The sequence below is a fragment of the Lepisma saccharinum genome, assembly GCF_977018435.1.
Source record: "Lepisma saccharinum chromosome 12 unlocalized genomic scaffold, izLepSacc3.1 SUPER_12_unloc_1, whole genome shotgun sequence".
Classification (NCBI taxonomy): Eukaryota; Metazoa; Arthropoda; class Insecta; order Zygentoma; family Lepismatidae; genus Lepisma; species Lepisma saccharinum.
Window position 1 is genome coordinate 11,238,511 of NW_028142891.1, and position 72,089 is coordinate 11,310,599.

A 72,089-nucleotide genomic window follows, 5' to 3' on the forward strand; every position below is an offset into this window, starting at 1 on the left:
AAAATGTCGTTAGGCATTGTTGCCACTGTGGTTATTTATTATAGGGTAGGTGATTTTCATTTTCATTTCATTTCTATGAAAAGAGGGATGAGTTTGTCGTAGTCGTCCAAGAGCTCCACGTACAGGCGATCGCCAGCACACACGTCGTACGTTGTAGTCGCATCCATCCTATCGTGCTTGATGCGATAGATGTTCTTGCCTGAGGAAACCTTGGCCTCCCCTTCGTTCTCGGGATTCATGTCGAACTTAAGTTTGCCGGAGATGGGGAACCGGTAATAATTCAAGTTGTTGTTGAATACATAGAAAGTTTTGCCCACATCCTCGTCGTACTGGGTCAGGATGCTATTCAAGTGTATAATTAACAGACCGTTAAGTTTAGATAGCATGGAAGGCAGGAGTTCGTTGAAGCTCGAAGACGACGACGTGGGCTGGACGGGCACTTCCATAGCTTGCTTTCTGAAGCCAAACAGGTTCAAAGGCATGGTTATTTTATAGAAACATTTTCTAGCCGTAAGGTTAAAATTTTGGCCCCCTCACAAATCGCATTACATACATACATACGTGGCGTTACAAGAGCCCCCCTGCCTCCCAAGAGGTTTGGTCAGTACGCAATAGATCAGTATGCTAGAAAAAAATAGAGGGGGAGGTAGAATTGATTTTATTTGCCAGTCGAATAGTCCTCGTCGAATCCTATCCAACAAACCTAAAATCGTCATCCTAGCTCAATTAGGAGCCAAGAAAATCAATGTCTTGGAAAAACGTCTTAAGATATTAGTCTCAAGAAAATTTTCTTGACAGACCGAAATTGACAAAACCGGAAATCGACTTTCTTAAAGATTAAGATATTTGTCTTAAGACGTTTTCCAAGACGCTGAGAAGCAACTAGTCAGTGTTGCCAACTCCTATGTGTAGGTTAGCTTCGCCTGTGAAATATCACATGGTGAAATTCTCTTGGGCTGAGTTGGCAACACTGAACCCCACTTAAGGAAGTAGAACCGGCTAAGTGCCTCTACTCTTGATGTTGGTGAACCCCCATCGTAAAAGGCTATAGCGAGAGCCCAGAAGGTTGGCAACCTTGAGCGCGCCACTTTCGCGTTTGCCTTACGATATTTTCCGTTAAGGCTGCAAAAAACGCGCCACTTTCTGTTGCAGAACTCTCTTTTTACCCCTACTACTGAGGCTATTTTTCACCCGTCACACTTGTTAGAATTTGAATTTAAAATTTTGGGAGCGTCAGCACTTAGGCTATTTTGCTCCCGTCACATTATACGGGGGCCAGCCCCTTATCGCTACACATAACTCTAACGTTGCATAACTAAAAATCTTAAAATCTTCTGACTTCTGTTAAAAGCTGAGGCTGTAAATGGGCACTCAGCACACACAAGGACAAAAAACAGGACAACACAAACAAAATTATACTGGCCATAGTGCCAGTCGCCAGAGCCTCGTTAGTCTTTAGTCCAGGGTGCACTATGTGGAAGTGAGGTTGACTTTTGGGCGCCTACGTGGAACAAGCACCCCTCACACCTCCACTTAGGCAATCATTTGATAACTGAGGAGACGAATCAGAATTCCCAATGAAACCTACATAAGTAGATTCAGCGTTAAAAATCATGTGTGTCACATGATTATTTCAAACTCCGGTTCAGTACAAAATAAATTATAAGCGTAAGTAGCAGGATACACAAAGGGCCGAGTAGAGTCACAATTTTCAAGTTTGGCGAAATGGCGTAGTGATTAAGGCAGGTGCTTCTGGTAATGAGGGTCTTACGTTCGATCCTCAATTGAGGCAACTTTATATTCAAAACTTTCTTTAATGTCTCGTTGCATTTCTATAATTTATTAGAACATATTTGTAGATTAAATAAAATAAAACATACCATTTACCATTCTTATGAATTCGATTATATTTCTTTAAAACTATCATCTTAGCAATGGATTAAAAAAATGTTTGGTTGTAAGACTAACAAGTCAGGAACATTTATGATATGGATGTTTAATTACGAATTTGCCGACATGCGTGTAGGAGTGGTTAGCACAGCATGCTTCGATGCTAGGGATTCCAGGTTCGATTATCTCGTCCCGAGCACGGTGCTGTGGTCAAAGCGCACCTGACTTCGTGGCCTTGACTGCACCTTACATCCGACACTCGAGGTGTATCAAAGAACGGCCGACATCACGAACCTGCAAGCGAGGACTGCCTTTCAACGGGTCACCACCGTACGGGGGCTTCACCGCCCACGACGCCCCGCCAGATACTCAAGTCGTCTACGAGTGGTTCAGGGTCCTAACTTCCGAGTGCTTGGTTACTCATTGAAACCCCATCTACGGTCCCAAAGACTTCGGTCAGTGGGGCAAGTGGGCGGAGTCTCGATGGCACTACTCGCGGGGAGCCTGGGTGTTTGCACCGTGGACGGCTCCTCGGCCGAGGCTGGGGTCCAGCGTTGGTGTTTCTGCCTGTCAGAGTGCAGGGACCCACGGTCACGCAGCTCCGGGCACTGCTTCGGCCTTAGAGGCGTTTAGGCTTCAGCCGTCGGACGTCGCATCGAACCGGCGCGGTATCATTGGTCCGAACCTGGGGTTCCTTTCGTACTAACCAGGATTACCTTGGCCGAGGCTACTAGGCTGTCAGACTAGCCAAATGCCTCGTCATCCAATTAGTGACGCGCATAAATGGATTAACGAGATTCCCTTTGTCCCTACCTACTGGTATTTACGTGTATTAAACTCTGTGTCCCGACCCCCGCGACCGACCCCCTCTGACTGCTGATGACCAACGTATAAATATATCCACGATAATTCTGCATCCTATCAGTCAGTCAGGGGATCCACCTTGTTTTAGTTGGGAGACAAATGGTGAGCAGTTGAGGTCGGGCGGACCAGGATTGGCGCCCCTGGGGGTGGGTAGCCGCTCCTCGGGCTTTTAAAGTGTTGTGAATGTTATGTAATGGATAGCCCGAGGAAGGTTTTAGTGTTGTTGCCGAGAGGCACATTCGATATTTTTGACATTTTAATGTTATGTGTGAAGGAGGATAAGGCGTGAGTTGGAAAAGGATGGATTCAGGAAGGAAGAAACGGGTGGCATCCAGTTTGGAGAACTCCTCACCCAAAAGGACTAGAGGTGATACGATGAGCAGCTCAAATGAGGCATATGATGAGGATTGTCAAGTTACCCTGGAACAGATTCCCTTTAACCCTTTTAGGTTTTTGATTAATGAGCTAGAAGCAGGAGTAGACAGGGAAAAGTTAACTGTTCCTACAAAAACCTTATTTACGGAGCTTATCACAAAAATAGCTGCAGACTATGAGGATCTGATACGCGAAAATGATGTTCTAAAAACACTAAATGAAGAACTTAAGAGTGACAAAGTCTTCTTACAAGGTGAACTAACACGTCGAGGGGTGGAAGAGGCTCAGGACCATGGATATAATAATCATAGTACGTATGCAGGAAAAGTCAAGAGGTTAATGGATATGAAGGAACCTCCAAGACCAAGCAGAACTGCCAAACCCACCCTGTTTATTAAATCAAAAAATAAATCTCCACGTGAGATTCAACAAATCATAACAAGTAACATCAAACCCAGCAGAGACAAGATTAGGGTGACGGATATTAGAGCTACACCAGAAACCTTAATAGTGGAACTGGCATCAGAACAGGAGTTACACAAAATGGCGACGAATGAAGATTTGATAAATAAAGGTTTGAGAATGGAAACAATTAAGAAGAAAAATCCTAAAATTATCATCTATGATGTGCCCAATCATTATAAAGAAGAAGACCTCACGGATGAACTTTATGAACTCAACTTTGAAGACTCCATGACCAAGGACGAGATGAGAGCACGCTTAAAAATGGGGTTCAAAACTGGGAAAAGGAATGACAGGTCCTCCCATGTTGTATTCGAAACTTCACCCGCTATGAGAAATATTATCATCAGCAGAGAAAGACTATACCTGCCAACACTGAGTTGAGAAAACATGGCGAGCGTGACTGAGAGTAATTCAGATCATGAAGTTCAATTAGTTGTGAAGAAAGTTTGAACTCTAGCAGGATTGAAACTAGAAAATGTGGGTTCGACTGAAGAATCTCGTCCCGACCCCCGCGACCGGCCCCCTCTGAATAGTGAACTCCAACTTTTAACGTACAGCATCCTCATTGCTATTCAGGGAATCCACTTTGCTTTGGACAGCAATAGTGAGCAGAAGAGGTCGGGCGGATCTGGGTTTGGCGGCCCAGGGGGTGGGTAGCCGCCCTCGGGAGTTTTAATGTGTGTGTCCTTGAGTTATTTGTTTCTCCCGAGGTGTTTTAAAGTGTAAGTGCTACTATGAGCCTTCAATCGATTTTAGAACTCTTAATTGTGCGTCTTAAGAAAAGTAAAGTGTATTGTGTTTTGTACTTCTAAGAAAATGTCTAGTCAAGAGAGGTTAAAAAGGCGAATAAGCGAACAAGAATCTACCCCTAACTCTAAGAAAAGGAATCAAGGGGATACTGGGAAGAGTCAGGAAAAATCGATCCTTGATCAAACCTTAAGAGATCTAGAAAACAAATCTGAACTGGATGGAGAACCTGAACCACATGAAACGATTTATCAGTTAGATGACTTCAGATTTATGATAAATGAACTCTTTGCATGTGTTGCACGAGAAAAGGTAACAGTTCATACCAAAACATTGCTGACTACTATACTTTCAAAAATAAATGCAATCCACGAGGATTTAAGGACCAACAATGAAACTTTGCAAGCAATAAGCAATGAGTTAAGGGAAGATAAGAAGTTTCTACAGGAAGAAATTAAACGCACTAGAGAAGCCCTCGTGGGTCAGGGTAATGCAGATCTAGAAAACAAATCTGAACTGGATGGAGAACCTGAACCACATGAAACGATTTATCAGTTAGATGACTTCAGATTTATGATAAATGAACTCTTTGCATGTGTTGCACGAGAAAAGGTAACAGTTCATACCAAAACATTGCTGACTACTATACTTTCAAAAATAAATGCAATCCACGAGGATTTAAGGACCAACAATGAAACTTTGCAAGCAATAAGCAATGAGTTAAGAAGTTTCTACAGGAAGAAATTAAACGCACTAGAGAAGCCCTCGTGGGTCAGGGTAATGCAGTAACGAACTTTCAGCCATCTTATACTGAGGTTTTAAGATCAGGTACCCAGGGGGACCCACCTAGGACATATAAGAGGATTCAGAACCCAAATCTTTTCATAAAATCAGAAGGTAAAACTTCAAAGGAAGTTCAAGAAATAATAACCAAAACTGTAGATCCTGTGAAAGACAAAATTCGGATTGGTAATATAAGATCATCTAAAAACACCCTGATAGTCGACGTGGCAACTGAAGAAGAATCTGTGAGGCTACAAAACAATGACCTCCTGATTACTAAGGGGTTAATAGTGGAACCATTAAAAAAGAAAAACCCATTAATTATCGTTTACGACGTCTCAAATACAATCCAGGAAGATGAATTATTAACAAGCCTGCATGTGCTCAACTTTGCAGATTTTTTGTCAAAAGAGGAATTTCTGAACAATGCTAAATTCAGATTTAGAACAGGGAGAAGAGACGGACGAACAAGTCATGTGGTATTGGAGACATCACCGATTGTCAGGAAATTTTTCAATAGTAAGGGAAAGATTTTTCTTCCTTTTACCGTACATAACACAAGGGATTTCCTTTCTATCCCTCTGTGCTACAATTGTTATGATTATGGCCATATTAGTAAATACTGCAACAGAGACTCAGTGTGTAGTAGATGTGGGGAACATCATAAACTGGAGAACTGCAAGGAACACGACCGTTTCAAGCGTTGCATCCCATGTTTTTACAGAAAAAGGACTTGTACACCAGATGCCTGTCCTACCTACAGAGATTTCTGGGACAGAGCGATTACCAAAACAAATTATGGTTAATTCTACAAATCTAAATAAAAGAGACCAAAATTCCTCTTTTGAAATACTACAGCTAAATTTGGGAAGGTCCAAACTGGCCACGGATGAAATTATACAATATTGTAAAGAAAACAAGATAGACATTGCAGTACTCCAAGAACCCTACCACCTCAAGGGTGGGAATCATTGGGTTCCCAAGAACTTCAACTATAATTTGAGATGAACAAGAACCTTCTTCGGCAATTGTTGTACTAAATAAAAACTTTAAGATATACTGGAATAAACATCTGTCGACAACTCACTGCCAAGTGGCAGAAGTGGATTCTGGTTCTTCAATATGGACCTTGGTTAATCTCTACTGTCAGTTTAGGGACCCAATCGAGCCTTACCTCGACCTACTGGAAACTATTATAGATGCTTACTCTGCATCTCACATTGTTATCTGTATGGATAGCAATGCGAAATCGAAGCTATGGTTCAGTAAAATAACGGATGAAAGGGGTCTTCTGTTGGAGGATCTAATTGCACTAAAAGACCTTAAAGTTTTAAACACTAAATCTGATACTCCAACCTTTAGGAATAACCACAACATTATAAGGATAAGAATACAAATTCAAGGTCACAATGTACAGGAAACTTTACAACAAAGAATAAACTGGAGAGTTATCAACAAGAAAATTCTTTTCAATAATGTCATCCAAAGAAATGAAGAGGATTTAGATCAGGATATAGGGAAGAAAATTGAGCAATTGTATTCTATAGCTAATCGGGCAAAGTCTGAAGGTCTAAGGCAATCCAATCAAGGAACTAAAAACAGGTTTACTAAGTGGCCAGATTATTTGGTCAAAAGAAGAAATACAACGCGTAAACTTCGTAAGCTCTATCAGAGGTCGATCACTCATGCAGACAAGCAGTTCTACCTGGAAAAATACAGAGACTCAAAGTGGCGGTACTCTAATCTTCTTCAGCAATATAAGCAGAAATCATGGGCAGACTTTGCCCGTCGGGAGTTAGCTCGTAACCCATGGAGTTTACCATATAAGATAAAGGCCGGAAAAATTAAGGCATCTACTGCTTTAACCTCAATCAAGAAATCTGATAATGATTTCACAAGAAATATTATCATCAGCAGAGAAAGACTATATTTAAATTTCATAACGGTAAAAGCTAAGGATTTCGTTTTCCTGCCAAGATGTTTTAACTGTCACGTTCTAGGACATGTAAACAAACATTGTAAAAGAGCCAAGAGATGTAAGAAATGTGGGGAGGAGCATGAGGAACAACAGTGTCACTCAACGGTTTCCATTTGTGTACCATGTAAGATTAGAAAAAGAGACTGTAACCGGGACCAGTGCCCCACGTACAGGGAACTGTATGATCGGTTGGTATCTAGAATTAATTATGAATAACACAAACGCAAATGCTCATAGGCAAAGAACTGAAAAGTTAAGAATTATGCAATTAAATACACAAGGTGCAAAACTGGTTACAGAGGAGGTCATCAAATATATTGAAAATAATAATATTGACATAGCCTTGATTCAGGAGCCCTACAGTTATAGGGGTAGGTTTCCAGGCATTCCAAAAAAGATGAGATCTTTTGCTCTTTCGGAGAACCCGAAAGCAGCAATAATAGTTAATAACCAAGAATTAGATATATTGTGGCACCAGAACTTATCAACTTCACACTGTGTGGTGATGGATATAAGACTGGGAGAAGACATCTGGACCTTTATAAACTGTTACTGCCAATTTAAAGATCCCTTATTTCCCTACTTGGATATAATAGCTTAAGCATTAGTGACAGTCTCTAATAACAAAATACTAATTGCTATGGATTCAAATGCAAAGTCAGACTTATGGTATAGTGGAGAGACTGACGATAGAGGCTTCATGCTTGAAGAGTTCATTGATTCTTGGAATCTCTTTGTTCTAAATAGGGAATCACTTACACCAACATTTTGTAACAATAATGACTGTAAATCCAATATAGACGTCACTCTATCTAATCAAGTGGGGAAACGCTATGTCGAGAACTGGTGGGTTAAGGATCTCACTGAAAGTGATCATAACACAATTGGATACAACATTAACTATGGAATTCATAGAACAGGTAACAACACTCATATAGAAGAACCAAAGAGAAATATCAAACGTAATTGGAGTGACGTGGAACGGAACTTGATCAGATTACATTTTGCCAACAAATTACAACTAAATCCTGTAAGTGCGGGAATGCAATTAGAAGGTACTTTCCGTAATTTAACTACCGCACTTGATTACGCAGTTAATGTGGCAACAGCACATCCACAAAAACCAAAAAAGAAGAGCAACTTTCCAGTATATATACTCAAACGCAGGACTATAACTAGGAAAATGAGAAAATTATATCAAAAATCCCGATCTGATCAAGAACGACAGTGTTATCTTCAAAGGTACAGACATTCAAAATGGCTCTACACTAACCTCATTAAACAGTACCGAGTTAGAATGTGGGCCAGACTAATTAAGCAGGAACTCTTAAGAAATCCTTGCAGTTGGCCTTACAAGTTTGTTGCTAAAAAGATAAAAAGTAAATTAAACCTTGTAACTTTAAGAAAACAAGATAACTCTTATACAGGTACATGGAGTGATACCGTGGGGTACCTCCTGGATACCCTCTTACCAATTGATAAGATATCGGAAGACTCTCCAGCCCAGTCCAAAATAAGAGAAAATATGGAAGAACCATATAACAATAGCATTCCTATTATGCCCTTCGCCAAGGAAGAGATTGCAAATATCATAGATACCTTAAAGTGTGGGAAAGCTCCTGGACCAGACTGTATAGTGAATGACGTTTTGAAAATTCTCAAGAATGAATTATTACAACCACTGCAGACGATCTATAACCTGTGTCTTGCCCTGGGACAGTACCCGGCTCAATGGAAAATCGCAAACCTTATCATTGTTCCTAAGGATGTAAAGAAGGATCCCACCGAGGTTAAATCATATAGACCTATTTGTTTATTAGACAGTGTCAGTAAAATTTTTGAGAGGCTCATATCTGTCAGATTAAACGAAAGACTCATAATGTTGGAGCAATCAGACAATATGGATTTAGACGAGGGGCCTCAGCAGAGGATGCAGTAAACAACGTCATTCAGAAGGTTACCTCAAGCACGTCTAAATACATTATCGGTATTGCCCTAGACATAAGTGGCGCATTTGACAACATGTGGTGGCCGTATGTCCTGAAGATTCTAAGAGACATACGGATCCCGGGTGCTCTGTACAAGATCATTGAAAATTATTTTAGTGAGAGAACTATTAGATTCCAGTATGGCAGTGAAGAGATTTCGCGAAATGTAAACAAGGGATGTCCACAAGGGTCAGTCTTGGGACCCGTTTTATGGAATCTTACCCTTGAGCCCTTACTCAAAGAACTCGACAATGAAAGAACTGTACTGCAAGTTACAGCATATGCAGACGATGTGATTATTCTAATAGACGCTGAAAACCGAAGAAACCTAGAACGAAGTGCATCTGTGGCTCTAAGTGTTGTGAGTAGCTGGGCGGTGGAATCCAAGATGTCAATTGCCAAGCATAAAAATAATGTCATTCTTCTTAAAGGAAGAATGGCAAGGAATCCTATAATAAAATACCGTGATTGGACCATCAAGTGCGTCGAGAAAATTAGTTTTTAGGAGTAGATATAGACCAGGGCATGAGATTCCGCTCACATGCAACTGGAGCCCTGGCTAAGGCGAAAACGACGCTACATAATACTCTAAGTATGGGAAACGAGGCTTGGAAGATACCCTATAATCTTTCACTCTTATATTATCAGATAATTTTTCTTCCCATAATTAGCTACGCCGCGTCCGTGTGGGCGGATACCGTGCAGCAGGTACACACTAGAGCTAAGCTCAGGGCTGCACAAAGAAAAGTCCTGTTAAGAATTCTCGGAGCTTTTAGAACAACATCAACCAACGCACTTATAGTTCTTTCTGGAGTCCTACCTTTGAACTTGGAGATAACCCGATTGGCTGCTGGGTATTGGCTTAAGAAGGGATGTAATGAACGACTTGTGGCCTTGCTTGGTGTAATAGTTAATACCAGGAGTGAAATAGATGAAATTATTTGGAATAAATGGCAATTGGAATGGGCGACATCCCAAACCTCTGTGCGTGTTAGGGAGATTTTCCCTAATGTGAACTGGAGACTCAAAGGGCGTGACTTCTCACCAACAAGAGGATTCATCCACTACGTTACGGGTCACGGACCATATGGAGAATATCTAAGAAGATTTAAGTTGAGACAGGACGACCTATGTGAGGTGTGTAAAGTTTGTGACACACCCGACCACTCCCTGATGAGTTGCAAGCAACATGACGGACTGATGGTGAGTGGACTGCGTGGAAGACTTACAACTCTACAATGGAGGCAACATCTCCAGGAACCGAGAGTCTTGGAAACTATTAACAAACGCTGGTGAAATCTCGTCAAAAGAAGAGGACTTATACAGGCTTCAACCCAAGACTCTGGCACCTAGGAATGATGATAATAATGGCCGGAATAGCAACTCAGATGTTAGACGTAGTGAAAGATTGGCATCTGTCCAACGTGGAGGAATACCTCGAGTGTTGAACCCCAACAGCCAGGAACATCCTAAAGAATTAAGATTTTATGAAGACGGTCCAACCTGTATTAATAGAAGAACATATTATATTAAAACCTTAAGGGGAAGCGTTAACCAGGACTAAACCATTGACTTAAGGACCACTGGGATGGGATAAGAAGTGTGCGTCTTATGCTGATAACTGCGTTAACTCTACTATCTCTTGGAAGTGTGGAAGTGGGTGCGTCGGAAGTGGGTGCATTGAGGAAATGGAACTAGTGGACTTTCCATAGGACTCGTGTGCAGTAAGAAGAAGAAGCATGGGAACAACCATTCTTCTGGTTGTCCTTTTAAACATTCTTGTGATTCAATAATTTCTAAAGAAATTGGTCTAAGGACCATTCGACACAATACAAATTCTAATGTCATTTCTTGGTGTGTTTCCTTAAATCCTAATTATATTATACATTGTTTATATTATTTTATATTATCAATCTATGTGTTTATATCATTATTTTTATCTCTATTTTATTCTATTTTATTTTCTATTTCTATTCTTTTATATATAAATTGTTATATGCACATGTTAAATGATACAACAAAACCAACTTCCTTTTGTTTTCTCATATTGTGAATTCTGAACTCATGTTGACATTTGGAAGTGGGGAAGATGTGCGTGAAAGATGGATGTGTGGAGCAGCTATTCTTCTGGTTGTCCATTTCATAACATGGGAATCTAATGCGTACTTCAAGAATTGGTCTAAGGACCATCCAAAACAACTCTCATTTAGGCTGTTTTATGTTTGTATTTTTATTGTTGTGTTGTCTATTTTCATTATTCTGTACTTCTAGTATTTTTTACTCAATTCTGGAAACACACCTTGGTGTAAATCTTAGGAACCAAGGTACTTTTCCTCTCCTTAATCCTTTTACATCCTTATCCTCCTGAGGGGCACGAATCGCTCCCAGTTAAAAATGCAAACAAGAACTGCAATCTACGGCAACTACGCTGGGAGAGAAGGTGTAATTGTGTGCGAGGTGAGAGGAGGCTGGAGGACCTCGTCCCCCGTGCTCCTCCAAACCTGTCCCTACCTACTCTAGTCGAGTTTGGTCTGGAGGACTGAGTGACAAGCGTCGCGGAACTTCGGGACGCGAGCCCCAAAATTAGGTTTTTTCTCCAAGTGCGGTCCGCCACTGTTTACGTATAGCTTTGTGAACGTTTCAAGTACCCCGTGTCAAAAAATGAAGAAATTCGGTTAGGTCGCATGGCTGGAATCAAGTGCGAAAATCTTGAAAGCGTGTGAAGTGTGTGAATAATTGGAAAATAAGTGCACGTCCCGTGGAAGTTAGCCCCCTGGAGCCCCCCTTGTGTGTTATACCTTGGACACCCTGTGAATCTTGTGGACCAAAGACCAAGGACTGTGCAGGTAACTTGACCGACGCGCGGGGGTAAGTACTTTTTGAGATATTAAGGGAAAACCACCCCTATGCTAACCTTATGGAGAAAACAGCATAATGCGCGAGCAAAAGAAAACAAGTAAATAACTTAGTGAGATACGAATCCTTATCCCTTAAAACACCTTAATCCCATACAGAAAGGACCAAGGAACACAACCAAATTTACCCCACCCCTCTCCGACCCCTATCTTGGAAACCCCTGTGAAAAAACTCGCCCCATGCTTTTCTTATGGACAAACGAGCTTTCTCCGCACGGACAGGAAAATTTATTTTAAACTTGTCGAAACTAAGAAACTAAGCCCCAATAAGAAACGGGATCTATACCGTCGTGTAGCCCCATTCTTCCCCCGTGTATTGAACCAACCCCCAACCCTCAATTCCTGGGGGTGGTTTTTCAGCGACCAATTTAGTGAAGTGATACAAAGCGAAAAGCTCTGTGATACGATAACGTGGCTGCCGGCTACGTGGAGCCTGCGGGGGACGTGGTGACATCCGGGACCTTGCGACGTCACGTCGCGTGCGCTGCCTGAGGTCTGCAAGCACGTTGGTTTTGTTGTTGTTATTGTGAGTGACAGCTGATCCAAGTGCGTTCTGTTTTTCGCGCGGGAAATCTGCGGCGCCGTGCGTGGCCGCTGACCAGTGCTGAACGGAAGAGAAGATGCCGGCTCCGCCCGGAGCCACCCCCAGAACCAAAGGGGGGTCCTCCTTTGACCCCTTAAATGAGAAACGACCCTCCGACCCCTTCAAAAGGGGTGGATTAGTGCACTCACCCCCTGATTCAACCCCCCTACTCTAAGAGAAGACATCATTCCGGAGGAGCTGATACACATTCACAACCCGAACCAAGCAGATATAACGTTAACCCCACCCCCTCACCCACCCCCACCCCTCATGGAAGTAGCATCGAAGATATATTACCTGATGCATCAGAAATACAACTGGGAGCATACCAGAAATTCCAATTAGAACTCACAACCATGATCTCCAAAGAAAAGTGCATGACAACAGAAAAAAGAGCACAGTTCCTGGAGCTGCTTGCCAAACAAAACCAATTATATATGGAAAAAGTAGCAGATGTAAGATCCCTAAGAACAGCATGCAAAATTTTGGAGAAAAAACCCGAACTTGCACCCAGAAAAATTACATATGGTCAATCCCTGGCAACGCCTGCGCAACAGAGTGCAAAGGCCACCCAAATACAAAAAGTCACAGAAACGGCGAGACATACTGTTTTCGTCACGGCACAGGGCAACGAAAACGTAAGGGCAATTTGGGATACTTTCACACAGTGTGTTAACCCTGTCCGGGAGGGTGTGAAGATACAGGCGATGCGCTCAACCCCAAAAACCCTTATTGTGGAAACTGCCACCAAGGAGGATGGACAAAAAATATTGGAGAATCAAACATTAAAATCAAAACACCTTAATGTGGAATTGCCTAAAAAACGCAACCCATTGATGATTATATACGAGGTGCCTTCTAGAAGAGAAGAAACAGATATCACTGAAGAATTCTTCGTACTAAACGACATTGAAAAGAAACTCAACATGAAATTTAAAGAATTCCAAACCAAGTTTAAATTCCGCTTTAAAACAGGCCCAAGGAATAAAACAACCTCACACAGGGTGTATGAGGTTGATCCCAAAATTCGAAAACTAATTTTGACATTAGACAAAATCCATCTTGCTTACTTATCACTGGGAATGGAGGATTACTTAGTCGTCCCGATCTGCAACAACTGTAGAGACCTCGGACACGTGGGAAAATACTGCAAAGGACCACGCTGCTGTGATAAATGTGGCGATTCGGGGCATGAAAGAGAGGGATGCAAAAGAGAGAATCCAACACGAGTTTGCATCCCCTGTCTAAGAAGAAATAGAAACTGTAATGACAACCCCAAGGAATGCCCAACAATGAAATTTTTCCAACAAAGACTAATAGAGAAAACTGACTATGGAGAGTAAGAACAAAAAACAAAGAAAGAACAACACCCCTAGCCGACGCCGCCGCAATGCGGCAAGGGCGAAGGCATATGAAAAACGTGTCATGCAAGAACTTGGGATTGTCCTTAAATATGCAAACGAAACCACTATACCACTGCAACTAAAGACAATTAATGCTATAGATGGATGTTACCTCCACCCTCACCCCCCCTACAGTAACTTCTCCTATTATACCAATGTAAGACTATTCAGTTCTTACCAACAGCACAATCAACCCCTACTCAGCGACACCATACCTGGTTTAAGGCCATGTGCCTTCATCATCCCCCCACCTATCTACAATAACCCAAACCAAACACCACTGACCACACCTCCTGAGTCGATTATACTTACACCTCCACCCTCCCCATCAAATTCAGCCCTATGTGCCCCTTGGTCTACACCGACCGGCGCCCTTGATAGCCCAACATACACACCTAACAACAACCTTGAACTAGAAAAAATAGAAAACCCACTTGCTATAAGGGACATTAAACAATTAAACCCTGAAGCGACCCCCTTCTGCCCAAAATCAGCAAATAACTCGGTAAACAAATCATATGCGACGAATAACCAAATTGATAACACTGATAACGTCCTTAACCTTTCTCCCGATGCCACTGAGACAGATCACCCTGATTCGGAAAACAAATACCCAAACTTCTGCAAACCCACTGTAATGAAACCCCAAATACCTGAGATCCACAACCCTCCCTTCCCACCAGCAAATCCCAAAAATATATATCAAAATTTTGAATTAAATCTTCGCCTGAGAAGGTTAGAGGAGAAGGAAAATCTAATAACTGCATTGCGACTGCTAGTCCGACTGAAGAAGGATGGAGGGAAGACCATTGCATTCCCACATCCGGAAGCCGTCGACAAAATGCTTTTGCGGTGTAGCAACATCCCAGTGGATCCGGATCAATTGTATGATATAATGAAAGCTGCATTTGAGCGTAGGGACCTGAAACTCGACCTGGATGAAATATATGCTGACTTCGCCAAGTGCCATGGAAGAGTTGTACAAAACACAGCAAATCCCTGGCATCTATGGACCTCAGTAGTACGCCATTGAATATGGAAGAAAAAAACAGACTAAAAATTCTACAAATAAATCTTAACGGAGCGGAGTTAGCAACGGAGGAGATATTCATGTATGCAAGAAGCAGCAAAGTGGATATACTTTTGTTCCAGGAACCTTACCTCTTAAATGGAAAAATGATTCATGCTCCAACCGGAGCAAATCTTAATTATATACAAGACCCCACCACAAAATCGGCAATGATTTCATTAAACAAAGAAATTACAATCATGAAAATCGCACATCTCTCAAACACACATATAATTTGTACAGAAGTAAATTATTACACACTCAAATTTATAATAATCAACTGTTACTGCCAGTACAGCCATGATATTGAAATGTATATAGCACAAATTAGAAATATATACCTTGCGTACCAGAATGAAAAAATACTACTGGTAATGGACAGCAATGCTTCCTCTCCCGCGTGGTATGGCAAAGAACTAAATAACAATGGAGAACAAATCATGAACTTTATAGCCGAACAAAACTTAGTAATAGAAAACATTGAAGGTAACTCGCCTACATTTAGAGGACGAGCGGGAGCTAGTAGTAACATTGATTTGACACTTACAAACAATAAAATAACAAAACACAAACAGTATCCTACCAAAAACCCCCTGAGTATAACTGGAAGAAAATTGACAAGGCAAAGTTTCTAGAAAACATCAATCTAACAGAACATCCACGACCAGGGAAAACCGCAGATGAATGGGCGAAAATCCTGGAAAACAATCTTCAGGTCGCAATAGCGGCATCAACGCCGAGAAGAATAAAGAATAATCGAAGTAAACCCTGGTCTGCAAAATTAACTAACCTGAGAGCTAATATGCGTCACGCGAGGAAACAGTACCAAAAAACAAACATCCACAATAGAGAGTAATATTTACAGGCCTACCGTAGAGCCAAAGAACGCTATGCTGCAGAATTAAAAGAATTTAAACAAAAAAACTGGCGTAATTTTGTGAACAGGAACTTAGAAAGGGACAAATGGGGCCTACCATACAAAATCATGACAAACAAAATAAAGCCTAGGGAAAGCATTACCACATTACGGAAACCCGATGGTTCATTTACAAAGAACACGAGGGAGACTGGGGAACTACTGCTTGACGGATTGCTCCCGGACGACGAGGCGAACACGGACAATCAAAGAAACAAAGAGATCAGAGTGAACAGTAATAAATGTTTAAATACCACACCTATTTTACCATTCGAACCTGAGGAGGTCCTGAGAGAGCTAGGAACAATGAAAAACGGCAAGGCACCAGGACCAGATGGTATCCCAGTGGAAATTCTTAAACTATCTATCAACAAAACGATCAACTACATAACGGCCCTATTTAACCTCTGTCTGGTCCGTAAAGAGTTGATTGATTGATTGATTGAGTTAAAATTTATGGGTGCGTCGGCACTTAAGGCCATTTCGCACCCTTCTGTATATACGGGGAAATGTCCCCTTATCTAAAATTCTGACAGATTTAAAAAAGGGGGTGTAGATAGCCCCTTGGGAAAGAACTAAAAGTGCAAGGTTGTAAAGAGACCTGCACGAGACAAACACGACACATTAAAAAGTCAGAACAAACTAAAAACCTCCTTACAGACGGTGGAAGAGTCCAGCTCTTCGCAAAAAACTAAAAACACGTGATAAAATACTGCTGTCATCACCCAAGAGGGATGACAAACAGCCGGAAAGGTTAAAAGTCTGCCGGAGGTAAGCAAGATCGACACATTCAACGAGAATGTGTCGAATGCTTAATAAAACATTACAAGCACGACACAACGGTGGGTCCAGCCCTTGAAGTAGGTGACCATGCGTGAGACGGCTGTGTCCTATACGCATGCGGGTAAGAATAACTTCTTCTCGCCGAGAGGGACGAGACGAGGAACGCCAAGCACCTATGGTGGGCCAAACAGCGTGAAGCTTGTTCCCCGTTTCCGTATCCCACTCGGCCTGCCAAGTGTCAAGAAGGCGACAACGGAACACGTTCTGCAGGTCGCTAGCTGGCAAAAGGTGGACGAGAACGTCGCCATCTGCATGAGCAAACTTGGCGGCAGCATCAGCTGCTTCGTTCCCCTGGATGCCCACGTGGCTAGGGACCCAACAGAAGTGTACATCCGCACTGGCAGATAAGGACACAAGCCGTCTGAATATGCGTTGCGCTACCGGATGCCGGGAATACGGCGAATCCAGAGACTGCAACACGCTGGTCGAATCGCAGCACACAAGGACTTTCTTCAGCCCATTCACGTCTGCAAAGTCCAGTGCCTTTAGAATGGCGTACAACTCTGCCGTAAAGATGGAACAGGCAGGATGTAGCGAGAAACTGAAACTTTGAGAGTCTAGGACGAAAGCGCAACCAACTGATTCGACTGTCTTGGACCCATCCGTGTAAAACACATTAAAATTGGGGTGCTTCGCACGAAGCTCTAAAAACCGTTGCTGGTATACAACCATTGGTGTTTCTGCCTTTGGAAGGGCAGTCAGGGAAAAATCGATAGAAGGTGCAGGAAACTCCCAGGTAGGAAGAGGCGGAATGAGTGGAGAGACGCCAGGAAGATCACTGTCAACACCAAGTGCTGACAGGATCTCGTCTGCACGAACACCAAATGGTCTAGTGACACTAGGGTGGAGCCGATACCTTGCCAGCCTACCCTCGTCTGAGATGGTGTGGAATGAAGGATGTGAAGGCATCGAGCGAAGATGGAGGAAGTAGTTAACTACCAGCCGCTGTCTTCGCAGAGACAGCGACGGCTCAGATGCCTCCACATACAAACTGGCGACTGGACTGGTCCGAAAGGCACCAGTGCACACACGTATACCAGCATGGTGGACGGTGTCTAGGATGCGAAGTCTAGATGGGCGGGCAGAAGAATACACAACACATCCATAATCTAGCTTCGACCTGATGAGTGCACGGTATAGGCGAAGCAATACCGTCCTATCAGCACCCCAAGAAGTATGAGAGTTTCCTACGCTGTGGAAAGAGGGAAAGTTGGTAGTTATCAAAAAAGAAAACAAAAAGGATGATACTAGCATTAAATCTTATAGACCCATCTGCCTATTGAATACGATAGGGAAGCTCTTCGAGAAAATGCTTAACAAAAGGCTTCAAGAATTTCTCATAATGTGCAACAATACCGGCAACCAATATGGCTTCACAAAAGGCCGATCTACAGAGGATGCTATTAACGCCCTTAAGGAAGAAATTGCGAATTCAAATAAGAAAATAGTGATAGCCATATTTGCCGATATTAGCGGGGCATTCGACAATCTATGGTGGCCAAATCTGTTCCACACCCTCAAGGACTTAAACTGCCCGTCAACCTTATTTCAGGTACTGCAGGATTATTTTAGAAATCGTAAAATATCCTTGAAAATAGGAAATGAAGAACTGACTAAAGTAACAAGAAAAGGATGCCCACAGGGCTCAGTGCTTGGTCCACATCTGTGGAATATCAACCTTGAACCATGTCTGAAACACCTTGGCAGTAATCCGGAGATAACAAGAGTCATTGCATATGCAGACGACATTGTCGTTATATGTGCGGATGATTCAAGAGCTAAAATAGAACGAAGTGCAAATAATGTCATAGCGACCTTGGAAAATTGGTGCAATAACGCCAAACTGAAACTTTCGGCAGAAAAAACGAAATACCTCATTGCCAAAGGTAACATTAGTACCAAAAGAAATCCGACAATTAGATTAATGACAACGAACATACAACGCTCAACTAATTTTGAATACCTCGGAGTAACTTTGGAGGAAGGCATGAAATATGGAACACACATACAAAAAACAACAACTAAAGCAGAAATGGCAATAAGCAAAATTATTAGGGTAGCGTCAGTGCAGTTTGGCCTAGAACCTGGGGTGGTGGATACATACATCAGAACCATATACTATTCAATCATAACATATGCGGCCTCTACCTGGGTTGAGGGACTCGCATTGAAAAAAAGAACACCAGACTTCTGAGGGCTTCACAGAGAAGAATTCTGATAAGAACAACGGGCGCTTTCGGTACAACATCCACCGAAGCATTATTAGCCCTAACGGGACACCTGCCAATGGACCTGAAAGTCAAATGGAGAGCGGGAAGGTATTTCTTCAAAAAAGGAGAAGAAAATAAAATGACAACTTGCATTGGAAAGTTCACCCCAACCCTGTTTGAAATGAGAGAGACCTTACTAGATAATTGGCAGGAGGAATGGAAAAATGCACAGAATGGAAGGACATTTAGTATTATACCTAAAATCCGAGACAACACATTAATGAAAAAATACTACACCAGGGGACTTCTGCACTTTCTTACCGGACATGGGCCATATGGGGAGTATCTCCACCGCATTCGCGTTGCCCTGGAACCGAGCTGTGCTTCATGTGGAGCTGAGGTGGATTCACCGGAGCATAGAGTCTTCTACTGCCCGGAAGCAACTGCCAGAATAAAAACCCTACGTAGAGGATTACCTACCTTCAACCTCAAAATCTTGCTATGCGAACAGCAAATAACAAACCTAAAAACCCTGGCCGACGAGGTCTCCGAAGAAGAGAAGAAAAAATTCAACCAACACCAATACCTCAACAGACCCCCTCAAAATAACCAAACACAACCAGAGGCGCCAAGGAGAAGCGAAAGGGAAAGAACGAAAACTCGAAGAGTAAGTCCTACCCCCGAGCAGGAAGAAGGGACCGAAGAGATAGAGGCACCGCCAACAGCTGCAAGAAGAAGATATTTTGTGGTATCAACTGGAAGACAGGAGGCCGCAGCGAGAAGAAGAATTCGTCCAGTTCGAATGCCGGGGGAAAGGCACAAAGATTATTTAGCAAGAGTGGCGGCCGCCAGGGTGAATAAATAAATAGATTTATGACGTGCTGGCACTCCAGCACAAGTGATAGCGGTATTCCGGTATCATATTCCAAATTACCGAAATTCAAACCGTAAATTATAAATAATTTAGATTCTAAAATTATGTTATTCTAATCCAATTTATTCACCATGTAGTGGAAATAATAACCATATCTGTTAATAATAAATACTACAAAGTAGTTTGATATCATAATAATATAATTTGTCTTTGTCTTACTAATAAAACCTGTTATTAAATAATTATTAATAGTAAATAACTCTTATTTCTTCGTATTGCTATTTTTATTATTATTATTATTATTATAGTACATTAACTCAGAGATCAGAGTGTACTCATTTTGATCAAATTATCCAACATTTCCTTACATATTATGTAATTATCGTGAAGCTTGAGACTGAAGAAACTGGAATAACCTTGGAGGTGCGGGACAAACCGACAGGGATGGGAAGACCCAGCCTCTGGGGTGAGCAATCTCCCAAACGTTTAAAATACCAAAGGTCCTCAACCAATTGCGATCTTGTCTCTGGCGGTTTCGTCCTGTAACAAGGACCAATTATTTCATACATTTCATAGATCCCGGGAATCCGGAATCCGGATCTCAGAAAATGCTCTGATGTCTGTAAGGGAAATTAGATTAAGTGTAGCAATCAAATGGAGTCATATATATGTGTTCGTTGGTTTTTATGTTAAGTGTTATATTTTATATATTATGTTACGTCTATATATGTATTGTACTCAAGAGGAATTAAATAAAGGTAATGTGCAACAATAATGGGCGAACCGTAATACGAGCAACTGCCGTCCCAGTTTATCTCAGAGGCACTGGGACATTGCGCATACCCTCGAATGTATGCGGGTGGAGGTTTGGATACATTCGGGGGTTCCCCCATTATTGTCCCTACCTACTTCTTTTAAAGAGAGTTTAAGACGTAAGTCGTAATGATATCGCTTCCCAGAGGATCGGGCTTCCAAGCTCAGTATTTTACTCCACAAGTAAACATCTAAGCGAGTGAAACTATAGCCGAAGTCATGGGTGCAGAGTATTTAGAACAAGCTACCTCACAGTATAAGAGGTCGGTGTTGGACTACAGATCGTTGAAGCAAGATCTCCTGGGCTATAATATAAAATATGCCTCTAATGCAGTTCGAAGTACGCTGCTGTATCAAACAGCATTACAGAGCGTTAGGAATGACTTCCTGCAGGGAGAGAAAGTTATTCCATGGTCATTCGGTGTGGTTGGGAACCATGACGAGATCCCTACGACAAAATCGCCATGCCTACCATGGGTAAATCGAGGTTTCAAGACAAAAGGTGAAGTGATTCAAGACCCTATCGCCAGACAAGATTGGAATCTACGGTGGTCACACATTGGTCGTGGAGAACACAGGTCGCTACCTGATGTCGCATACTACGGCCGTGCGCAGATCACAGACCCAGAATCAAACAAGATAAGATCAGTGTGGGGATATCCACTTACAGTTACAATGGAAGAAAGTAGGTATTTCTACCCATTACTTGGGAAGATTAAGGAGTCAAAAAGCATAAAAATTGCTTATGGAGTGGAGATTGGACAAGGTGGCATGGACTGCCTTGCAGCCATGATGAGTGAAGGAGATGAATACATCTGTACAGATTATTCTGTTTAATAAAACCATTCCTCCTTGGCTAATCGGAGATGTGTTCCAAATTTTAATGGACTGTATCGACTTCTCCAAGATACGTAGACAGCAGGGCGTTTCCTTGACGAATAGGTCCAGGCAAGTCCGTCGCTTCAGACGTATGGTCAAATACTTCGTAGACACACCAATCCAACTATCAACAGGCGAGAGGTTCAAAACAACAGGGGGCGTGCCCTCGGGATCATGTTTTACAAACATTATTGATTCCATTGTCAACATGCTATTTACAAGAACGTGTAGCATAGCTTTGACTGGAGAGATCCCTCGAGCAGATTTATATCTAGGAGACGATTCCTTCTTTGTAACCCATAAAGGATATCTCTTTTCGCAACATGTGCTGATGGCAGATGCATTGTTTTCAATGATCGTGTCAGAAAAGAAGAGTACGTGCACCCGGAATCCTGACTGTGTGTCCTTTTTAGGTTTTCACTACAAACAAGGTGTACCATGGAAGAACCAAGCATCAGGAGTCGTATCATGGATATGTCCAGAGCGCGAAAGTAGATCTGAACCAGATAGGATGGCCGTTAGAGCTTTAGGCCAGATGTACGCATGCTTGGACCCTCACAAGGCTGGGACATGGCATAAAATACTGATGGCTTATTTGAAGAAAGTGAATATAACTGTTGCCGAAGTGGTTGACAGTATACGTGCACATCCTGACGCACTTAAGTATTTAAGTACTATTGGTGTGGATCCAAGGCGCATAGGCATACCAATGCCCGACGCAGAAGGTAGGATTGAGAAAGTTCTACACTGCGGATCATGTCCAAAGAAATATATACGACATAGACACTACGTAAGAAGCTTAAGAAGTCCCTACCTACTGAACGTGAGTGGGAACACTGTTGAGCACACTGCGCGTGCACGATCGACGAAAACAGAAATTTTCAGTTTCTGAGTTTTTGACCCGACCCCCGCGACCGGCCCCCTTCAACTGCTGAACTGGAGAACAGCATCAGAACTGGCATGAACACGCGTTACGGTAGTCCGCGACGCGTATCATAAAAGGAACCTGTTTTTGGCCGAGTGCGGTCCGCCGATGTGCAAACATCGAACTGTGAATATTTAATCTACCTACTGTCAAAATGTGGTGAAATTTGGACCAGTGATTCAGAAGTTATCTAAACTTTAAGTTATGCAAGTGTTTTGAAGTGCGAGATTTTCCTAGAAAATCTAAAAAAGTGAACGTCCCGGGGAAGTTTATCCCCCTGGAGCCCCCCACTCAGCCGATATACCTTCAGGACCCATTTCACCCCTTTCTGGAAACCCCAAGGTACGTTAGGACATTTCGACCGACGCAAGGGGGTAAGTACTTTTTTCGTTTTTGAAGAAAAACCACTCCCATGCTATCCTTATGGCAAAAAATAAACGTGCACAGTTTCAATTGTATACAAGTACCAAAATCACAGTGTTAACATACCCTTATCCTCCAAATTAGCTTAAACCCATATAGGAAGGATCAAAGAAGAGGCCCAAATTTACCCCATTCATTTCTGAGCACTAACGAAAAAACTGCTGTGGAAAAACCACCCCCATGCTTTTCTTATGGAAAAACAGTGAAAATTCGTACGAGTAACAAATTTTCTGTTCAACTCGTTGTAAAACCCAAACCAGGCCCCAATAAGAAACGGGACCAAGACAGTATTGTAGGCCCAACCCTCCCCCGTCCAACGAACCAACCCCCAACCCTTAACTCCAAGGGGTGACACTTTTCTGGGTTGAGTTTAGTGAAGTGGTGTGTGGTGCTTTGATTCAGTGTTCCGATAACGTGGCTGTCGTATACGTGGAGCGCGAAAGAAGCGTGGAACATCCGGGATCTCGCTGACGTCATATCACGTGTGTCGCGTGGGATCCGCAAGCGCGTTGTACTGTTATTGTTTTCTCCAGTGACAGCTGGCCCACGTGCGTTCTCTTTGCGCGGGAATTCCACGGTGCAGTGTTCAATCTCTGTTTAGCGCTGAACCGGGGACTACTCCCAAAAGAAGTAGGGGAACTACTACTGATCAGCAACCCTTCGACCCCTTCAAAAGGGGTGGCTTGGAACATTCGCCCCCAAATCCCAACCCCCCTGTATCAAAGAGGAGGCACTTTTCGGACGGGGAGGAAATGGAAGCGACGTCGCAACAGCAACAGGTGGACATGAATATTACCAACCCCCAAAAGGGGGAAACAACCCCTCAAATCAAGGCGCAACCCAGACTTTCCAAGACACCTGCGAATATCAACTAGACCTATATAACAAGATCACCAGAGACTTTACCACCCTCATAGCGAAAGAGAAGGGTCTCACAGCTGACAAGAAAGCGCAATGCATTGATTACATAACTAAACTTACCCAATAACACACAGAAAACGTGGCCGAAACAAAATCTCTTAGAACAGCTTGTAGTATCCTAGAAATAGAAAATAAGAAAGCAACATCCCCTCTGAACAACACTCCTACTAGTACGTATGCAGAAATGGCTGCAATGCCACAACAACCCCCAAAGAAAATTGAAGAGGTTCAAAAAGTAATCAGAAATGTCAAACACACAGTGTTCATTACGGCCAAAGACAATCAGTCAGGACGTGATATCTGGGACTTCACCAGAGTAGTTGACCCGGTTCGGGAGAAGGTGAGGATCCAGGGAATGAGGTATACACCTAAAACTCTAATAGTAGAAACGGCAACTGAGGACGACGCAACAAAAATCTTGAACAACACGAACCTCCAATCGAGAGGTTTAAATGCGGAACGACCAAAGAAAAGGAAATCCCTAGTAAGAAACCAGAGGAGGATATTTCTGAGGAGGTGTACGTACTGAATGGCTTCAACGAACTAATGTCTCCTGAAGAATTCAAAAAGCAATTCCAGATTCGATTCAGGACAGGCCCGAGGAACAAAACAACCTGCCACAGGGTTTATGAGGTTGACCCCCCCTTCGCAAAATTCTGCTAAAGATAAATAAGATACACATGGCATACTTGTCACTGCCAATAAAGGATTGCTTGGTGGTCCCTTTCTGTAGTTCATGCCAGGATTATGGACATGTCTTCAAACATTGCAAAGGGAAAAAATGCTGCGATAGGTGCGGTTCTGAAGAGCATGAGAGACAAGAATGCGAATGCGAAAAGCAAGTTAAAATATGTATTCCATGTAATAAAAGAAGGAGAAACTGTAGCGAAGTTCCAAAGGAGTGTCCCACCCTAAAGTTTTTCCAACAACGGTTAATTGAAAGAACTAATTATGAATAGTAGCAAACAAAAGAAAAGGAAAAACAAAAACACACCTAGCCGTCGCAGAAGAAACGCAGCTCGTGCGGCGGCTTATGAAAGAAAAATAAAAAATAATCTCCAGAACACACTAAATAACATTTTCGATACTGAAATCACCCACCACCTTAGTAATCTAAACGAAAAACACTTATGTAAACCCTCGCCAGAACAACCTTCACACAACTTTACGCTAAACCACCCCTGCACAAATGAGATAGAATACTCTACCTTGCCACAACAAATATTATGTAACCCTGTACCTGGTCTAAAGCTAAGTGCCATTTTCCTCCCAGAAACTTTTCCACCTCTTCCCCCCTTAATAAATATCTCTAATCCAGAGTCCCTTTACTCATCCAAATCAACTTCCCCCAACTGTCCCCCATAAGTAATGTAGATAATCGCTCCCAGTTACAGTCCCCCTCAAATTTATACTCCTCTTACAGTGACACCTTCGACTTCCCTATTTTGACTCCCACCACCTCGCAGGAATTGCCTAATTGCCTTTTGACAATCTATGATGGCCTCACCTGTTTGCCATATTAAAACAACTTAACTGTCCCGTAACATTAATTCAAATACTGGAAAGCTACTGCTACAACAGAAGGGTCCACTATAACCTTAACGGCACAAAAATATCAAATATATTATCAAAGGGATGTCCTAGGAGTCAGACTCGAGGAAGGAATGAAATTCAGTGAACACATCAGCTACATAGCGACGAAAGCTGAATCAGCAATGATGAAACTTATTAGGCTTGCTTCACAGGACTTCAATATTCATCCGAACATCATGACAACGTATGTTAAAACAATTTACAATCAAATTATCACTTATGCTTCCTCGGTCTGGGTGGAGAGTCTAGTATATAAGAAAAACGTTAAAACACTTAGAGCATCGCAGAGAAGAACTCTTATGAGAACATCCGGTGCGTTTGGTACTACGTCAACAGAAGCGGTTCTAGTGGTCACAGGGCATCGTCCAATTGACATAGAAGCCAAATGGAAAGCAGCCAAATACTTCTTCAGGAAAGGCGATGAACATCAACTAGTGAAAATCACTGGAACCTTCTATCCAACTCTCCAAGAAATAAACAATAAACTTAATATTGTGTGTCAAAAAAATGGGAAGAAAATACCAACGGGAGAAGAACCTTCAGCTTCATCCCATCTATAAACATTCCGCTACCCACATGTGATCAACCAATTAGGGGTCTCATGCAATTTTTAACAGGGCATGGTCCATTCGGGACACATCTTTGCCGGATTGGGAGCAGGGCTACTCCGGTTTGTGTCGCGTGTGGATCACTAGAGGACTCGCCGGAAAACAAAACCTTCTTCTGTCCAGCGGCGGACGATCAAGTAAAACAACTGCGTAAGGAACTTCCAACTTTTAATGTCAACATCCTAATTGGACCTAAACAAATATAAAATCTGGGTCGTCTAACGAACAAAATCTCGAATGAAGAGCTAAGAAAATTTAATCAACAGGTCCAAATATTGCCTTCTTCTGCCGGCATCTCTGCATCTAACAACACTAGTCCGATTCCCAATAGGGGTAAGGAGAGACACCAACCTCCTAGACAAAACAGACATGGAAATAATAGCACACGAACTCCCAGTGAAGAAACAGCTAATAACCAGGATGAAGAAGCGCCGACTGGTGCCTCAAGAAGGAAATATTACATTGTTTCCAACGGACGCAAGGAGGCAGCTGAGAGAAGACGAATACGACCAGTGCGGCAACCGGAGGAGTCCCACAAAGACTATATGAAAAGAGTTGTGGCTTCAAGATCTACCAACTAAGTCCAGGGACAGGTTTCTTGAATATACTGGTATCCCAGTATATATAGTACCGGTATCAGGTACATAATCTTAAATTAATTTTATAACAAACTAATCTCAATAAACATAAAATTAAAATTTTACAATAAATAATAATAGTGCTAAATATAGTCAAACCTCAAGTAACAAATAACAGGGCTGAAGTGATTTCATTATCGGCCTTTTAAATTTTTAATTTTAATTTAAATATCATAAGCTTATTGTTAAACCTTAGTTTCCTATTTTGATTTAACTCTTTATTACTCATGTTATTCTATATATTGTTTTAAATTTTTTATTTTCATTATATTTAAATGCTGATTCCTAGAAACATAACCAGACTGTTCAAAGTGGTAAACATTGCCTCCGGGAACGGGAGTAGTCGCCGGGGAGGGAAACACCAGCCTCTGAGGTGAGCAATTCCCAAACACCTATAACTACCATGAAGGTCCTCAACCGTTGCGGTTCCGTCCCTGGCGGCTGGTCCTAGGACCCTGGAAAATAATATTATACATTCCGGAAGTCCGGAATCCGATATTCAGCGGGTAAAAATCTACTAAATAACTATACAAACAAATAGTCAGTAAAATATTAAGCAGGTAACAAATACAAAATTTTCTTCTGCTGTGTATTGTATTTTGAGGTAATTTAGTTTAATTTTTGTATCAATATAAGCATTATGTTAATTATTTTATGTAATCATATATATATATATGTTTGTATGTATATTATGTATGTAACTACAACTTAACAATAAAGGTATGGCACAACAATATAGGGGGAACCGTAATACGATAAACTGCCGTCCCAGTTTATATCAGAGGCACTGGGACATAGCGCATGCCCTTGAAAGTATGCGGGTGGAGGTTTGGATACTTTCGGGGGTTCCCCCATATTTATGTCCCTCTGGACACCATACCCGACCCCCCGACCAGCCCCCTTCAACTGCTGAAATCCAACGAAGATTAGAATAAGAATACAATAGCATCCTCATTAGCAGTTGAGGGATCCACCTTGCCCTAGTTGGAAGGCTTTGGTGAGCAGAAGAGGCCGGGCGGAACCAGACTGACGCCCTTGTGGGGGGGGGCACCCTCGGGAGCTTTTAAAGTGTTGTCATTGTGAAAGTGTAAACTCCCGAGGTATTTTAGTTTGTCCAGTGCCCAAAGTGCATTTAGAGATTTTTGACTTTTTAAGTGTCTCTGTAAACTCGTGTGTGAACAGTGATAGTGAAACAGTTCTAATTTGTAATTGAAGATGAAACACAAGTCCGGCCGGAATGAAGAGGAGGGCAAGCTTAGAGACCCCTAATTCAAAGAAACAAAAGATAAGCGAGGAACGTGAAATCATGGATGAAAACATTCTGAACAAAACTTTTGCAGGTGAGGAAAATGCAAGCAATGAAATAAGAGGAGAGATGTTGTCAACTCAGGAGGCGGTCACATTGGAAACATTCAGGACCTTAATAAACGAGATGCAGATGGTCATTGCAAAAGAAAAAATGTCGGTTACTACAAAAACTATGCTAACGACCATAATTTCCAAGATAAATGCACTGCACGAGGACCTAAAGATAGAACATCAAGCATTACTAGCTTCAAATAAAGAATTAAACGACATTAAGATTTTCCTGCAAGATGAGATCAAGAATACAAAAGGTCTTTTGGCAGGACAGGAGCAAAGATCCCTAATACAACCGTCCTACTCGGAATCACTCAGAAATGAGACGGCTCCAGTAGCACTTCCACAAGGCAAGAAAAAAACTTCAAACCAAACATTATTCATAAAAGCAAGAGGAAAGCCCCCTCCCCCCCCCGCACACAAAAGAAATTCAAGAAATAGTTACACAAAATGTTAACCCAACAAAAGACAAGTTAAGAATAGGTAATATCAGAACAACAAAGGACACACTGATATTGGAAGTAGCAACTGAAGAAGAAGCTGCAAGGCTTCAATCTCACCATCAGTTAATATCTAGAGGAATAACAATTGAGCCACTCAAGAAGAAAAATCCATTGATCATCATTTATGATGTTCCTAGATCTTGCAGCGAGGAAGATCTGCTAGAAAATATCTTTCAACTCAACTTTGAGAATTTTATAGCAAAAGAAGAATTTCACAACAATGTCAAGATCAAGTTCAAGACAGGAAAACGGGAAGCAAATACCTGTCACATTGTAGTGGAAACATCCTCAGCATTCAGGAACATATTTAAAAATAAGGGAAAAATCTACTTACCATTCTCGGTACATCATATTAAAGACTTTATTTCAATCCCAATATGTTACAATTGTAACGATTACGGACACATCAGTAAATACTGTCAAAAAGATCCAACGTGTCCAAGATGTGGGGAAAAACAAACTAGATGAATGTAGGGAACACAAAAATTACAGAATTTGCGTTCCATGTAAGTATAGGAAACGGAACTGCAAACAAGATGACTGCCCAACTTACAAAGATCTGAAGGACCGTATGATTGCCAAAACCAACTATGGATAACACAACAAAAATGGACCAAGGAAATATGTCTAATGAGATTAAAATAATACAGATAAATGCAGGGCGTTCAAAAGTGGCAATGGAAGAGATTGGTCAGTTATGCAACACTATGAAACCTCACATCATAAACATACAAGAACCATACCATTTCAAAGGTAAGATTTTGGGATTTCCCAAAACTGTAAGAATGATTCACTGTGATGAGGAACCCTCAACAGTTACAGTAATATTAAACAACAAGTTTAAAGTTTTCTGGATAGGAAATCTTTCAACTTCACACTGTTCGGTAGTTGAGATACATACAGGAATCTCAGACTGGATTATAGTAAATGTATATTGCCAATTCAAAGATCTAATTGCACCATACATTAAACAAATAGAAACAGTATTGGATCGATATCCAACACACAAAATTATCATCACGCTAGACAGTAATGCTAAATCTTACCTTTGGAACAGTAAGACAACAGACCAAAGAGGTCGGTTAATGGAGGACTTAATAGTGCTAAATAGGCACTCAGATATACCAACCTTTAGGAATAAACAGGGAGTGAGCTCCAATATTGATATCAGTTTAACAAACAGGAGAGGATCCACAAGCAAAATAACATGGGAAATATTTGATAACCTGACCTCAAGTGATCATAATTTAATAAGATTAAAAATTGATGAAAACAAGAAAGTGGTAGATAATAGTACTGAAAATCGAATCAACTATAATAAAGTCGACTGGCAGCATGTCAGGAACATAATCCAATCAGAAGAAATAAACCTGAATGTACCACATATAAACATTAAGGTCGAGCAATTCACATCACTGATACAACGTGCAATCAAAGAAGGGCAGAAAGGAGATAATACGGAATCAGAGACCGGCTAAAAGCTGGCCCAAGTATCTTGACAAGAGACGACAAAAAACAAGACAGCTAAGAAAGAAATATCAAAGGTCAAAGATATTCAGACAGACAATACTACTTGGAGGCGTATAGAGCCTCTAAATGCAAGTACAACAATCTTCTCAACCAATATAAGACTCACTCCTGGGCAAAGGTAGTTAGACAGGAACTAAGCAAGGATCCATGGGGCTTCCCATATAAAATTGTCTCAGAGAAAAAAATAACCCGTTATTCTCACAACACTAAGAAAGGAAGACGGAACGTTTACAGCAACTTGGGAACAATCAATTAAATATATAATGGAAAAACTTCTTCCACTAGACCAGATGGATGAAGAAGAAGAGTGTCATGAAGAGATCAGAAGAGATATATCTGAACCGTACAACTCGGAAAACATCGTAATTCCATTCTCCTTCGAAGAAATCGCAGTTGTAATAGATAATCTAAAGTTGAAAAAAGCACCAGGACCAGACGGAATAACAAATGAAATATTAAAGAAAGCAAAAAACGAAATTAGCACTCACCTACAAAAAATATATAATGAATGTCTAGTAAGAGGGATTTCTTCCAAAAGTTGGAAAACCTCAAAACTGATCTTAATATTAAAAGATCAGTCAAAGGACCCTATGATGGTAAAGACTTATAGACCAATCTGTCTCCTCAATAACATCGGGAAAGTCTTTGAGAGATTAATTGCTAAGAGGCTGAATGAGAAATTAACTCTCAGACAAATAAATATCAAACAATATGGTTTTACCAAAGGACTAGCAACAGAGGATGCTATAAATCAGCTACAAGAACAGTTGCTGACACAGAATTTAAATATGTCCTTGCAATAGCCATAGATATACAGGGTGCCTTTGACAACGTCTGGTGGCCACATGTATTGTTGGCTCTCCGAGCCTTGAACTTACTAGTTGCTCTATATAACGTAATTAAAGGCTATCTGAATGATAGAACGGTTGGGTTTGGCTGGCAGAACCAGGTAATAGAAAGGGAAGTCACGAAAGGGTGTCCCCAGGGCTCTGTTCTGGGACCGCAAATATGGAACCTTACCATAGAACCATTAATACAACAATAACCAGAATCCACACTCAATGGAAGCCATAGCATATGCGGACGACGTGCTGATCACGATAGGAGCAAACAACAGGAAAGATCTAGAGCAGAAATCTAGTACTATACTTGAAGATCTTGCTCGGTGGTGCCATATCTCAAAATTAGCAATTGCCACTAACAAGACTAATATAATACAACTAAAAGGAAAATTGCTTAGAACTCCATGTATAAAATATAATGGAAAATCTATAAGAGTTACCAAAACTATAAAATACCTAGGAGTACACTTAGATCAGAACCTAGGCTTTAGAGCTCATATAGAAAACGTAACAACTAAAGCAAAAACCCAACTTCACAGAGTATTGGGAATGGGAAATTCAGCCCATAAAATCCCATTTCAACTTGCAATCTTATATTACAGAGCAATTTTTGTCTCAATAATCAGATACGCGGCCAGTGTATGGGCACATATAACCCAACAAGAAGATATCAGAGCAAAACTAAGATCAGCACAAAGGAACGTATTAATAAGAATGTTGGGAGCCTTTAAGACTACCCCAACCAGATCACTAATAGCAATAGCTGGAGTTCTACCATTAGAAATGGAAGTACGAATGACAGCCGCCAAGTACTGGTATAAGAAAAAAGGGAGTCAAGAAGTATGGAACAGATACAATATACAAATCTCAGACCCAAGTGATATCCCCAGAAAGTTTCAAGATGAATGGGGAAAGGAATGGCAGCAGGAAGCAACGCTGCAAAGCAAAATACTTATCCCAAGTATAAGTCTGAGAAGATCCTGGACATACTTCAACCCAACAAAAGGATTAGTTCATTTTATTACAGGGCATGGACCTTATCAAAAGTACCTGAACAGATTTGGACTCTCAGAAGAATCTACCTGCGAATATTGTCAAGTAGAGGATACTCCGAATCATAAAGTGCTGGTATGTGAAAAATGGAATACTTGGTACATAAAACATCTCAGGCAGAATTTAGCTCAAGCAAATATAGACACAGTTCTTAATTTTAAGAAGGAATATCACATACTAAACAAACTTGCAGGCGAGATATCACAACAAGAGGAGCTAAATTTTAAGAACAAATCTCCCCAAAGTTTGAGAACAGCAGCAAGCAGAGAACAACTTACAGGAACAATCCAAACTCGTTCAAAGACACCAAAAAGCTCAATCAATCAAGAAATAAATCAGTCTGAACTGAGATTCTATGAAAAGGGCCCTGCCGTCTTAAATAGACGCCGCTTTTATATAACATCCTACAGAGGAGATAAATAGTGTAACTGACCAAGATTAAGCATAACAACTTATCCACCGGTGCTATTGAGTGTGGAGAATAGAAGAAAGAAGCGAAGAGGATCCTAAGGAAGAACAAGGAAGACGGAATAAAGACAGAAAAAAAACATATCAAGAAAGAAGAAGATCAGAATGATATACACACAAACATAAAACACAATTCGGGGGAATGGATATCACCATTCCCTAGAAAATCCTGAATACATTAAATCACAATAATCTGTAACACTCGATTCAAGAGTGTCAAGATTTACCCTCCCTAATAGGGGCTCTAAGGAGCATGCACATATATTAACAATTATAATCATAGATATTTAATCGTATACATTATTTTAAATCCTATATTATTACATTATGTATTATATATATTTTATCCATTTTATTCTTACCTATTCTTATTCTTATTATTCATATAACTTATTCTTGAATACTCACCAAAATGGAAACCATACGCCAGCAAGCACAGCAGGGTAGAAACAAGTTGTGAGGATCGCCGTCCACTCTTCAACGCAAGAAGAAAGAAGATAAAAAATCAGGATCGAGCCGGACAGCCAGAGACACTTAAGGGGAACCGCACCCAGGCAAAGAAACTAAACCAAACTAAGAAGAACAAATAAAAGCCGGGTGAGAGGGTTAAGCGATGTGCGAGAGGAGAGAGGTGGTTGGAGGATCGCTTCAACAACAACCCCTTAAACTGTCCCTCTGGACTGACTGACACGCGTTACGGTAGTCCGCGACGCGAGCACCAAATTTCGGTTTATACCCCAAGTGCGGTTCGCCACTGCATAGATTTAGCCTTGTGAACGTCTCAAGTGCTTTGTGTCAAAAAAAAATGAAGAAATTCGTTTAGCACAGTCATAAGTGCCATGTAATCTTTTTATTTTATTAGGAGAAGTAGTTGTTTTGATTGTTTCATTTGTTTGTCAATATTTACAGGAAAATATTAATATCAATTGATTATTGTTTGATCTATTTCTATGTTTTATCTAAAGGTGTATTTTGATTTATTATAGTTAATATTTGATAGGCTAGACACACCAGACCAACCAAGGCATGGAACGGCCAGTGATGTATGATGAAGAAAATAAGTTGGGTCTGTATAGTAAAATAAGGATTATGTTTGTATAATAAATAGTTTCATGCACCATTTAGCTTTGATCAAGAGAAAATGGAGGCTAGATCTCCATAATAATTATTCACTGTTTGCTTTTTATATTGATTAGGAGAAAATTTAAATTTTTGCATCTTAAGTGGCTCAAGTTGCATATTTTTACTTAATGTGAGGTATAAGATACAGAATAAATACATCTACCACATACACTTGCCAACAACACATAACAAGATGGTATTGTTATAAGAAGTTTGTAATTTTTAATTTGCCCAAGGAGGCCTATGCTTTACATAGCATAAAGAATGTGCCTATGATGCACACATAATTCCTGCCATAGAGCAGAAGATTTGCCCATAGTGGCCATTATAGTTTTAAATATGCACATGTAAGGGGCTGAATGCCCGTGCAGTAAATACTGCCTAACCTATGAAGTGTGTTAGTGAAATAGACTTGTGTTGGTAAAGCCTTGAGCCCAGTAATCGAATGTGAAGTAAGCTAAAAACGATGAGATAAAGTTGAAGAGGAGGGTGCATGAAGGAAAAATAAAAAAATAAAAGGGAATTTTCTTATTTTAATATGTATATGGATAACTTTTTCAATATTTAATTTCAAAAACTAGCCAACAAATTTTTATATATTTTATTAAATCCTGTATTGATTTTCATACTATCTTTGTAGAAGCTACAAATTTTTGTGTAATTTTCATTATTCGTAAAATGTAATCAAGAGACATAGTGGTCAAGTGCACGAAGACAAGGAACTTAAAGTGGTAAAGAGACTTGAAATTGTGACAAGGAAGTGCATGAAGGTAAATTAAGACTTTCAACTAAGCATATTCTAATGCCTTTGAACTTTCACAGAATAAGGTACTACAAACAATAAGATGGAAGAAGATGAAGCACCAAGGAGTCCCCGGGCACATTCCCCCAGCCGATACGAGAGCTCCAGACAGGCAGACCATATGGCAGAAGAAGAGGCCAGGACGGACTACTATCCCAGGATGACTAGGCAATGAGGGCGGCACACCTTTATTACCAACCGTATTCCTGAGCCACTAGACACCAGAGTTACCAGTTAGAAGAGGGAAGAAGCTGCCATGAACACCAAATGAAGCAGCGAGGGCACAACTCACTTGCCCAGAGCCAATCCAGGCAGGAGGAGAAGCAGCAGAAGAGAACTACAGCCATGGGAGAAAGAGAGAGGCAGGCAAACTTGCCAATAAGTGTTCGGGTCACATCTGCCTCTTAAGTCTACGGGTGCTAGGGTTACAGTCTGACCTAAGTTAACATGGGGAGGCAAGACACATCAGAAGTCCTGCAGCAGGCAAGGCAACAGCTAGCCGAAAAATTTGCTTCCCTTCAGTTCAGCAAATTTTATTCTGGAGCAGGGGGATGTATAACCGATGAACCAATTACCAGAAGTACGGATTGCAATCTCCATCGGTCTTCCTACGCTTTCCCCCAAGATCTTAATTTTCTGCTCTCTGAGAAGAAACCCGGCTGCCTCAAGAAACCAGCATTCTTTCCCATTAAGCCTCCCATATATCACCGCCCCTACTCCAAGGTGAGGGAAACAGTGTGTCTCGCAATAAACTCCCATATCTATCCCGTACAAATTCATCTAAACTCTGGCTCTCGTCAAGATAATTTCAGCCCAGATGGAGCCTATCAAGATAATTTCAGCCGAGAAGGAGCTAATCACCTGGAACTTCAGGCATTTAAAATTTAAAACCCCCAAGAAGACTTTCTTCCCCGTTTTAAACAAGGAACCTCTGTTCTCGTGAGACTTTGCAGGTGGTCAGGCTCAGAATCGAGACAATTGCCCTACACATGGCGGTCCCAACGAGACGCATAACTTCCACGATCGCCGCCCGCCAGCTCGGCTCGGTGACAGCTCAGTGACAAGAGTGATTGGTACAGAATCTTGAACTCCAACCCTGCCAGAACATTTCTCTTCGTATCTCTTCGCTTCAGTGGGATTTTGGCAGCCAAGGAAGACATAACTTTAACGAAGTGTCCGAGTTGGGAGCGATATAAATTGAGCTGTGAGCAATTAAATTTAATTAGAACATGGTACTTTTCTTCCGCGAGATCAGCTCTCAAACAAGGTGCTATTGTGTTTTTGTGCTAAGCGATTCTAACCCTTATCACCCCCCTGTGTAACGATTCTCGCCCCTACATGCAGAAGTGACCACGTGTGGGCGGAGCTAAAAGTTCAACGACCAATAGAGTGAAGGACAATTCTTCCGAGAGCGAAAAGAAAAGACGAAGTAAGGACTTAGAAAACACAGTTCGGTATTCACATTTTAGAGAGAGACAGTTTTAGAACATTCACAGTTAAAACTTTCAGCAGCTTTATAGGTCAGAGAGAGAAGTTGTTTTCTCTACTCTGGACCATGTTTACATTCCTAGCTTTGTGATTTCAAAATTCTTTAACTTAACTGATTAGGAAATGGTGCTAGAGTATAGTGTTTACGTACAGCGTCAACCATCAGCGGTCTGCGCTGCTAGCTTGTTTTGACCCGGTGCATTATGGGTCCGCGAGTGTTTTGTCTTGTGTAGATGAGCGACCAGAGGTTGTAAGTATTTCAACAGAAATGTATTAAACATTATTTCGTAACATATTTCAGTGTCCAGTGTTCTGATTTCCGATTCCTGATTCTTAAATTCATGATAAATCCATGGTAAATTCTGCTAGTAAACGAAGACCAGTGTAGAAGGAACATCATCGTCCTTTTCCATTGGCCGAACCTGTAGACCGTTCACGCAATGTACAATTCTAATCATATCTAATTCAAATTATGTTCGTACATTTAATTTTATTTACATGATTGAACATACATGCCTTAACAATTAGCTGTAACCTTGGTTCGAACCCTAAACGTCCCCTTTTAAAATTTTTAATTATTGTTATACGATGTCTTGATCCACATTCCCGTTTTCCTTCAGCCGTTTTAGGCAAGGTTCTAGATTTAAATTCCAAAGTTACGGACCAAGAACTGACCCCTGGGGTCATCCTTTGGTTAAAATTTTTGATATTTTTGTGCCGTTTAGGTTTAGGTGCACCCTTCTGTTTTGACAATAGCTTTCCAGAAGTTGTATTAGAGTGATAGGACAGTTTAGACTCCTAAGCGTCGCAAACAGGTGAGGCCACCAGAGATTGTCAAAGACCAAACCACCCCTTTTGAAGGGGTCGAAGGGTGAAATTGGGGTTTGGGCAGATTGCGAACCCCCTTGGTAGTTGGGGGTGGCTCCTGGAGGAGCCGGCATCCTTAACTCTTCTTATTTGGCGCTTAAATTGATCATTCACGTCAGAGGGGTGTAAGGGGTGACCTTCCACGTAGTGTACACCCAAATGTCAACCTCACTTCCACGTTAGTACACCCTGGACTGAAGACTAACGAGGCTCTGGCGACTGGCCCCATGGCCAGTATAATTTTGTTTGTGATGTCCTTTGTTTTGTCCTTATTTGCGCTGAGTGCCCGTTTACAGCCTCAGCTTTTAACAGAAGTCTGAACATTTTAAGATTTTTAATTATGCAACGTTAGAGTTGTTTTTTGTAATGATAAGGGGCTGGTCCCCGTATCATGTGACGGGAGCAAAATAGCCTAAGTGCTGACGCTCCCATAATTTTAAAATCAAATTATCAAATCAAATCAAAAAATCAAATCATTCACGTCAGAGACTGAAAGTTCCCGCGCGCCGCTGGAGCACGTGTCCATCTGTCACTCACGATAAATAACAACAAGCCCACGTGCTAGCAGTCCCCAGGCAGTGCATGCGACGTCACAAGGTCCCGGATGTCACCACGTCTCCCGCAGGCTCCACGTAGCCCGCTGCCACGCTATCGTACCACTGAAAATTCTAGCATGCAACACCAAACTTAAGGGGTGTAAGGGGTGATCTTCCACGTAGTACACCCAATTGTCAACCTCACTTCCACGTTAGTACACCCTGTACTGCGTTTTGCAGACGAACGAGGCTCTGGCGACTGGCACTTTGGCCAGTATAATTTTGTGTGTGTTGTCCTGTTCTTTTGTCCTTGTGTGTGCTGAGTGCCCCTTTACAGCCTTAGCTTTTAACGAAAGTCAGAACATTTTAAGCTTTTAAGATTTTACTTATGCAACGTTAGAGTTGTTCTTTGTAAAGATAAGGTTCTGGACCCCGTATCACGTGACGGGTACAAAATAGCCTATGTGCTGACGCACCCAAAATTTTAAAATCAAATCACATCAAATCAACACCAAAATTAATTCGGTCCCAAAAAACCACCCCTTTGAGTTAAGGGTTGGGGGTTGGCTCGGACGGGGAAAGGCTGGGGCCGCAGCACTATCTTGGTCCTATTTCTTATTGGCCCAGTTCCAAATTTTACAGGAGGTTGAACACAAATTTTTTAATTCGTATGAATTTTACCTGTTTCCCCATAAGAAAAGCATGGGGCGGTTTTTTCACAAGGATTTATAAAATGGGGTCGGAGAGGGGTGGGGTAAATTTAGTTGTGTCCCTAGGTCCTTTTTGTATGGGATTAAGGTGTTTTGGGGGATAAGGATTCGTAATCTCACTGAGTTATTTAGTTGTTTTCCTTTGCTCGTGCACTATGCTGTTTCCTCCATAAGGTTAACATAGGGGTGGTTTTCCTTAATAGCTTAAAAAGTACTTACCCCCGCGTGTCGGTCAGAATACCTGCACATACCTTGGTCTTTGGTTCACAAGAAACACAGAATCTCCAAGGTATAACGCACAAGGGGGGGGACTCCAGGAGGGGGTAAACTTCTCCGGGACGTACACTTTTTCCAATTTTTCACACACTTCACACGCTTTCAAAACTTTGAAAAATGATAAGGTGACTTACTGAGTCACGTGTGTGCATATATAGTGTTGCACCTGATTACACAAGTTTACAAAAATTAGGATTACAAAATGATAAAAACATAAAATTTAAACACATCAAAATAATAGAGGATATTATTGTTTAACTATAATAAAGAAGTTAATATGAGAAAATGTATTAGATTATTACAAATAGATGACTTAACACCACCTTCTGTTAGTTACATCATAAAACACAAATCAAAAGATAAAAATACATTCATATTACATGTGTACGAATTTTTGCATTTTTTGGTCGAGTGTAATTGTTGCCTTACTTATTCTTAAGCAATAGTTGCAATGTGTTAGCCACACAGGGCTATTTTATGAGGACTACGTAGTTAGGCCCTAACTTCTAGCAGCCAAATGTCGACCTGTCACGTGGCTGATAGAATCCACGAACCGAACACGTCCAAACCCAACCCGCATGTATATATAAAAGAGTCCCCCCCTTGAATCCGACAGCAAGATGATATGTTGATAAAAAAAATCCCTTAAAGCCTAAAGAAGGCAAAGTGTAAAATAAAATATGCTCCGCGCATGAAAACTGTCGAATTCCGCAATGATTAAGTGAATCCATATTTAAATCATGTTTAGCTCACGCTGCCATAGCGTCTTATGAGCTGTTGGGAGGATAGGTGACACGCGGTGTGCTCCAGTCTTCCTCCTCCTAACTCCTTAACTTCCACACCAAAAAAAATCTTTCCAAGTTACCCGGGGTATATCAAAAGTATTCCAAAATGGTGGCAAAAATAAATTTTGGGTTCTAGTCTCTTTGAGAATAGAAATTTTGATCTTTGAGGTTCTCTATAGCAAGAAATTAACCCTAGGGAGATATATAAAACGAAGAAGTTGGTCTCCCTTTTCATTTTAAATTCTTATTTATCATCAGGTCATCTGTCGCATTCAGCAGGTACAGGTAGGCACACATGCTGAGAAAAATATTAAAGTTGATGGTTGCAAAACCATTTATAATGAATTGTTACTTAGTAACTACTATACTGTATGATTACACAAGTCACAGGTATGCTGGTTTAATCAGTACATCGAAGAAAGGTAATTTCGGAAAATAATTCCTCGTAACGTCGAAAATTTTCCAAAAAATTAGCTGGCAACACTGATTTTCACTAACCTTAAATGGTAGTTGGTTGCAAAATACCTATAACACTTATATTAAATAATTAAACAAGTTTTAATTATTTTTTTTTATTTTTAAAATTTTGGGTGCGTCAGCACTAAGGCTATTTTGCACCCGTCACACTATACGGGGTCCAGCCCCTTATCTTTACACATAACAACTCTAACGTTGCTTAATTAAAATCATAAAATATTAAAATGTTCTGACTTTCGTTAAAAGCTGAGGCTGCAAAGAACACTCAGCACACATAAGGACAAAAGAACAGGACAATACAAACCAAATTATACTGGCCATAGGGCGTCGCCAGAGCCTCGTTAGTCTTCAGTCCAGGGTGTACTAACGTGGAAGTGAGGTTGACATTTGGGTGTACTACGTGGAAGATCACCCCTTACACCCCTAAACAAGTTTTAAGTAAATATCATGAAATAAAAGTAAAATTTTTACATAAATTCGAAGTTTCTCGGTTAACGAGTCTCCGATACGACACCTTCGTATAAAAACTGGATATTTAAAAATAAAATTATGCAAGTCCTGGTTGATATTTTGTAATTTCCTTCAAGGGTAGTCTATTTATGACTCCAGTAATTAGTTTTCATAAAGATCCAACTGTAATTAAGCATTTTATGGTTGATTTAAAATTAAAGTTCTCAGCAAAAGTACTTGTTCAGACAAAATTTGGATTTCTATGTCACAGTAGTTAAATTTTATGAAGCAATACAAGCTTAACTCTTTATATTTAAGTAATTTATAGTTTAATTGTTATTATTAAGTTCTAAACGTAAAAATTTGTTACAAAAATTGTAGCTTTTATGCTAAAAATTTATTTTAAGTGCTTTATTTAACAGCGTAACGCTTTTAAGTTTGGCAAATGAAAGATAAGCCAAATATCGTTTTTAAGAACCAATTTTTAGGTTGAAGGAGAAATAAAGAACAAGATTCTATTTACGCCATCCTGAGAATCAAGTGTAAAAGAGTCTCCCAGCCTCCAGTCCTTTAAGAGGACTTCCCTTTGCAAAGTATGTGTGTTATGTAACATGTGTATCATTAACATCCTGTGGAAAAAGATCTGGTCTCTTATCCTTCAACATCCTGAGATACAATGTCCTTTTACCTTCGGTACAGTGCCACAGCTTCATGTTTTCCACATGCTGATTGGTTACCATCTGGCCGGTACAGCAGTCCAACAGTGTGAACACATCAACTCTCTCCTCCTGGTAGCAGTAATAAGGACCGGAGAAGGTATTGCAGTATTTCCTGATTATGACATCCAATAAGCTACTAAGAAAGTGTGTTTTCAAAAAGATTAAGTTACCTACAGAGACATTTTGCCTTTGGGACAATTGTGTATTTATCCTGGCGTTCCTTTTGTTTCTTTCACCCGTTGTATTAATACTAGCCATGTACAGCTTATTTGCCAAGTTCAACTCTTCACCAGCTGGCAAATCAAAGTGTGTTCTTACTGCATTGTCTATGGGATAATTTAACTGAAGCTCGATGGGTGCAAAACCAGTGGAATGGTTGACACTTCCATTCAACAAGTTAACAACTTTGGTGACATGCTCTGGCCAAGCATTATGCGCGCCTTCACATACCACTCGCATAAGCCGGTTCAAATATTTGTGTATCCTCTCCACTAGGTTACTCCTCGGTTTGTATACCGGGGTTTAAGCAACCTTTATGCCTAGAGAGGCTAATGACTGTACATATTTATTTGCCTTGAACTGAACTCTTGTCACTTACTATTAAATTTGGGATCCCGAAATGTAAAAAATAGACATCAATTAGCTTCCGTAGTATGCTGTCGGTAGTACGGTTACGTAATGTGTATGCGGTTAGAAACCTAGTTTTTGCATTTTGAATAGTTAGTAAGAACCTTTCACCTCACTTACCCCTTGGTAATGGGCCCTGAATATCTATGAACAAAACAATATCTCTACCTTCAATACTGTGCATTAATAGCGTTTGTCTAGGTTGATGTGTGTTATCTTTAGTACTTTGACATGTAATGCAGTCTGCAACATAAGATCTGACATCTTTCCTCATATTTCTCCAATTATACAGTTTTAAAATTCTTCTCATCATTCTATCTACTCTATAAATGTATTAAAATATCATGGTAGTCTTTAATTCTGGTATGCAAGGCTTCTATTAGTTCAAAATGATAATCATAGTGGCTGCTATGCCATTTTGCAAAATTTTTGTAAAATACAGCTAATTTCTGATCTAATTTAGCTTTTGTTTTGTAAACAACTCAAAACTGTATGTTGGTAAGAAGTATGGGGTGTTTCTGCTGTTCCGCAGCTACGAAGTTACTGAAAAATTTAATTTTGGAAGAAATTGTTCATTATTTACACTCATATTGGTATAATAAGTGTGTACATTGCACAGTCATCATAAAAATCTGGTCTCTTACCTTCTGGTACGTTTGTGTACTTTACCTCTCTTCTTTTTCCTGTTACCCTTCCATACTTGAAATATTTTATGCATGTTGGGTGTTGTCTGGCCTACATGGTTACAGAACGAGGTGGAAACGTCGTGCCGTCCTTTACCTCTGACATTACGCAGAGCCGTACGGGTGTTGCTCAATGCTACGTTAGGGGTGTAAGGGGTGCTGCTTCCACGTAGTGCACCCAAAAGTCAACCTCACTTCCACGTAGTGCACCCTGGACAAGAGACTAACGAGGCTCTGGCGACTGGCGCTATGGCCAGTATAATTTTGTGTGTGTTGTCCTGTTTTATGTCCTTGTGTGTGCTGAGTGCGCGTTTACAGCCTCAGCTTTTAACAAGTCAGAACATTTTAAGGTTTTAAAGTTTTTAGTTATGCAACGTTTGAGTTGTAATTTGTAATGGTAAGGGGCTGGACCCCGTATAATGTGACGGGAGCAAATTAGCCTAAGTGCTGACGCTCCCAAAATTTTAAATTCAAATTCAAATTCAAATTCAAATAGAATGCTAAAAAGATATGTTTTGTGTCTTGGCTACAGTTAAGATTCATGAATGGCTTCATACTTTCACTGCTGGTTAGGTTAACGCCAGCTTCTGTACATTTAGTGCCCTTGCTCAGTTCCTTGCTGGCAGGCAAATTAAAGAGGGGTTCCATTACTTTATTTATGTGCTTGCTACCTTGAGCTTTCATTAATGTAGATGCATTATTCTTGCAATTACTCTCTACTTTCCCCCTTATTCCCCTTCTCTCTTTAATTCTCAAACTTTCAAAGTTACGCAAGCTACACCTAACCTTCTCATTACGGTACGTCCATCCTATTTCACCGTACTCAATTAGCCTTAATTCATTAGCAATAATCTTCTTAAAGTGGGTCATATCCCAATTCACTCCTAGCTCAAAAGTTACTTTACTACTAATAGCAAACTTATGCTTCCTAGCTCTATCAAAATCCTTAACACTAGCATTATCATCATTAGGCCTAACTTCTGCCTGCTGTACCTCACTAACAATTAATTCATCATCATTCACATTGTTTACAACTAGCACCTCGTCATAACAATCTGGGGATGCATCTAATTTAGAACTATTTTCATCCCTACACTCATGTACTTGGTTTATCAATTCTTCATTTCCCCTTTTTAATGAGTCTATTCTTTGGCTCAAATTTGCTTCTAACTTCTCAAATGTAACTTTCAATGCTTCTTTAAAGGTAGCTATAATTGCTTCTATTGTCACTGCCATAATTGCAGTTACAATTTCACTTTATTTAGTTATGTAACAAAGCTATCTCTGCCCCCTGGCTTTATAAAATAAACACTAGAAATTCTTAATGCATGGTCGTCTATTTATTTATCATTCTTCATTTTCATGGTAGCGATTAAGTTATCTCGCCCTCAAAATTAGCTTTTGGCTCCATAGTTCCCCTTTACTTGTACTTTCACTTTTTACGTATGTGCATTTCAATAATATTGTCAACTCGTTGTTTCCACTTTATTAACTTATGCCACTCGGAAGTTAGTTCACTCGCGAGGCATGCAACTACTATTGTAGTGTCCTGATTTCTTTTAAAATTTAGGGCAAATGTAGAATATTTAGAATTTTAAAAACGGTACATTGAACTTGGCTTATAAACAAGTCCTTGTTCGGGAAAAGCCATTTATAACAGTAATTAAAAATAAAGAGGGGGCGTTTAGGGTTCGAACCAAGGTTACGTTATTTAAGGCATGGATGTTCTTTCATGTAAGGAGAAATTAAAATGTACCATTAGAATTAGATTGATTGATTGAGTTAAAATTTATGGGTGCGTCGGCACTTAAGGTTATTTCGCACCCTTCTGTGTATACGGGGAAATGTCCCCTTATCTAAAATTCTGACTGAGATTTCCCCTTGGGAAAAACTAAAAGTGCAAGGTTGTAAAGAGACCTGCACGAGACAAACACCACACATTAAAAAGTCAGAACAAACTAAAAACCTCCTTACAGACGGTGGAAGAGTCCAGCTCTTCGTAAAAAACTAAAAACATTTGATAAAATGCTGCTGTCATCACCCAAGAGGGATGACAAACAGCCGGAAATGTTAAAAATCTGCCGGAGGTAAGCAAGATCGACACATTCAACGAGAATGTGTCGAATGCTTAAAGTAACATTACAAACACGACATAACGGAGGGTCCAGCCCTTGCAGCAAGTGACTATGTGTAAGACGGCTGTGTCCTAGACGCATGCGAGTTAGAGTGACTTCTCGCCGAGAGGGACGGGACGAGGAACGCAAAGCACCTGTGGTGGGCTTAATAGCATGAAGCTTGTTCCCCGTTTCCGTATCCCACTCGGCCTGCCAAGTCTCATGAAGGCGACAGCGGAACATGTACTGCAGGTCGCTAGCTGGCAAAAGGTGGACGAGAACATCGCCGTCCGCATCAGCAGACTTGGCGGCAGCATCAGCTGCTTCGTTCCCCTGAATGCCTACGTGGCTAGGGACCCAACAGAAGTGTACATCGGCACGGGCAGATAGGGACACAAGCCGTCTGAATATGCGTTGCGCTACCGGATGCCGGGAATACGGCGAATTCAGGGTCTGCAACACGCTGGTCGAATCACTGCACCCAAGGACTTTCTTTAGACCATTTACGTCTGCAAAGTCCAGTGCCTTTAGAATGGCGTACAACTCTGCCGTATAGATGGAACAGGCAGGGTGTAGCAAGTAACTGGAACTTTGAGAGTCTAGGACGAAGGCGCAACCAACTGATTCGAATGTCTTGGACCCATCCGTATAAAACACATTAAAATTGGGGTGCTTCGCACGAAGTTCTAAAAACCGTTGCTGGTATACAACCATTGGTGTCTCTGACTTTGGAAGGGCAGTCAGAGAGAAATCGATAAAGGTGCAGGAAACTCCCAGGTAGGGAGAGGCGAAATGAGTGGAGAGACGCCAGGAAGATCACTGTCAACACCAAGTGCTGACAGGATCTCGTCTGCACGAACACCAAATGGTCTAGTGACACTAGGGTGGAGCCGATACCTTGCCAGCCTACCCTCGTCTGAGATGGTGTGGAATGAAGGATGTGAAGGCATCGAGCGAAGATGGAGGAAGTAGTTAACTACCAGCCGCTGTCTTAGCAGAGACAGCGACTGCTCAGATGTCTCTACGTATAAACTGGCGACTGGACTGGTCCGAAAGGCACCAGTGCACACACGTATACCAGCATGGTGCACAGTGTCTAGGATTCGAAGTCTAGATGGGCGAGCAGAAGATTACACAACACATCCATAATCTAGCTTCGACCTGATGAGTGCACGGTATAGGCGAAGCAATACCGTCCTATCAGAACCCCAGGAAGTATGGGATAAAACACGTAAAAGGTTGAGAACTCGAAGACAAGAGAACTTTAACTGGCGAAGGTGAGGTAGCCATGTTAATTTCTTATCGAAAATGAGGCCCAGGAAGCGGACCTCATTCACGAAGCACAGGGGAGACTTCCCCATGTACAGGTCAGGATCTAAATGACATGTACGCGGACGACAAAAGTGAACACACACGGATTTCTCGGATGAGAAGGTGAAACCTGTTTGGGAGGACCACTCAACCAAACGGTTTATCGTCAGTTGGAGTTGACGAGAAGCTGACGCGAGATTCCGTGAGCGACAAAAGATCGTGAGGTCGTCGACATAGAGGAGGCCATGTACTGGGGAAAGAATGTTTGCCATAACACTGTTTACTGCTATGGCAAACAGAGTCACACTAAGTACGCTGCCCTGCGGGACACCGTTCTCTTGTTGGTGAAGATCCGAAAAGGAGTTCCCAACACGTACGAGGAAAAAGCGATCTGATAAAAAAATTTCAATAAACTACGCCATATGGCCACGCACGCCCCAAGAATGGAGCTGCTTTAGGATGCCAAAGCGCCACGTTGTGTCATATGCCTTTTGGAGGTCAAAGAAAACTGCAACTAAATGTTCCTTGTTGAAGAATGCATCCTGAATATGTGTTTCCAGCTGAACCAGATGGTCCAGTGTGGAACGGTTGGAGCGAAAACCACATTGAAAATTACTTATCAATGAGTTTTCCTCCAAAAACCAGGTGAGACGCTTGTTGATCATGCGTTCCATCAACTTGCACACACAGCTAGTTAAGGCAATAGGCCTATAACTCGAGGCTGCGGTGCGTTGTTTACCTGGTTTCAGGATGGGAACAATAATAGCTTCTTTCCAGGAAGTGGGGAAAGAGTCCTCCAACCAAAGCCTGTTGAATACCGCCAAAAGGAAATATTTGGCTCCAATGGGCAGATGACGAAGCATCTCATAGTGGATCTTGTCCACTCCAGGAGCTGTATTCTTAGAATCTCGAAGCGCCTGATCGAACTCCCGTTCAGTGAATGGAGAGTTGTATGGCTCGGTGTTATGACTTCGAAAAATTAGAGGGCGTTGTTCCTGACGGTGTTTCTCACGGCGGAAACGTGGTTCATAATTTTCAGAGCTAGACGCATCAGAAAACTGCGTGGCCAAGATATTAGCTATGTCTCTAGAATCTGTGTACAACGTCCCATCGTGCTCCAGAGCGCACAGAGGAGTAGATGCACCCCCCTGGATGCGACGTACTTTGGTCCAAACGGCTTTCGACGAAGCCTCCTTCGTCAGAGAAGACACGTATTGGACCCAGCACGCCTTCTTACTGGCTCGAATAAGCCGACGGGCACGGGCACGCTTAATGCGGAACTGCTCGAGGTTTGCTGCAGTGTGGTTCCTATTGAATCGATCTAGGGCATGATTGCGGTCCCTGATGGCTGCACTGATCTCCGCAGTCCACCAGGGGACTGGGCGTCGCCTCGCAGGTCCACTGGGATGTGGAATGGAAGTGCGTGCAGCATCATGCACTCTTGACACAAATATATCTAAGGCGTCGATGGCTGGCAAAGTCGACGCTAGATCGACCTCAATGTCCACTGCACGCTCGAAGGCACCCCAGTCGCCCGACGGAGATGCCAGTGAGGGTGTTGTTCACGTAAGTGCTGAAGATGTTCGAAAGTTAGAAGCAGTGGGAAGTGATCACTCCCACAGAGATCAGGGTGAACGCTCCAAGATGTGGTAGGAGCAAGGCTGGGACTGCAGAAGGACAAGTCCAACGCAGAGTATGTGCCTGAGGAAGGACTGAAATATGTGGGAGTCCCATCATTCAGCAACGTTAAACCTGATGCCTCACGGAATTGATCTACAATTTGACCCCGGGGCTCTGTACGAACGGAGCCCCACAAACGATGGTAGGAATTAAAATCGCCCAAAAGAACTACAGGAGACGGAAGTTGCTCGAATATAGAAAGCAGGTCCTCAAGAGAGAATCGCTCATCCCTTGTGATGTAGACACTGCAAACGGATATTGGCAGTGGTAGATGTACCCGAACGGCGACAGCTTGGAGAGGGGTGGTGAGAAAGATTGGTGTTGAGTGGATGTTATCTCGAACACCGATTGCAACACCACTGTGTGCACGACGACCCTCAGGAAGCTTGTCGGTGCGGTAAAGCGTGTATCCGTTTAGAATCACTGATTCATTTGGACGAAAATGTGTCTCTTGGAGACATATAATGGCAGGGTCAAATTCAGATATTAAGATTTGCAGTTCCTCGAGATGAGTACGGAAACCGTTAAGGTTCCATTGGAGACAATAAGCCATAGCTGGAGGTATTATAGTTACCTTTTCAGGCGTACTTTGTTTCTAGGCCCTGTCACCTTGATAAATTCTTCATCCGCGGCTTCGTCCTGTATCATGTCCTCGGGTAAGGACACAGAGGGCGAAGGGGATGAAGAAGGGGGAGTGGGGGCGGGTGCTTTTAGCGCCCGCCTGGCAGCTTTCAGCTGCGCTTTAAATCTCAGGGTGGTCGTTGCCGCCCTGACTGGAGAGTTACTAGACTTCAGAAAATATTCTTTTGTGTGTACCTGCTTGAACTTCTTTTCAGTGGAGCGAGGAGTGGTTGCTGGTTTCCTCGAAGCAGGGCGAGCTATCACGGGAAGCGTTGTCGTTTGGGTTGACACGTCGCTGGTTTGTACACCTACACTGCGACGGGTGAGAGCAGCTGCAGCAACTGTAGCGAATGGCACAGGTAAAGTGGCGCGTATACTTTCGCGGAGACGTTGTTTGGCTTCATCCGCAGAGATTTTCTCTGTGACGACCAACTGTCGGATTTTCTTCTCTTGTTGGAAAGAGGGGCAGTCACGATGCCAGACTGGGTGCTCGCCTTGGCAGTTAATGCATTTGGGACCTGAAGAACAAGGTTCGGTCCCATGATCAGGCAGACTACACTTACCACAAAGGGCGGTAGTGGCCTTGCAGGAAGGCTGAGTGTGCCCAAAGTGCTGGCATTTGAAACACCGCATCGGGTTAGGAATGCACGGACGGACTTTGAGTCTCAAATATCCGGCCCGTACCCTGTCTGGGAGCGTGGTAGTTTGAAACGTCACTATGAGTGAAGCAGTTGGTACTAGTTCTCCGGACTTACGAGTCTACTGTCGGTCTTCTGCACTATACTAATCACAAGATAACGTGGCACGTTACTCGTCTTTTCCACTAATTGAAGCGGGCTCGAAGGCCGCGCTCGTTTTGGGGGTTTCCCCCCGTTTGAGTTGTTTTTTGTACCCATATACAAAAGAATGTTATATAGGAGGGTCCATAAATTGTCGCCTCGACATGCCCTCTATGCCGAGGAAGACCTACCCCCAAAAATGGAGGCTACTCGAGGACCAAACCGAAATCCCCGAGGCCACGTTCGCGACTGCACCTACCCCTGCAGCCAACACTGTCCCATCGGCACGTGGAACTCACACCTTGGGATAGGGTTTTTTTATCGAGGTTGTCTCCTCTAGCAGGACCCTTAGTTATAGGGAGGTCAAAGATATGGAGATGAATGACGTGATGGAATGGTGAAAACGTGATATGGATGTGAAGAATGAGTGAAATGATGAGATGGAAATGACCTCCCTATATTAGTTTCTTAGAGGGAGGTCAAAGATATGGAGATGAATGACGTGATGGAATGGTGAAAAACGTGAGATATGGATATGAAGAATAAGTGAAATGATAAGATGAAATTGGCCTCCCTACTAAGCCCCCTCGCCCCGTCAAGGCAGTCCTACATGGTGGGGGGAGACCGCTGATGGTGGATGTTTTACATAAACGCTATATTTCAAGCACCATAGCCTAACCAGTTAAGTTCAAGAATTTTGAAATCACAAAGCTAGGACTCTAAACATGGTCCAGAGAAGATAAAACAGTTTCTCTCTGATCTACAAAGGTGCTGAAAGTTATTAACTGTCAATGTATGTTCTAAAACTGTCTCTCTTAAAAGTGAATACCGAACTGTGTTTTCTAAGTCCTTACTTACTCTTTTCTTTTCGCTCTCGGAAGAATTGTCCTTCACTCTATTGGTCGTTGAACTTTTAGCTCCGCCCACACGTGGTCACTTCTGCATGTAGGGGCGAGAATCGTTACACACGGGGGTGATAAGGGTGAGAATCGCTTAGCACAAAAACACAATAGCACCTTGTTTGAGAGCTGATCTCGCGGAAGAAAAGTACCATGTTCTAATTAAATTTAATTGCTCACAGCTCAATTTATATCGCTCCCAACTCGGACACTTCGTTAAAGTTATGTCTTCCTTGGCAGCCAAAATCCCACTGAAGCGAAGAGATACGAAGAGAAATGTTCTGGCAGGGTTGGAGTTCAAGATTCTGTACCAATCACTCTTGTCACTGAGCTGTCACCGAGCCGAGCTGGCGGGCGGCGATCGTGGAAGTTATGCGTCTCGTTGGGACCGCCATGTGTAGGGCAATTGTCTCGATTCTGAGCCTGGCCACCTGCAAAATCTCACGAGAAGAGAGGTTACTTGTTTAAAACGGGGAAGAAAGTCTTTTTGGGAGTTTTAAATTTTAAATGCCTGAAGTTCCAGGTGATTAGCTCCTTCTCGGCTGAAATTATCTTGATAGGCTCCATCTGGGCTGAAATTATCTTGACGTGAGCCAGAGTTTAGATGAATTTGTACGGGACAGATATGGGAGTTCATTGCGAGACACACTGTTTCCCTCACCTTGGAGTAGGGGCGGTGATATATGGGAGGCTTCATGGGAAAGAACGCTGGTTTCTTGAGGCAGCCGGGTTTCTTCTCAGAGAGCAGAAAATTAAGATCTTGGGGGAAAGCGTAGAAAGACCGATGCAGATTGCAATCCGTACTTCTGGTAATTGGTTCATCGGTTATAATCGCGTATGCGGACGACGTGGACTTTATTTGTTCAGGGAACTCAAGAATCCAAATTGAGTATAAAGTTAACAAAGCTTTGGACGAGCTAGCCACTTGGTGTAAAAGTGCAAAACTAGAACTATCAGTAAATAAAACAATATACTTAATTGCAAAAGGAAAAAATAGCCAAACAAGAAATCAAACCATCAAAATCTTGGGAAAAAACGTCCAAAGAGCGAGGACTGTTGAGTTTTTGGGGGTCAAACTTGAAGAAGGTCTCAAATTCACTGAACATATTAAATATATAACGACCAAAGCTGAGCAGGCCATGTCCAAATTAATCAAAATTGCCTCGCAAAACTTTAACCTACATCCAAGCCTCATGAGAACATATGTAAAAACCATCTTCAATCAAATTGTTACTTATGCATCATCGACTTGGTTGATTGATTGATTGAATTAAAATTTGTGGGTGCGTCGGCACTTAAGGCCATTTCGCACCCTTCTATGTATACGGGGAAATGTCCCCTTATCTAAAATTCTGACTTAAAATTTAAAAAAGGGGTGTAGATAGCCCCTTGGAAAAAACTAAAAGTGCAAGGTTGTAAAGAGACCTGCACGAGACAAACACGACACATTAAAAAGTCAGAAAAAACAAACTAAAAACCTCCTTACAGACGGTGGAAGAGTCCAGCTCTTCGCAAAAACCTAAAAACAAGGGATAAAATACTGCTGTCATCACACAAAAGAGGGATGACAAACAGCCGGAAAGGTTAAAAGTCTGCCGGAGGTAAGCAAGATCGACACATTCAACGAGAATGTGTCGGATTCTTAAAATAACATTACAAGCACGACACAACGGAGGGTCCAGCCCTTGGAGCAGGTGACCATGCGTTAGACGGCTGTGTCCTATACGCATGCGGGTAAGAATAACTTCTTCTCGCCGAGAGGGACGGGATGAGGAACGCCAAGCACCTATGGTGGGCTTAATAGCGTGAAGCTTGTTCCCCATTTCCGTATCCCACTCGGCCTGCCAAGTGTCTATAAGGGAACAACGGAACACGTTCTGCAGGTCGCTAGCAGGCAAAAGGTGGACGAGAACATCGCCATCTCCATCAGCAGACTTGGCGGCAGCATCAGCTGCTTCGTTCCCCTGAATGCCCACGTGGCTAGGGACCCAACAGAAGTGTACATCCGCACTGGCTGATAAGGACACAAGCCGTCTGAATATGCGTTGCGCTACCGGATGCCGGGAATACGGCGAATCCAGGGTCTGCAACACGCTGGTCGAATCACTGCACACAAGGACTTTCTTCAGACCATTGACGTCTGCAAAGTCCAGTGCCTTTAGAATGGCGTATAACTCTGCCGTAAAGATGGAACACGCAGGATGAAGCGAGTAACTGGAACTTTGAGAGTCTAGGACGAAGGCGCAACCAACTGATTCCACTGTCTTGGACCCATCCGTGTAAAACACATTAAAATTGGGGTGCTTCGCACGAAGTTCTGAAAACCGTTGCTGGTATACAACCATTGGTGTTTCTGCTTTTGGAAGAGCAGTTAGAGAAAAATCGATGGAAGGTGCAGGAAACTCCCAGGTAGGGAGAGGCGGAATGAGTGGAGAGACGCCAGGAAGATCACTGTCAACACCAAGTGCTGACAGGATCTCGTCTGCACGAACACCAAATGGTCTAGTGACACTAGGATGGAGCCGATACCTTTCCAACCTAATCATGTCTGAGATGGTGTGAAATGAGGGATGTGAAGGCATCGAGCGAAGATGGAGGAAGTAGTTCACTACCAGCCGCTGTCTTCGCAGAGACAGCGACGGCTCAGATGCCTCTACGTACAAACTGGCGATAGGGCTGGTCCGAAAAGCACCAGAGCACACACGTATACCAGCATGGTGGACGGTGTCTAGGATGCGAAGAAGAATACACAACACATCCATAATCAAGCTTCGACCTGATGAGTGCACGATATAAGCGAAGCAGTACCGTCCTATCAGAACCCCAGGAAGTATGGGATAAAACACGTAAAAGGTTGAGAACTCGAAGACAAGAGAACTTTAACTGGCGAAGGTGAGGTAGCCATGTTAATTTCTTATCGAAAATGAGGCCCAGGAAGCGGACCTCATTTACGAAGCACAGGGGAGATTTCCCCATGTACAGGTCAGGATCGAAATGACATGTACGTTGACGACAAAAGTGAACACACACGGATTTCTCGGATGAGAAGGTGAAACCTGTTTGGGAGGACCACTCAACCAAACGGTTTATCGTCAGTTGGAGTTGACGAGAAGCTGACGCGAGATTCCGTGAGCGACAAAAGATCGTGAGGTCGTCTACATACAGAAGACCATGTACAGGGGCAACAATGCTCGCCAGAACACTGTTCACTGCTATGGCAAACAGAGTCACACTTAATACGCTGCCCTGCGGGACACCGTTCTCTTGTTCTTGAAGATCCGAAAAGGAGTTCCCAACACGTACGCGGAAAAAACGATCAGAAAAAAAGTTTTTAATAAAGTACGCCATATGGCCACGGACGCCCCAAGAATGGAGCTGCTTTAGGATGCCAAAACGCCACGTTGTGTCATATGCTTTTTGGAGGTAAAAGAAAACTGCAACTAAATGTTCCTTGTTGAGGAATGCATCCTGAATGTGTGTTTCCAGCTGAACCAGATGGTCCAGTGTGGAACGGTTGGAGCGAAAACCACATTGAAAATTACTTATCAAGCAGTTTTCCTCCAAAAACCAGGTGAGACGCTTGTTGATCATGCGTTCCATCAACTTGCACACACAGCTAGTTAAGGCAATAGGCCTGTAACTCGAGTCTGCGGTGCGTTGTTTACCTGGTTTCAGGATGGGAACAATAATAGCTCCTTTCCAGGAAGTGGGGAAAGAGTCCTCCAACCAAAGCCTGCTGAATACCGCCAAAAGGAAATTTCTTGCTCCAATGGGCAGATGACGAAGCATCTCATAGTGGATCTTGTCCATTCCAGGAGCTGTGTTCTTAGAATCTCGAAGTGCCTGATCGAACTCCCGTTCAGTGAATGGAGAGTTGTATGGCTCGGTGTTATGACTTCGAAAAACTAGAGGGCGTCGTTCCTGACGTTCCTTCTCACGGCGGAAACGTGGTTCATAATTTACAGAGCTAGACGCACCAGAAAACTGCGTGGCCAAGATATTAGCTATGTCTCCGGAATCTGTGTACAACGTCCCATCGTGCTCCAGAGCGCTCAGTGGAGTAGATGCACCCCCTGGATACGACGTACTTTGGTCCAAACGGCTTTCGACGAAGCCTGCTTCGTCAGAGAAGACACGTATTGGACCCAGCACGCCTTCTTACTGGCTCGAATGAGCTGACGGGCACGGGCACGTTTAATGCGGAACTGCTCGAGGTTTGCGGCAGTGTGGTTCCTATTAAATCGATCGAGAGCATGATTGCGGTCCTTGATGGCTGCACCGATCTCCGCAGTCCACCAGGGGACTGGGCGTCGCCTAGCAGGTCCACTGGGATGTGGAATGGAGGTGCGTGCAGCATCATGCACTCCTGACACAAAGACATCTAAGGCGTCGATTGGTGGTAAAGTCGACGCAAGATTGACTTCAAGGTCCACTGCACGCTCGAAGGCTTCCCAGTCGGCCCGACTGAGATTCCAGTGAGGGTGTTGTTCATGTGATTGCTGAAGATGTTCGAATGTAAGAATGAGAGGGAAGTGATCACTCCCACAGAGATCAGGATGAACGCTCCAAGATGTGGTAGGAGCAAGGCTGGGACTGCAGAAGGACGAGTCCAACGCAGAATATGTGCCACAGGAAGGGCTGAAATATGTGGGAGTCCCATCATTCAGCAACGTTAAATCTGATGCCTCACGGAATTGATCTACAATTTGACCCCGGGGTTCTGTACGAACGGAGCCCCACAAACAATGGTAGGAATTAAAATCGCCCAAAAGAACTACAGGAGACGGAAGTTGTTCGAATATAGCAAGGAGGTCCTCAAGAGAGAATCGCTCCTCCCTTGTGATGTAGACACAGCACACAGATATTGGCTGTGGTAGATGGACCCGCACGGCGACAGCTTGGAGGGGGGTGGTGAGAAAGATTGGCGTTGAGTGGATGTTATCTCGAACATCGATTGCAACACCACCGTGTGCACGACGACCCTCAGGAAGCTTGTCGGTGCGGTAAAGCGTGTATCCGTTCAGAATCACTGATTCATTTGGACGAAAATGTGTCTCTTGGAGACATATAATGGCAGGGTCAAATTCAGATATTAGAATTTGCAGTTCCTCGAGATGCGTACGGAAACCGTTAAGGTTCCATTGGAGGCAATAAGCCATAGCTGTATGTGTGATTGTTACCTTCTAAGGCGTACTCTATTTCTAGGCCCTGTCACCTTGATAAATTCTTCATCCGCGACTTCGTCCTGTATCATGTCCTCGGGTAAGGACACAGAGGGCGAAGGGGATGCGGGAGGAGGAGTGGGGGCGGGTGCTTTGAGCGCCCGCCGGGCAGCTTTCAGCTGCGCCTTAAGTTTCAGGGTGGTGGCTGCCACCCTGACTGGAGAGCTACTGGTCTTCAGGAAGTATTCTTTTGTGTGAACCTGCTTCAACTTCTTCTCTGTGGAGCGAGGAGTGGTTGCTGGTTTCCTTGAAGCAGGATGAGCTACTACAGGAAGCGTTGTTGTTTGCGTGGACACGTCGCTGGTTTGTACCCCTATACTGCGACGGGTAAGAGCAGCTGCAGCAACTGTAGCGAATGGCACAGGTAAAGTGGTGCGTATACTGTCACGGAGACGTTGTTTTGCTTCACCAGCAGAGATTTTCTCTGTGACGACCAACTCTCTGATTTTCTTCTCTTGTTGGAAAGAGGGGCAGTCACGATGCCAGACTGGGTGCTCGCCTTGGCAGTTAATGCATTTGGGACCTGAAGAACAAGGTTCGGTCCCATGATCAGGCAGACTACACTTACCACAAAGGGCGGTAGTGGCCTTGCAGGAAGGCTGAGTGTGCCCAAAGTGCTGGCATTTGAAACACCGCATCGGGTTAGGTATGTACGGACGGACTTTGAGTCTCAAATATCCAGCCCGTACAATATCTGGGAGAGTGGTCGTTTGGAAGGTCACTATGAGTGAAGCAGTTGGTACTAGTTCTCCGGACTTACGAGTCTTTATTCGCTGTACTGCGGTCACATGTTGGTCTGAAAGTGCTTCAAGAATCTCTTCCTCCTCAGCATTTAACAGATCCCAGTGGCGAATCACACCTCTACTACTGTTAAGTTGACGGTGAGGTTCAACATTAACAGGGAAGTCGCCCAAAGATCTTAACTTTAAAAGGTTGTTGGTCTGGCGATCTGTGCTGGTCTGGATAAGTAGACTCCCGTTTCGCAGCTTTTTTATTTCTGGTACGTCTGAACCAGCGGCGTAGTCTAGCTGTTTCTTGATTTGATTTGATTTTGAATTTAAAATTTTGGGAGCGTCAGCACTTAGGCTATTTTGCTCCCGTCACATTATATGGGGGCCAGCCCCTTATCATTACAAATAACAACTCTAACGTTGCATAACTAAAAATGTTAAAATGTTCTGACTTCTGTTAAAAGCCGAGGCCGTAAACGGGCACTCAGCACACACAAGGACAATAAACAGGACAACACACACAAAATTATACTGGCCATAGTGCCAGTCGCCAGAGCCTCGTTAGTCATTAGTCCAGGGTGCACTACGTGGAAGTGAGGTTGACTTTTGGGCGCCTACGTGGAAGGTCACCCCTTACACCCCTGTTTCTTGATCAGAAACGGTGACAAATCCTTTAATGTAGCAGCTCCATGTTTCTTTGTTGTTGCAGATTCATCGTCACTCTCGGTCTTCTGCACAATACTAATCACAAGATAACGTGGCACGTTACTTGTCTTTTCCAATAATTGAAGCGGGCTGGAAGGCCGCGCTCGTTTTGGGGGTTTCCCCCGTTTGAGTTGTTTTTTGTACCCATATACAAAAAGATTTATTGTGGAGGGTCCATAAATTGTCGCCTCGACATGCCCTCTATGCCGAGGAAGGCCTACCCCCAAAAATGGAGGCTACTCGAGGACCAAACCGAAATCCCCGAGGCCACGTTCGCGACTGCACCTACCCCTGCAGCCAACACTGTCCCATCGGCACGTGCAACTCACACCTTGGGATAGGGGTTTTTTATCGAGGTTGTCTCCTCTAGCAGGACCCTTAGTTATAGGGAGGTCAAAGATATGGAGATGAATGGCGTGATGGAATGGTGAAAACGTGAGATATGGATATGAAGAATGGGTGAAATGATGAGATGAAATTGACCTCCCTACTAAGCCCCCTCGCCCCGTCAAGGCAGTCCTACATGGAGGGGGTCATCGACTTGGGTTGAGGGATTGCAAAACAAGAAAAATTTACAAATACTAAGAGCTGCGAAGCAAAGAATGGTACTACGAATAACTGGAACATTCGGCACCACCTCAGCTGAGGCGCTTCTAGCGACTATTGGAGAAAATCCTATTGATCTAGAAGTTAAAATGAGAGCAGCAGAATACTTTCACAAAAAAGAAGAACAAAACCTACAAAATATCACAGAAACCTTTCTTCCAACCTTTCCTTAAATAAAAAAACAAACTAACCTCAATTTGGCAAAAAGAATGGAAGGAATCAGAAAAAGGAAGAAGAAGCTATGACTATTTTCCCTCTGTAATTTCACCTCTGCACACATGCCCTATTCTCTTAAGAGGACTCGTGCATTTTCTCACGGGTCACGGACCATACGGTACATATCTCAACCGGATAGGCAGTAGACCAACTCAATCCTGCGTCTCATGTGGTGCTCTGGAAGACACACCTGAACATAAAACTTCCTACTGCCAAAAAATGGATCAGAGGACAATGCAATTAAGGAAAAACCTTCCAACCATTAAAGTAAAACTATTGCTAAATAGTAAACAAATTGAAAATCTTGCCCAACTGACTAACCATATCTCAGAGGTAGAGCTCAATAATATTTTTTCAACTTACACAGCACGGGCAATCATCCGATGGATCTTCTCAGATAAATCCAGACCCTGTTAAAAATAAACAAGATCACAGCCATCGAGAGTAAAAGACCAACACTTAAATATTCCAACCGTGTCCACAAGGCAAGAAACTTACAGAGTGCAAGAAGAGGAACCTATACAAGGAGTTTCGAGAACAAAATTCTTTATTGTGTCACAGGGACGAAGGGAAGCTGCTGAAAGAAGAAGATTTCGTCCAATTCGAATGCAAGGAGAACCGCACAAAAAATATATATAAAAAAAACGAGTGGAGTTGGCCAAACGAGCTAGAGAGTCAATGGGAGATAACCCAACATGAATTCCTATACTGGTATCCCAGTATTTGATGCACCGGAACCCGGTGCACCTAAATGAAAAGAACATAAAATAAAATCTTTTGTTTTTCTTTTTTGTTTGTTTCTGATTATATATATATATATATATATATATATATATATATATATATATATATATATATATATATCTTTATGTTAGTAGGCTGAAGTGTATTCATTTCTGGCCACATAAATTTTGATATTCTTTTATTTCATATATATATATATATATATACATAAGCATAATAGCTTATAAGAATACTCATTTGGGAGGGGAGTAGTCGCCGGGGAGGGATACACCAGCCTCTGAGGTGAGCAAATCCCTATCAAATTACAAACTCCAAATAGTCTTCAACTTATATGCGGATCCGTCCCTGGCGGCTGGTCCCTGGTTTTGGGAGTGATACTTTTTAGATTCCGGAATTCAGGAATCCGGTACTAAGCTGAGCATACAAATCAATTTCAAACAACGAACTGAGATCAAACAGAATTATATCACTAACAATGCACATTTATGGGTTTTGTACTGTTAATGGTACCAATGATACCAAAGATACTGTATGTATTGTGTTTTCCTTTTGTAATGTATTTTATTTTTTCTTCTTTATTCTTATATTTTTTTCTTTTTTTTGTATTTGTGTCCTTAATTATATCTATATGTGTACTTGTATAACTGGTGAAATAATAATAAAGAGGTATGGTACAACAATGTCGGGGGAACCGTAACACGATCAACTGCCGTCCCAGTTTATATCAGAGGCACTGGGACATTGCGCATGCCCTCGAATGCATGCGGGTGGAGGTTAGGATGCATTCGGGGGTTCACCCCATATTGTCCCTCTGGACTGACTGACACGCGTTACGGTAGTCCGCGACGCGAGCCCCAAATTTCGGTTTATACCCCAAGTGCGGTCCGCCACTGCATACATTTAGCCTTGTGAACGTCTCAAGTGCTTTGTGTCAAAAAAAATGAAGAAATTCGGATAGGTCCCATGGCTGGAATTAAGTGTCAAAGTTTTGAAAGCGTGTAAAGTGCGTGAAAAATTGGAAAAAGTGTACGTCCCGGGGAAGTTTAGCCCCCCCCTGGAGTCCCCCTTGTGCGCTATACGTTGGAGACTGTGTTTCTTGTGAACCAAAGACCAAGGTCTGTGCAGGTATTTTAACCGACGCGCGGGGGTAAGTACTTTTTAAGCTATGAAGGGAAAACCGCCCCTATGTTAACCTTATGGAGGAATCAGCATAGTGCACGAGCAAAGGATTGATTGATTGATTTAAAAATTGTTTGGGTGCGTCGGCACTTAAGGCCATTAGTAGAATTGGAATTAGATAAGACCAAACAATAGACCCTTTAATTGACATTAATGGTTTTTTTTTATTCATTTTCGAGGGGTGACGCTATTGCTAATTAATCTAGCGCCACGTGTCGTGGGTGGAGGAGGAGATGAGTCATCGATGACTCATGCACACGTGTGAGTTTGAAATTAATGTTTTTCCATTAGTGCACAAAAGATACTATTATGTATTCCATTTTCGGCCTATTGTTGTATTTTATATATGCGTTTCTGGCGGATATGAGTCACTGATGATTTATACAGACGTTGGAGTTTGGAATTAATGGTTTTTCCATTAATGTACAAAATACACTATTGTGGAGTTCGTTTTTTTACTCTAATCTAAGCCTATTGTTGTACTTTATATATGAGTTTCAGCCGGATATGAGTCACAGATGATTTATAGTAGTGTATATTAGTTGTTTCAAAATAGTACTTAGTAGGTATGGTCTTTTTTTACCAATTGAATATCACTTTTTGACATACTTTGACAATTTTTTGTCGATGTTTTAGCGTTTAGCGATGTTTTAGTACAAATTTTCACTATACTCATTTTTCCCCCACTCGTACTTGGTAGGTATATCATGATGTTACGTGATACAACTTAACCTATCCTTTTTTTACGATTATTTAATTTTTTTACGATCCTAAGTGATATAACTTAACCTATCATTTTTTTTATTTAGGTACTGTTGGAACGTTATTATTTGAGGATCATATTTTGTAGGTATTTTTTTCACCAATTGAATATCACTTTTTGACATATTTTGACAATTTTTTGTCGATGTTATAGCGTTTAGCGATGTTTTAGTACAAATTTTCACTATACTCATTTTTCCCCCACTCGTACTTGGTAGGTATATCACGATGTTACGTGATATAACTTAACCTATCTTTTTTTTTACGATTTTTTTTAATTTTCTTACGATCCTAAGTGATATAACTTAACCTATCATTTTTTTTATTTACGCACCGAACTAACCTACAAGGGGGACTCCGTTTGTTTTAATATTTCAGTATTATAAGGTTTTCACAAATTTTATATAACCTAAAATGTGTTGGATGTTGATTTTTAGTATGTGGCAATTTTTTATGAATTTAAAACTGCTCTGTGACCCTCTCGTTCTTCACGTCGTAGGCGAAGGACTTCTCTGCAATCAGGATGACGCTGCATAGGGTATCCTCGGGCAAGGCATCGTGGAACTCGCAGACGACCTTGATGTTGGTTCGATCGTTGACCACAACCTTCTTTCTCTTAGATGTGTTGATGACGGTCATGGGTCTCCGTGCTTTGAACTCGCTGGGCGTGTAGTACATATCCACGCTTCCCTCGGTCACGCGTTTGTAAGCCGAGAACGCTTCGTAAAGTTTGAGGTAATCGTTTTTGGTCACGTCGAGGTTGTAATTCTCGCGCGGGAACACTTCGTTGCGTCCATTCTTCAGATAAACGTTCTTGATCTTGCAGTCGTCGAACTTGCTGGAATCTTTCTCCTGGTTGTTATCGCGCCCGGTCTGAAAAAGCACCACGACGAAATCTGGCATGTCGAACTGTATGTTGTTGAACTGCGTCGTCACGTCGAATTCCATGTGACTTCCCGACGCCATCTTCTGCACGCACTGGTAACCGTGAAAGTGAATCAACACCTGCGGACTTTTCAAGATCTCCGCTTTGTACTTGAGGGCGTAGTTCGTTTCGTATTCCACCACCGGCATTCTCAATTCCATGCTTCGGATGACGCATTTCGCTGCTTCGGGTAAAGTATTGGCTATCGGCGTGGTGCCGTCCGGACCCAAAGTAGCGTATCGCATCAGTGCGTCGTTGTCGTTGGCCGCTCTTCGAAACGTGACCCTCAGTCCTCCCTTCCACATGATCTCCTTGTAGTCCGAGAAGAAACCAGGCAGCAGACGCATGGGAAAGAGCACCGTGTGACTTCTCGTCGATATTTTGGCCCCGGCTTCGAATCCCCCGGCCTGGTAGTACGCTGCGTCTGTTTTGGATAATTTCAACGTTCCCACCGCCGTCGACGTGATGCCTGGATAATCTATTCTGTCGATGACGGTGTTGTGTTTCCTCACCTCCACCTGCGAGAACAGGTGAGGCACGAAGTTGTCCACGAGTATCAAGTTTGCTGCTGCGGGAAACGCGTCTCCGCTTTCCTTCTTCACCACGTCGAATTGAAGGTAGAGGTCCGCTCTGTGAGGATGAATGAACCCGTCGCCTACGTCCACGTCGTATTCGATCTCCCTGTTCGCTTCGTTCAGATTGGCGAACGTGCGACGGTTGGGAGGGAAAGATTGCAATTCGTAACTTTCGATTTGCTCCATTTTACATGTATGGTTATTTATTATACGTTGATCTCCACGATGGCCGTCGTAGTGGCACCTGCGAAATCCACCACGTCTCCTTTCTCGTTCGTCACCACCAACTCTATGTCGTCTATGCGGTTGCGACATACTGGAAAATAGATCGGCGAAGAGGGCGTGTAGATGATCGGTTCCATGAACTCGGAACTTGGTTTGAAAGTGGCTATGATTCCCGTCTGCTTGTGACTTCCCAGTAAACCGTCCGAGGATTTCGTGATCATACCTTCGGCCACGTTGCAGTGTACGTTCAGAGTCTCTATGGCCAAGAATTTAGGAATGTTGGTTGCTACGTGCTTGATGCCAGCTTCGAGTTTGGTGTTGTTCTCGAAACCTAAAAGTTCTCCCATGGTGCCCAGGTCCACGGTCTCCGTCGCGGATAGGATTTCCACTCTGTGCGTGACCGAATTTTGAGAAAGGTACGTGCCTTTGGGTAATTGAGCTTGCAAAGTGGAAAGATTGTATTGTCCTGGTGTGACGACGATGTGTTCGCTTCCTACGCTAATTTTGTTGTTGTGCTGGGTGACGTTAGGTATGAGGTACATGCTGTAGAATGCACGCAGAGCCACGGATTTAGGATAGACGATGTCGTCGTGCAGCGTGAGTTTCAAGATTGAAGATTCGCTCGTGAGATGGAACACGCCCATCCTAGTGATGCTGTTTGAGGTTCCACAATGCTTTCTGAAAATCTTCGATCGTAGGGTTATTTATTTTAGAGAGAAACGCGAGCACGGAAAGGCAGAGATGACCGCAGTTCACGTCTCCGAAATCTTGAATGCGTTCGTCGTTGTAGTATATGGAGGTTTTGTTCGTTTTCAGATAATGAATTAAATTTGTAGGTGGAACACCTCCGAAAGAATCGAAAACGAATGCTTTATCATCATTTTTGTGGTAACATATCCAATGCGTGCCTGGATTTTCTTGACCGTCCAAGTTGACTACTCCGCATTCTCTTCTTTTAACGCTTGAAGGTAACGTGTCGGACATGAAAACTCCTCTGAAGTGTTTGATTCGTAACGGTCCGATCAGAGATTCAATGTCTCGGTTGGTGAGTGCTTCTGTTTCTTTTTTTTAAACTTTCTCATCACGCCCTTTCCTCCTTTCTTCTCCATGGCCAGGTTGTGACGTTTCTGTTCTTCCAATTCCGCCTTGTTTTTCTTCGAGTCGATGACGGTTTTCGCGATGGCGGCACTTCCGCCAGCCAAACTTCCAACGGCCCCCAATGCTGCCAGGATGGCCGGGATGCTGAATATGAAACCTCCGATCTTTTGCTGTTTCCGCGAACGCTGCAATCTTTTCAATTGAGGTGTGCTGAGCAGCAATTTCATTCCATGTCCTTTCGACAAGCAAGAACGTTTCTTCTCGCGTTGTTTCTTGGTGAGTAACCCATCGAGGGCACCTAGATTTTTAAGATTGGAGTATGGTATCTGGTACACGACACCCTTGGGCTTCATGTTGATGCTCTATGTGTTATTTTCACGGTATGTTATTTATATATATATTCTGAGATTTTTTTTGTGTAGTTTTTTACGGTATGTTATTTATATATTTTCAAGGCCTCGCAGTCGTTACACAAATTCTATTACGTGTTTCGTTTTCTTGCCAAGAAGTTCCTTTGTCCCCTTGTACACGATTCGAGTTTTGTTCTCGATTAAAATAGATAGCTTCTCGTCGGATAACATGTTAGCGTATCGATCTGGTAAAAATAGACTGTATTGTGCGTTGAGCAACAGGCGTACCTTGGGACCATACTGGGTAGAAACGATTGAACCGGAAGTTATCGTGTAAGGTTTGTCGACTTCCAATTCCTGAATTTTTACATACTCGACTGACAAATTTAGCATTTGTTTTAATGCTTGGAGATCGCTTATTTTTTCAGTTGTCATATCAAGAAAAATTTCAAAGTGTTAGAGAGAAATTTAATTGCTTTTTTTTTCACGATGTGTGTTATTTATATATACCGAAGATTATTTTTTTACGATGTGTGTTATTTATATATCAAGTTTTTTTTTTTTACTGCATGTTATTTATATACCCCACCCCAATTTTTGTTTTGTGTTCATGGCGATGGTGGTACCTAGTGCGGCGACCCGTTCACCCAGCGATGCGTCTCTGCTCACGAACCTTTCGAAAGCTGCATGTTCCAATTTTTTGTCTGCTTCGTGACGTGCGTCCAGATCCGTCTGCGTGGTGTTGTAGGCGATGTCGTGATCTTTGCATGCCGCGTCCAACGGATTCACACCCTTGTCTCCTCTCTCCAATCTTTTCTCGAGTTTGGTACCCGGTCCGCAGTACTGGTAGCCAGGTAGATGCATCTCGAAAGGTAACTTGTTGATGATGTCGTTCACGAGTCCTTTTCCTTCGGCCACGTTCCAGAATTTCGGAGGCAGCGTGTTGATGATTTTGATCAGGTAACCTATGCCCTTGTCGTCGTTCACGATGAAGTTGGAAAGTTTCGTGCTGATCATGTCCACGATGCCAACCTTCTCGTTGTAGAAATTACGGTTACCTGCATTCTCTTCGCCGGCTATCACCAACAATCGATCCACGAGTTTCCTAACGTCGTCCACCCAAACAAATTCTTTGGGTAACGTGTTGTAGCGTTTGACGCCGCTGCCTGTTTTGACCTGGTTCCAAATCGGTTTGATGAGATTCCTGTACTTCTCGCCGCTGCTCGATTTCACCCTATTCTGCGAGGCGTCGTTGTTCTGGTACAAGGCATCCGTCATGATCAGAATTTCCTTGTAACTTTGGTAATCTTCGTCGGTGTAATCTTTCGGCTGCTTTTTGGCGACGAGTTCCCACAGTCCCACCGTACCCGGATACCTGTTCCAACTATCCTTGTCGCCTAAATTGACTTTAATGTCGTTGCCTTCGAAGGTCACCTTCGATTTCCCAATCTTCCACACCACACCACCACCCTCGCTGGTTTCCATGCTGGGATACAATCCGAACACTTCATCCTTGTCGAATTTCCCCGTACTCAGGTAGTCTCGTGCCAAAGGCCCCAACTCAATTTTATCCGAAGACGAGGACGTGCTACCAATAGCTCGACGTCGTGCCGGTGCATCCTTCAGTTCGAACGGCGTCGAAGGAATGCTCGAAATGGGCGTGGGTACGGCGTAACTTTTAGCTGCGAGCGGTACGAGTTCATTAATCAAATTTTTATTTTGTTCCGTGACACTTTTAATTTCTTTACCTAGACCGCTGATGGCATCGATCACGGGTTGATCCTGACGTTTCTTCTCTTCGTAGAATCCGCGATTCTCGGATTTCCAACCTTTGAAGCGTTTCGCGAGGTAATCGCGAAGCTTGAGATTTTCGTCTTCGATTTTTCGTTTCGTCATGACGTTATTTATACACGTCGTTTCTCACAACGTTGCAACGTTTAGAAAGTCGTTGATTTTGTTTCTGTATTTTCCATCGTTGGGTTTCCTCGTCATGTCGATCGTCGCGAATCCGAAATCGTCACCGTTCCAGCAAGTAGAGCAGCAGCGTTCCGAAAATTGATTGTAGTTTATGTCTCCGCCTACGTAGTCATCGTACGCGTGCTTGAGGTTGGTGTGATCTTGACGAAACAAACATATGAAATTAGCGTTGTCGCGTACTAACTGTTTTGGAATTTTGGAAAACGTTTGAGCTAGGTAGAAGCAATCCATTCCTTTGTGACGACCTTGCGTGAAAAAGTTGCGAATTTCATTTTGATTTTCCAGGATGGCGTCGTCGAACACAACAACTGAATTTTCACGACAATCGTCGAGTGGTTTTATTTCCGAGGCAAACGTTGCAATGTCCAGACCATCGTACAGTTTCATCAGTTGCTGGTATTTGGATTGCTCTAAACTTTTCGAGAACACGTACAGGTGCCTGTTCTTCCAATCTAACCAATTCGGTGCGAGGAGAAAATTGTCCACGAGCAGTGTCGTTTTCCCACACCCCGAAGGACCTACGATCAGACAGCGGATGCTGTCGGGAAGCAACTCGCCGTTCTTTTTCTTCGTTTGACTTTCCGGATCCGGTAGACGCTTTACCACGTTCCACGTACTCACAAGATCACTTCGTCCGCGTCGATCCAACTCTTTTCCGGAAGTCCCAGCCATTTGACAAACAGTTTGTCACCTTTCCTACGCAATACTTTCTCGATGAGGTACGTGTCGGGGTGTTTTGTTTTAGAGAGTTCCTCTTCGTAAAATCTTCCTTTCAAAATCTCGCCGCCACTATCTTTTATTATATACGTGTATCGGTTTCCAGGTAAAACTCGAACCACCGTAAAAAGTTCCGTGCTCCAATTTTTTGTGAACCCCTTCTCGAAGGTGCGTTTGAATTAGCTGATCCTCACCCGGTCTCCAATTTTGTATTTAGCTTTTTTTGTCGTGGGTGTGTACTTTGGACAGTAAACGGTAGAAATTAAATGCTGCTCGTCAGACTTGGTAACGTCAACTGGCTTCATGCCTATCGTTCTGTGTACCGTATCATTATAGGTGTCGACGAGTTCCGGCAGGATGTCGACCCATTTGTAATTTCCCCGAAGCGTGAATCGTTTCCACATGTGTGTTTTCAAGGTTCGATTGAATCTTTCCACGATGCTGGCTTTGATGTGACTGAAGGTCGAATAATGTCGAATGCCATGTTTTTGAATAAACTTTTGGAATACGGCGTTGTAAAATTCTTTACCGTTGTCCGTTTGCAGAAACCGTGGTCGTCTGCCACCGCTTTTGCGAAAAATTAATTTGAATGCTTCCGTGACGCACGTTCCCGTTTTCGCCTTCAAAGGTAGAGCCCATGCGAATTTCGAAAACGTGTCTATGACGGTGAGGAGGTACTTGTTGCCCTTGTTCAATTTATGTACGTTTTTCAAATTGCCGCTACTCATCTCCACGAGGTCACTTTGCCAGAGGTCGTCGATGCCCTTGGTTACCACAGCCAAACGTTCGTAGTTGCGGCGTGCAGGTTTATGCAATTCTTCGACGATGGCTTGCCTAGACATTTTTTGTTTAGAGATTACGTTTCAAGAGAAGCACAAGCGTGATGGGATTCAAAGAAGGTGGCACTTCGCTCGTGTTTTGAATGATCAGCTTATCGCCGGCACTCACGTCGAAAACGGTGAGATCTTCGTCTTCGTGTATTTCATATATGTTGCGCGTTTCGTTCCAACGTGCCAGAGGAATGTTTCCTGCTTTCTGGACACCACGATTCGATATCAAAGTCATGGTGGGAACGCTAGCTTTTCTGCCGTGAGACCAGTACGAAAATTCGTTTATCTGAATCGTGCCATCGAGAAGAAACTTGTAGTACGGATGATAAGGATGCAACATGTACAGTTTGTTACCTTCGACGAACGTGGAGATTCTTTGTTGATTGGGTACGCTGTTGATTTCGATGGCTTGCAGAGAATGCAGTTTAGCGAATTTAGTGTCGACGCTAACGAGGTTACTGTGAACTTGTCCGAGTTTATTTTCGATGGGCAGCAAATGCTCGACTATGGTATCCGTTACGGCAGAAAACGACGGTTTGATTTTCACTTCCACGTTCAACTGCTTGTAGTTTTCGTTGAGTTCTTGCAACTTGGCACCGAAAGAGGCCTGCGTCGATTCCTGCGTGGATTCCAGCACTCCAACTTGATCTCTGATGTTGACGACGATGCTCTGAAGGTTCTCGACTTGATTCAATTTCGAGCTCTTCTCGGTAAGATCGTTCACGATGCTTCGCATCTCTGTAAACTGCGTGTGAAGGTCAGCGACGCTCTGCGAAGTGGGCAGCGTCGACACCAGCGAACTAATTTCGTCTCGAATCTGTTCCACGTTCGCCGTTTCCGTTTCTAGTCGTTTCAGCATTCGAGATATGTTTCTTTTCAAAACGTGCAATTCTTTGGAGGTGGGGAGATTGGCCACTTTACTCTCGAGATCGCTCAATGAACTTTTAATGTCGCCCGAATCGGATAGTGCCGTCACCGCCGTTTTCAATTTTTCCAAATCTTCGCTCGAAGGCACGCTCGTCCGTAACGATTCCAAGTCACCCTGTATGTTGTCGAGTACGTGATGAAAATGAGCGAGATTCGTTTCGACGTTCAAATTTTCTAAATATTCGATCTTCTGCTGAACCGTGCTCAACGTGTCTTGAATGCTCGTCAACGCTCTCGCTTCAGCGTGAATATTTTTAATTTCTTCGTTGATCAATTCCAAGGACGCCTGAAGCGTAGCGATGGTGGTTTGAATGTGTTCAAAATCTCGATAGGCCTCCAATTGAATTTTTATGTTCGCGACGCTTTTACCAATGACCTGCAGTTCGTCCGACGATGGTAGGTTCGTCATGGTATCTTCCAAAGTCTGCAACTTGGATTTAATTTCTTCCAACGTACTGGTGAATTCTTCTTGTAATTTGGAAACAACGACATGCAAGCGTTCTACATCAATATCGTTCACGACGGTTTGAAGTTCAGAGAAATTCTTTTCTATTGCGGAAGTTCGTTCTTCGATTTCGAGTTTCAATTTTTCCAAATCTTCATTTTTCGATTGAAATTGCTGTAATTTGGCCAAATCATTTTGAAGCGAATCCACGCTCAACTGTATATTTTGAACGTTGTCGTAAGAAGGTACGTCGACATAATTTTTTATGAGCGTTTTCAGTTCGGAATCGATTTTCAGAATGGGGTCGAGACATTGCGTTTGGAGCGTAGCGATTTCCGACTCTAAACTTTTGTTTAAGGTCTCCTGCAAAGCGATCAAATCGGCCCTCAACTTCTTAACTCGAATGTCCAACATGAGAATCTCTTCTGCGTGGTCTACACGCTTGGTGTTGCCGAAAATGTCGTTAGGCATTTTTGGTTAACGGTTATTTATAATAGGATAGACGATTCGTAATTCTACGAAGAGAGGAATAAGTTTGTCGTAATCTCCGAGGAGTTCCACGTACAGGTAATCTCCTGCGGAAACATCGTACGTAATGTTAGAAAGCATCTTGTCGTGCTTAATTCGAAAAATGTTCTTGCCGGTAGAAATTTTGATTTCGCCTGCGTTTTCCGGATTCACGGTGATTTGAAGTTTCCCGTCGATCGGAATTTCGTAGAAATCTAAATTGTTATTAAAAACATAAAACATCTTGCCCACATCGTCATTCAGTTTCGTCCAAATGCTGTTGAGGTGAATGATCAACAGACCGTTGAGTTTAGGTAACACGGAAGGTAAGACTTCATGATCTGGTATGGTTTCCATAATGATCTGTTTTTTGAAACCGAACAAATTCATAGGCATGCTGGTTATTTATTCTCACAACGTTGCAACGTTTAGAAAGTCGTTGATTTTGTTTCTGTATTTTCCGTCGTTGGGTTTCCTCGTCACGTCGATCGTCGCGAATCCGAAATCGTCACTGTTCCAGCAAGAAGAGCAACGTTTTGAAAATTGATTGATCAACAGGCCGTTGAGTTTAGATAACATGGAAGGTAGAAATTCATGATCTGCCTTGCGGTGTACAGTCTCCATTGTTTGCTTTCGGAAACCAAAGAGATTCATTGTCCTTGATAGTTCTTTATTGTGTATGTGATAATTTGAGACAGTCAAAGTTTTTTTTATTTTAGTTATAGTTATTTAAGTTCATTTTTTTTCAATTGCATTGCCTACAATTTTTACTATTTTCTAAACGATAGTGTCCCCAAGGCAACGTGTGGATTCCACAAGACAAAATACATCTTTTATCGTCGTGCGGATCTAATGCTACCTTCCTAACTTCGTTTGTTGTGATGATATGGTTGACGCTCTGGATTCTTTGTTCTTCTCTTAGAACCGACGACCTGGTCTTGAGGCAATCGATGTAATCGTGGAAGGTGAGTTTGTTCTCCACCGTATTTTTGCCCACACCTTTTGCTTTCTTCGTGACACTACTCTCTGTTTTTATGGCATACATCTTCGAACGCAAACCTGCGAACTCGACAATAATATCACCGTTACATTCATCTTTCAGTTTACCTAGGACTTTTTTGTTGAGGGATGGAATTCCAAATCTGTTGGGTTGAGGGTATGCAGAAGTATCGAAATACTCAAGCATGGAAGGATTTTTTATGTCTTCGTATAGGTTAGGTGTTTGTATGCTGTAAATGAAGCTGTCGGTGTCCGTGTACAAAAGTGATATTTTATCATTGTAGAAGGGTTTCATCACGTCATAATGAAATTCGAACATGTAAAGTTTCGACAAGTCGAGAACCGTTGCGCCAACGTAAATTGGTTTTCTGAATTTCATCAATTTTATATGTAGATTGAAAAGTGCCAAATTCTCGTTGTAAATTTTTCTCGACTTGAATCTAGGATCGGCTATCCACTTCCGACATTTATTCTTATCGGAAATTAATTTCACGTCTACGTGCTTTCTAACATTCTCCATGGTCTTTCCGTACACCGCATTGTTCATTAATTTAAAGAAGTCCTTGTCTAAATCGGAAGTGGCAGCTGTTCTATGTTGTGTGTTAATTTCTATGTAAGGTCTTAACCACGTGGAATGTTTAAACTTTAGTATTCGTCTAACATTCACTATCTGAACACCCTTCGCAATCAAAAACCGGAGATTCTTGTAGTGGACAACGTATCTCTGTTTAGGGTTCAATGTTAACAAAAGCTTGTCTTGAACCGAGTCGGGTGGACATTTGATTTCGGGGGTCGGAGGCAAATCCGAAAACGTGTCGTGCAGGTGGTCGGAGAATTGGAGATCTACCTCTGCGAAGAAACCACACTCGCTATCGTCGAAATGAATAATATCTATCGAAGTGGGATCTAACCATTCGAATCCCCCGTAAGGAAGTTTCTGAACCATGGCATGTCCGTAGAGATTATTAACGTCGGCGTAGAAGATGTAATTCGATGCTCGATTTGAATCGTAATCTTCTTTCATGTGTACGTTATTAGCTTTTGCATGTCTCTGTACGCATTGCACCATTCCACCTCGTATCCCTCTTTCGATGAATAGCAACATGTCAACGTCCGATATCAGTTCCAGCTTGACCTTTGTCTGGAATAACATTGCCGACCACGCTAATCCCGGTAGACTGTAGAAATACGCTGGATCTAATTTGTAAATATTCGTTGCCGTTTTCCTGAACGCTTGAAAAACATCCGCGAGTATCGTCACGTCTAATTTTAAGTATGCGTCGTGGTAGTCTCCGAGTGTCCTACATTCTAATTTCTCCCACATGAGTTGCGCGTGTTGGTATTCTTCGTCCGTGATTCCTTTCTCTCTGAGTCTGCTGTAAAATTCTCTTGGAAGTGGAAGAGCGTCGTCGTTAAATTTAGAACCATCACTAACATATTCGTAAGGATAAACCCCTTTACGTCTAACGAGTTCTATGTCTACGTTGGGAAAACTAGCTCTAGTTATTTTAAATTGATCGTCGGTGAGTTTGTTCGCTAAAGCATCCAGACTTGCAGAGAGAAATCTATACGAATCCAGGAAGCGCATCTCGATTGTATTTTTCGTTCCCGGAATCGACACTTGCTTGCTGAGACTAATGTAACGTTCTTCATTCTCGGCCAAGACACCTATACGTTTCGGATCGTAGCCAAGATGTCTCACCAGGTGGTGAAAATCATATCCGCTTCCGTTGTGAAAGAATATGGGGATGAATTTAGGTTTCTGGATTTTAAGATTGCACGTGTTGCAAATTCCACCTATGTAGTTTCCGCTGAAATGATCGTGGTGGAATATTTTTTTGTTCTCATCAGTGAAACTTTGATCACATACCGGACACACCTCAGTGGAATTGTAATTTTGAAGTTCATTTTCAGTTAAAGGTGCCATCGGTTTTGATGTAAGCAGTACGCTACCAATTACCTCAACCTCCTCCACCATTTTTTCTAGGAAGTGTTCGATTACATTTGGCCCGCGATATATATATGCTTCATTTATTTTATCACGTCGCACAACAACATAGCCGAAACTATTAGGTTGATGAAGCTGGTACGGCGTTGTGGAGGAAATTTCGGGATCCGGTTCGCAGTAGGAGAGTGGTTTGAGGAACGCCTCGAAATCTGCGACGATGATTGCGGGATGTTCCAACAATGCCTTGTGCATTTTGAATTCTTCGACTTCGTTCGTTTCGGGCATCAACATTCTAGCCGGTCTGTTGTCGCCGCAGTAAATTTTATGTTCGGCAAGTTTCTCGATAGTAATTTGACGTCCGGTGTATTTTCGATAATCGAGTTGTTTTTGATCGTCGAACGTGGTTAGGCATCTCGGGCAAACTTCGATGTTGTTTGCATGCTTGGTTGATTGACTTCTGACCAAACGTGATAGTGAACGAATTAGCGTATAGTGATGAACATCCTCGTTGGAAATTAGAAGGAGATTTATTACACAGGCATCGTCATCGTCGATATCGCTTATCCTGACAGGGTGCACGAGATATTTATCTGACGTGAAGGAATACACATTAATAGCGATGCGTTTTCCTGTACGATTTTCGAACTTTGTTATATCCGACAATGTCACCGGGTATTCAATGTCAGACATTACACTTTGAAAGTCGGTCTCGTATTGTTTGTAATGTCCAACCCACTGTGGATTATTTTTGCAATGAACAGGATGCAGTGCAGCCAACACACACCAGAGAAAACACTTGTTATCGCTGTTCTGTATATTTAGCACAGCCCTCTTGTGTTGAATGTTCGGTGGAAGAGGAACGTAGCTGGAAGCTCGAAGAGGCGAGAATCGGTTCACGTAAACAGTTAACGTGTGAGGACTTCCACATAGAGACCATCCCGACCCTTTAGCCTCGAAATCGTCATGTTTCTTAACCAGCTCGTTGGAAACTTTATAA